At 36.2% G+C, this 72089-nt stretch overlaps 4 protein-coding genes and 2 long non-coding RNA genes across 14 annotated transcripts; 1 reads left to right on the top strand and 5 right to left on the bottom strand.

Moving 5' to 3' along the window:
* Positions 1 to 10509: 10509 nt before the first annotated feature.
* LOC110875081 lies at positions 10510 to 11099 on the bottom strand. Its single transcript, XR_004868144.1, has 3 exons — positions 10934 to 11099; positions 10792 to 10861; positions 10510 to 10711 (listed from the first exon to the last, which is right to left on the bottom strand). It is a non-coding gene; the product is annotated as an uncharacterized LOC110875081 (long non-coding RNA).
* Positions 11100 to 20192: 9093 nt separating this feature from the next.
* LOC110879974 (magnesium protoporphyrin IX methyltransferase, chloroplastic) lies at positions 20193 to 27627 on the bottom strand. Of its 3 annotated transcripts, none has more exons than XM_035977957.1 (3): positions 26971 to 27592; positions 24391 to 24794; positions 20193 to 20426 (listed from the first exon to the last, which is right to left on the bottom strand). In XM_035977957.1, exons 1-2 carry the CDS (start codon positions 27511 to 27513, stop codon positions 24402 to 24404), a joined length of 936 nt encoding a protein of 311 aa, XP_035833850.1. In that variant the 5' UTR covers positions 27514 to 27592; the 3' UTR covers positions 20193 to 20426; positions 24391 to 24401. The 3 variants fall into 3 exon arrangements, with proteins under 3 accessions (XP_035833850.1, XP_035833851.1, XP_021984221.1); XM_035977958.1 differs by lacking the exon at positions 20193 to 20426 and adding an exon at positions 20941 to 21002; XM_022128529.2 differs by lacking the exon at positions 20193 to 20426 and having other exon boundaries at positions 24185 to 24794; positions 26971 to 27627.
* An 8110-nt stretch (positions 27628 to 35737) lies between these two features.
* On the bottom strand, positions 35738 to 37228 carry LOC118481852 (replication protein A 70 kDa DNA-binding subunit C-like). Its single transcript, XM_035977157.1, has 7 exons — positions 37076 to 37228; positions 36704 to 36971; positions 36491 to 36590; positions 36266 to 36393; positions 36056 to 36140; positions 35896 to 35987; positions 35738 to 35787 (listed from the first exon to the last, which is right to left on the bottom strand). Exons 1-7 carry the CDS (start codon positions 37226 to 37228, stop codon positions 35738 to 35740), a joined length of 876 nt encoding a protein of 291 aa, XP_035833050.1.
* Positions 37229 to 39839: 2611 nt separating this feature from the next.
* On the top strand, positions 39840 to 47852 carry LOC110879976 (probable alpha-mannosidase At5g13980). The gene is made up of 28 exons (XM_022128530.2): positions 39840 to 40344; positions 40427 to 40510; positions 40766 to 40854; positions 40929 to 41103; positions 41219 to 41338; positions 41416 to 41502; positions 41577 to 41648; positions 41732 to 41845; positions 41934 to 42034; positions 42119 to 42212; positions 42302 to 42469; positions 42992 to 43075; positions 43170 to 43235; positions 43624 to 43680; positions 43762 to 43981; positions 44077 to 44216; positions 44959 to 45024; positions 45191 to 45250; positions 45327 to 45395; positions 45485 to 45532; positions 45596 to 45715; positions 45806 to 45871; positions 45949 to 46061; positions 46177 to 46261; positions 46350 to 46460; positions 46543 to 46686; positions 47277 to 47345; positions 47434 to 47852. The coding sequence occupies exons 1-28, from the start codon at positions 40138 to 40140 to the stop codon at positions 47689 to 47691; spliced, it is 3087 nt and encodes a 1028-aa protein (XP_021984222.1). The 5' UTR covers positions 39840 to 40137; the 3' UTR covers positions 47692 to 47852.
* A 468-nt stretch (positions 47853 to 48320) lies between these two features.
* Positions 48321 to 52545, bottom strand: LOC110879977 (putative E3 ubiquitin-protein ligase XBAT34). 7 transcript variants are annotated; one of them, XM_035977956.1, is made up of 4 exons: positions 52391 to 52535; positions 51864 to 51972; positions 50409 to 50503; positions 48321 to 48490 (listed from the first exon to the last, which is right to left on the bottom strand). In XM_035977956.1, exons 2-4 carry the CDS (start codon positions 51901 to 51903, stop codon positions 48389 to 48391), a joined length of 237 nt encoding a protein of 78 aa, XP_035833849.1. In that variant the 5' UTR covers positions 51904 to 51972; positions 52391 to 52535; the 3' UTR covers positions 48321 to 48388. The 7 variants fall into 7 exon arrangements, 2 of the variants coding, with proteins under 2 accessions (XP_035833849.1, XP_035833848.1); XM_035977955.1 differs by having other exon boundaries at positions 48323 to 48490; positions 51864 to 51980; positions 52391 to 52534; XR_002559112.2 differs by lacking the exon at positions 48321 to 48490 and adding an exon at positions 52182 to 52285 and having other exon boundaries at positions 50199 to 50503; positions 51864 to 51980; positions 52391 to 52545.
* Positions 52546 to 58332: 5787 nt separating this feature from the next.
* LOC110875082 lies at positions 58333 to 59784 on the bottom strand. Its single transcript, XR_002556501.1, has 3 exons — positions 59612 to 59784; positions 59007 to 59056; positions 58333 to 58557 (listed from the first exon to the last, which is right to left on the bottom strand). It is a non-coding gene; the product is annotated as an uncharacterized LOC110875082 (long non-coding RNA).
* Positions 59785 to 72089: the final 12305 nt, after the last annotated feature.

The following is a 72089-nucleotide window of genomic DNA, read 5'->3' as shown; positions in this document are numbered from 1 at the left end:
TATTAGATGGGAATTGGGTGTCTTGACATAAGATATTTAAAATGGACTTTAAACCCATCCCTTTAGCTGATTTCTTCACGAGATCTCTTCCTAACCCTTTGGTTAGATGATCAGCTAAATTAAGCTCAGATCTAACAAACTCAACGCATATCACCCCATTCATGATTAATTCTCTAATCATACTATGTCTAACACCTAAGTGTCTAGACTTCCCATTGTACACTTGACTATATGCCTTAGCCAATGTAGCTGCACTATCACACCTGATAGAGATTGGTGATATCGGTTTCGACCATAATGGAATCTCATAGATCAAATTTCTGAGCCACTCCGCTTCTTTACCAGCTGCAGCTAAAGCCACAAACTCAGATTCCATAGTTGAATCAGTGATGCAAGTTTGTTTCTTTGAAGCGCATGAGATAGCACCCCCACCAAGTAAGAACACCCATCCACTTGTGGAGGAATGATCTTCCTTATTATTTATCCAACTTGCATCAGAGTACCCTTCTATAACTGAAGGAAAACCTGAATAGCATAAACCAAAGTGCATGGTTCCTTTTAGGTACTTTAGCAGTCTGTTCACTGCTTGCCAGTGTTGAGCACTAGGATTACTAGTAAATCTGCTCAACTTACCCACAACATAAGCTATGTTAGGCCTTGTGCTAATCATAGCATACATCAAACATCCAATGACCTTAGAATACTCTAATTGTGAAACTGAATCACCAGAATTGGGCATTAACCGGATGCTCGGATCTAGAAGAGTCCTAACAGGAGAACAATTATAATGATTGAATTTCTTCAACACTTTCTCAATGTAATGAGACTGTGTCATGGTAATACCATTGTTACTCCTTTTAATCCTTATTCCAAGGATCACATCCGCCTCCCCCAAATCCTTCATTTCAAAACAAGAAGACAACAATTTCTTTGTCTTATCAACCTGATCTTGGTCAGTGCCAAAGATCAACATATCATCTACATATAGACAAATAATCACTCCTTTACCGGAGGATTCAAATCTGCTATAGACACACTTATCAGCCTGGTTTAGAAGAAAACCATGAGATAAGATCACCTCATCAAATTTTTTATGCCATTGCTTAGGTGCTTGTTTCAAACCATATAATGATTTGACGAGTTTACACACCTTGTGCTCTTGTCCAAGTAATACAAAACCCTCAGGTTGTTTCATGTATACCTCTTCATCCAATTCACCATTCAAGAACGCGGTCTTGACATCCATTTGGTGAATTACCAAGTTATGAATGGAGGCAAGAGCTAAAAGAAGCCTTACAGTGGAAATTCGTGCAACAGGAGCATAGGTATCAAAGAAATCTATTCCTTCCTTTTGTCTAAAGCCTTGGATAACCAACCTGGCTTTAAACTTATCTATGCTACCATCAACTTTCATCTTTCTTTTGAAAATCCATTTGCAACCCAAAGGTTTGCAACCAGGAGGCAAATCAGTCAATTTCCATGTATTATTATGCATGATAGAATCCATCTCATCTTGGATGGCTTCTTTCCAGAAAGCAACATCCCTAGATGCCATTGCCTGACTGTATGTCTTAGGGTCCTCAATATTGAAACAATATTGATACTGATGTTCAACCCCATTCCTGGTTCCTTCCACCAAATAAAGATGAAAGTCAGAGCCAAAAGACTTGGCTTTCCTGACCCTAGTACCCTTCCTAGGTTTGGCACTAGTAGATGGTACATCTTTGGTACCAACAGAGTTATTACCAAACTCAGTTACAACTGATGTTTTCAAACTATAAGGCATGTCCTTTAGTCTAGGCACAGAAGAAAATCTATCCTCATTGCCAAAATCAGCAGTTCTTGATTCAATCACAGTGTGGACAGAAACATAGTCATTTGGTTCTGTGACATAGAACCTATGAATAGGGGAATTCTCACCATACCCAATAAAGATGCAATCAATGCCTCTTTCACCTATGTTTCTCAATTTTGGTTCAGTAAGCTTTACAACAGCTCTACAACCCCAAACTCTAAGATGACTCAAGTTTGGTGCCTTTTTGTACCAGAGTTCATATGGGGTTACTTTAGACTTTTTATTAGGAACTCTATTCAACAAATAACAGGCCGTTAACATAGCCTCACCCCAGAAACCTTCACTTAACCCAGAATAGGATAACATGGAACTAACCATTTCTTTCAAAGTCCTATTCTTCCTCTCTGATACACCATTTTGTTGTGGTGTATAAGGAGCAGTGGTTTGATGTATTATACCAGTAGACTGAAAGTAAACTGGATCATAATACTCTCCACCTCTATCAGTACGAAGGTTCTTTATCAAACAACTTTGATGTCGCTCTACCTCTTGTTTATAAATTTTGAATTTCTCAAGAGCTTCATCTTTTGAATGCAACAGATAGACATAACAAAACCTAGAGGCATCATCAATAAAGGTGACTACATACTTTTTATTTCCAAGTGAGGGCGTACTATGAAAGTCACATAAATCAGAATGAATTAATTCTAATACCTTAGAATCCCTTTTAACATCTTTAAACGGTTTCCTAGTAATTTTAGTCAATTTACAAGTATGACATTTACTAGAGCTTTGCATGTCAAAGGCAGGTATTAGGCTCGTTTTAGACATATCTTTCATCCTATGATAATTAACATGACCTAATCTAGCATGCCATATACGTGAATCATTCTTAACATTACTAGAGAATGTAGATGCCATACAAACAGATTCAACAGCAAACGGGACATCAATATTAAGCATAAACATGCCATTACATAAATATCCAAATCCTACAAAGGTTCCATGTCGAGACAAGATAAACTTATCCGACTCAATGACTTGTTTATAACCACAATTGTTTAATACAATTCCGGATAAGAGATTCTTTCGAATCCCCGGTACATACAACACATTATCTAACAACAAGTGTTTTCCAGACGTGAATACAAGTCTAACTTTTCCAACTCCTTTGATGGGCTCGGTTGCAACATTTCCCATCCTTAGTACAGATCCATCCTCAAGTGGTTCAAATTCCTCAAACCATTTGAGATCCTTGCAAACATGAATCGTAGCACCCGAGTCAACCCACCATGCAAGCATGTCATCTTGTACATAAAAGGATTCAGAAATAAATGATACATAATTCTCAACCGAATTATGTTTATAAACCATTGGACTTTTTGAGTCCAATAACAAACCCGAAGACCGGGTTTCATTTATTTCACACCCAGAGGGATTTTTCCCGACTTGTACACTTCTAGTAATTTGGCCCAATTGCCCCATATGTGTACCACCACAGCCAACGGGCTGCACTTTTGTATTAAATTTGTTTGATTTAGAAACATTACATTTTATTTGTTTATGATCCAAATCACAAAATAAATTTTGCTTCTTTAAATCAAATCCAATTTTTGTGTTTTGTAAATAATTAACATGTACCGAATGACCAATTGAATCAACTACAAAACTCATAGGTTTTGTCAAACTTAGAGTGGAATTAGTAAGCGTACCTTGTGAAGCATTTGCATCTTTTGACCCACCTGGACCCGCTATGTTACTTTTGTTTCCATCCGCAGGCTTCACGCGGCAATCTTTCTTGAAATGACCTGGTTTGCCACATCTCCAACAACCCCTTTTTGGTTTCTTGTTGGAATCATTATTACCCCAATCAAACTTTCTTTTATCACCGTTACCCTTGTTAAACTTCCCACTTGCCTCATCACGTTCAACCATTTTAAAACAACTGATTTGAAACTTGATAGTGATCAAAATAAAATAAAGTACACTACCTTTCTAAATTATTTGACAAACCCACTTTAAAATAATTAAATGATTTCCAAGCCACCCTTTAGTTAATTCATCAAATCAATCCATCATCTAGCCGCAGCAGATGATAAGAAATTTCATATATAACTGAACTAAAGTAAAACTTTGCTATTAAAATTCAAATCATATAATCACCACTTAAACAAAGGAATTTTGCAATTTGTATCAATAGTCAAAAGCAGTATGCACGAAATTCAAAGTACATGTAAAATAAGATTAATTTTGAAATCTCATGCCATGAAAATATTATATGACACCGTACTTAAATTTGATTTTCAACCAATCAAAATAAACCCTAAAGATTCCAGAAAGTAATTCACTGCTAGAAATAAAAATTTATGAAACTAGATTTCTATAATAAAAACTTGTGAAATCAAGATAAACAAACCCAAATTAATCACTAGAACATGTGAATTAGGGTTAATTCACAAACTACAGAACTGAAAAATATTCACTGTACAATATTTTTCAAACTTGAAATCACAACCAATGACCAAATTGAACCCTAAAATAGGTTTATCTTTGTTGTATAATTGGTCTAGAACATTGAATTCAAAGAAATTAACAAACCTGGAACCGAATGGAAATTGCAAAGTTTGTAATAAAACCTGTATTAATCTCTGAATCGTATGAGAACTATCAGATAAACCTATTTGCGGGTTACACGCAATGATTTATCGGATTAGACAGAGATCACTCTTGAAGGAATTGGATTTGATGATTCTGTGATGAAAAGAACGCACTCAGTAACCAAGAAACTGACGTATGTTGAGCCTTTTTCTTTTTGTGCGTGTCCCTTGTTCTGTTCAATCGAAAAACACCAGAAGTCTCCCCTGACTTCATAATATGGCCCAAAAAAAACATCTCAATTTATTGGCCCAATATTAAATTTAGAACATTAGTTACCAACTAATTTGGATTATATTATTATGTTTAAAAATAATTAAGTTTAAAACCAATATTAAGTTAAAACTAATTAGGCCATGTAAATTAATTTTATATAACAAACTCAAATAATATTAGGATTAAATTGAGCCCGCACTCCTACGTCACCAAACTCGTTTAATCTCTAATATTATTTCCTCGATTGACAAGTTAATCCAATACCCTAAAACCGTTGATGACACTAAAATTACCAACATTCCTCCCCCATTTTAGTGGTATCCATAATTAACTTAACCGTCCTCACAGAAACACAAACGCATGCATAATGAAAATGTCATGAGGATTGAATTTTCACATAGTATATTACACGTTACAAATATTAGAATAACAGGGTGTCTCTATGGATTGAACCCATGTTATCCATTTAAATACATGTAGGTAATATACACAAATGTTTACAAATCCAAATTCCACTTGACACAATATTTTACTAGCCTGTGTCCTAATCCTTCAAAGAATATATCAAAGCTCAAGTCCAAAGCTTCTTGAAGCGGCTAAACTTCATATTCTTATAGGTAGTTCATTACTCTTGCACCTGCACTGCAATTTATCAATGAACTATTAAGAAGTTCAACTTCAACCTACTTTATCTTGCAGTCTGAACACATACCTTGGGATGATTTGCTAATGTGTTCCAATATCATTATGACAAGATTTCCGCATTGAATTCTGCATCTAACGTTGTATTAGATGGGAATTGGGTGTCTTGACATAAGATATTTAAAATGGACTTTAAACCCATCCCTTTAGCTGATTTCTTCACGAGATCTATTCCTAACCCTTTGGTTAGATGATCAGCTAAATTAAGCTCAGATCTAACAAACTCAACGGATATCACCCCATTCATGATTAATTCTCTAATCATACTATGTTTAACACCTAAGTGTCTAGACTTCCCATTGTACACTTGACTATATGCCTTAGCCAATGTAGCTGCACCATCACACCTGATAGAGATTGGTGAAATCGGTTTCGACCATAATGGAATCTCATATATCAAATTTCTGAGCCACTCCGCTTCTTTAGCAGCTACAGCGAAAGCCACAAACTCAGATTCCATAGTTGAATCGGTGATGCAAGTTTGTTTCTTTGAAGCCCAGGAGATAGCACCCCCACCAAGTAAGAACACCCATCCACTTGTGGAGGAATGATCTTCCTTATTATTTATCCAACTTGCATCAGAGTACCCTTCTATAACTGAAGGAAAACCTGAATAGCATAAACCAAAGTGCATGGTTCCTTTTAGGTACTTTAGCAGTCTGTTCACTGCTTGCCAGTGTTGAGCACTAGGATTACTAGTAAATCTGCTCAACTTACCCACAGCATAAGCTATGTCAGGCCTTGTGCTAATCATAGCATACATCAAACATCCAATGACCTTAGAATACTCTAATTGTGAAACTGAATCACCAGAATTGGGCATTAACCGGATGCTCGGATCTAGAGGAGTGCTAACAGGAGAACAATTATAATGATTGAATTTCTTCAACACTTTCTCAATGTAATGAGACTGTGTCATGGTAATACCATTGTTACTCCTTTTAATCCTTATTCTAAGGATCACATCCGCCTCCCCCATATCCTTCATTTCAAAACAAGAAGACAACAATGTCTTTGTCTTATTAACCTGATCTTGGTCAGTGCCAAAGATCAACATATCATCTACATATAGACAAATAATCACTCCTTTACCGGAGGATTCAAATCTACTATAGACACACTTATCAGCCTGGTTTAGAAGAAAACCATGAGATAAGATCACCTCATCAATTTTTTTATGCCATTGCCTAGGTGCTTGTTTCAAACCATATAACGATTTGACGAGTTTACACACCTTGTGCTCTTGTCCAAGTAATACAAAACCCTCAGGTTGTTTCATGTATACCTCTTCATCCAATTCACCATTCAAGAACGCGGTCTTGACATCCATTTGGTGAATTACCAAGTTATGAATTGAGGCAAGAGCTAAAAGAAGCCTTACGGTGGAAATTCGTGCAACAGGAGCATAGGTATCAAAGAAATCTATTCCTTCCTTTTGTCTAAAGCCTTGGATAACCAACCTGGCTTTAAACTTATCTATGCTACCATCAACTTTCATCTTTCTTTTGAAAATCCATTTGCAACCCAAAGGTTTGCAACCAGGAGGCAAATCAGTCAATTTCCATGTATTATTATGCATGATAGAATCCATCTCATCTTGGATGGCTTCTTTCCAAAAAGCAACATCCCTAGATGCCATTGCCTGACTGTATGTCTTAGGGTCCTCAATATTGAAACAATATTGATACTGATGTTCAACCCCATTCCTGGTTCCTTCCACCAAATAAAGATGAAAGTCAGAGCCAAAAGACTTGGCTTTCCTGACCCTAGTACCCTTCCTAGGTTTGGCACTAGTAGATGGTACATCTTTGGTACCAACAGAGTTATTACCAAACTCAGTTACAACTGATGTTTTCAAACTATAAGGCATGTCCTTTAGTCTAGGCACAGAAGAAAATCTATCCTCATTGCCAAAATCAGCAGTTCTTGATTCAATCACAGTGTGGACAGAAACATAGTCATTTGGTTCTGTGACATAGAACCTATGAACAGGGGAATGCTCACCATACCCAATAAAGATGCAATCAATGCCTCTTTCACCTATGTTTCTCAATTTTGGTTCAGTAAGCTTTACAACAGCTCTACAACCCCAAACTCTATCAGTACGAAGGTTCTTTATCAAACAACTTTGATGTCGCTCTACCTCTTGTTTATAAATTTTGAATTTCTCAAGAGCTTCATCTTTTGAATGCAACAGATAGACATAACAAAACCTAGAGGCATCATCAATAAAAGTGACTACATACTTTTTATTTCCAAGTGAGGGCGTACTATGAAAGTCACATAAATCAGAATGAATTAATTCTAATACCTTAGAATCCCTTTTAACATCTTTAAACGGTTTCCTAGTAATTTTAGTCAATTTACAAGTATGACATTTACTAGAGCTTTGCATGTCAAAGGCATGTATTAGGCTCATTTTAGACATATCTTTCATCCTATGATAATTAACATGACCTAATCTAGCATGCCATATACGTGAATCATTCTTAACATTACTAGAGAATGTAGATGCCATACAAACATATTCAACAGCAAACGGGACATCAATATTAAGCATAAACATGCCATTACATAAATATCCAAATCCTACAAAGGTTCCATGTCGAGACAAGATAAACTTATCCGACTCAATGACCTGTTTATAACCACAATTGTTTAATACAATTCCGGATAAGAGATTCTTTCGAATCCCCGGTACATACAACACATTATCTAACAACAAGTGTTTTCCAGACGTGAATACAAGTCTAACTTTTCCAACTCTTTTGATGGGCTCGGTTGCAACATTTCCCATCCTTAGTACAGATCCATCCTCAAGTGGTTCAAATTCCTCAAACCATTTGAGATCCTTGCAAACATGACTCGTAGCACCCGAGTCAATCCACCATGCAAGCATGTCATCTTGTACATAAAAGGATTCAGAAATAAATGATACATAATTCTCAACCGAATTATGTTTATAAACCATTGGACTTTTTGAGTCCAATAACAAACCCGAAGACCGGGTGTCATTTATTTCACACCCAGAGGGATTTTTCACGACTTGTACACTTCTAGTAATTTGGCCCAATTGCCCCATATGTGTACCACCACAGCCAACGGGCTGCACCTTTGTATTAAATTTGTTTGATTTAGAAACATTACATTTTATTTGTTTATTATCCAAATCACAAAATAAATTTTGCTTCTTTAAATCAAATCCAATTTTTGTGTTTTGTAAATAATTAACATGTACCGAATGACCAATTGAATCAACTACAAAACTCATAGGTTTTGTCAAACTTAGAGTGGAATTAGTAAGCGTACCTTGTGACGCATTTGCATCTTTTGACCCACTTGGACCCGCTATGTTACTTTTGTTTCCATCCGCAGGCTTCACGCGGCAATCTTTCTTGAAATGACCCGGTTTGCCACATCTCAAACAACCCCTTTTTGGTTTCTTGTTGGAATCATTATTACCCCAATCAAACTTTCTTTTATCACCATTACCCTTGTTAAACTTCCCACTTGCCTCATCACGTTCAACCATTTTAAAACAACTGATTTGAAACTTGATAGTGATCAAAATAAAATAAAGTACACTACCTTTCTAAATTATTTGACAAACCCACTTTAAATTAATTAAATGATTTCCAAGCCACCCTTTAGTTAATTCATCAAATCAATCCATCATCTAGTCGCAGCAGATGATAAGAAATTTCATATATAACTGAACTAAAGTAAAACTTTGCTATTAAAATTCAAATCATATAATCACCACTTAAACGAAGAATTTTGCAATTTGTATCAATAGTCAATTATGCACGAAATTCAAAGTACATGTAAAATAAGATTAATTTTGAAATCTCATGCCATGAAAATATTATATGACACCGTACTTAAATTTGATTTTCAACCAATCAAAATAAACCCTAAAGATTCCAGAAAATAATTCACTGCTAGAAATAAAAATTTATGAAACTAGATTTCTTTAATAAAAACTTATGAAATCAAGATAAACAAACCCAAATTAATCACTAGAACATGTGAATTAGGGTTAATTCACAAACTACAGAACTAAAAAATATTCACTGTACAATATTTTTCAAACTTGAAATCGCAACCAATGACCAAACTGAACCCTAAAATAGGTTTATATTTGTTGTATAATTGGTCTAGAACAGTGAATTCAAAGAAATTAACAAACCTGGAACCGAATGGAAATTGCAAAGTTTGTAATAAAACCTGGATTAATCTCTGAATCGTATGAGAACTATCAGATAAACCTATTTGCGGGTTACACGCAATGATTTATCGGATTAGACAGAGATCAATCTTGAAGGAATTGGATTTGATGATTCTGTGATGAAAAGAACGCACTCAGTAACCAAGAAACTGACGTATGTTGAGCCTTTTTCTTTTTGTGCGTGTCCCTTGTTCTGTTCAATCGAAAAACACCAGAAGTCTCCCCTGACTTCATAATATGGCCCAAAAAAAACATCTCAATTTATTGGCCCAATATTAAATTTAGAACATTAGTTACCAACTAATTTGGATTATATTATTATGTTTAAAAATAATTAAGTTTAAAACCAATATTAAGTTAAAACTAATTAGGCCATGTAAATTAATTTTATATAACAAACTCAAATAATATTAGGATTAAATTGAGCCCGCACTCCTACGTCACCAAACTCGTTTAATCTCTAATATTATTTCCTCGATTGACAAATTAATCCAATACCCTAAAACCGTTGATGACACTAAAATTACCAACAGTATCTAACTCTAATAAACTAATGTTGGTTAAAATAAGTAAATAAGTGATGAATGAGAGCTAAATCATTAAAAGTTATCCATGGCACTAATAATTGAAATTTGATAAAACGTTAAAAGTTATTCATGACTAGGGGTGTTCAACATCGGATTATCCGCTTTTCGGATATTCGAAAATCGGATATCCGAAAATTTCGGATAGCGGATATTGACATCCGAATCCGAATCTGAAAGTTCGGATATCCGATTTTCGGATATCCGAACTTTCGGATTCGGATTCGGACATCCAAACGGATAATCCGAAATTAAAAAAAAAAAACAAAAAAAAATCATTTTTCTGTGTAAATGACGAGTGAACCTGTTTCAAACCACCAATTCAACCATCTAAAACATCAAATAACATTCAAATTTAAACAGTTCAGTAACCAATTCAAAACAAATCAAAGTTTCAAAACAAACCACAAACATTTAAAACAAGACATAAAATCCAAAAGTAGTTCGACAATTAATCAATAAAAACGATAAACATCCATAAGCGCTTGTAAACATCCATCCCTTTTAAACCTGCAATTCCACCTTTCAAACCTGCAATTTCGCAATAACATAATATATATAATATACACACACAATGTATCAATAATATCAAATCTAGTAAAGCATGTTACCTTATGAAGCAGAAATTGAAAGTATCCAGATGAAGATTCGAAACTCAAAAACCAAAGATTAGCCAAGTATCTACCATCAATTTCTTACTTTTACTGTAGTTTTTTTTTCGAAAAAATAAAATAAATCAGAACCGTAACTTACCGTCGGACAGAAAGCCTTCGTTGACCAGAGATGGAAGGTGGAAGAAGGGTGAGATCGAAGATGGGAGATTGATAGGCGAGACTGCGACGGCGTATTATTTGTGAAAAAAAGAAACCCTAGATAGTGAAAGAAATAAGAATGGTGAAGGTTTGTGAATGCGTGTGGTGTATAGTTAGTTTAGGTTAATGTGTTAGGTAAAAAGGTAATGGATATTAAAAACCTATAAACTAGCAACATAACTATGCATAATGTTGTTGTACTTTTAGCTTTGGGAGTTTTTCAAAAAAAAATTGAAATTTTTATTTTTAACCCTAAAGTTTTAATCTTTGACAATTTAACTTTAAAGTTTTAATCTTTGGTAATTTAACCCCTTTGATTAGTTTTATTTTTCATTTCTAATTCAAAAGTTTCCATCTTATACAATTTAACCCCTTTGATTAATTTGATTTTTCAGTTCTAACTCAAGAGTTCCATCATTTGCGATTTAACCACTTTGATATTTTTTTACTTTTAACCCAAAGCTTTTCATCTTTTGCAACTTTGGTCTCTTACTTTTCATATATCGCGAAGTGTTGTAATCTTGGCTTTGGAGGTTTTTCAAAGAAAAAATGGTTATGCATATGGTTGTTGTAACCTTGGCTTTGGCGGTTTTTTAAAAAAAATTGATTTTTTTTTTACTTTTCACTCAAAAGTATTTCATAGATCACTTTTAACCAAAAACTATTTGTTTTACTTTTAACCCAAAACCTTTTATCTTTTGCGATATATTCTCACAACTTTTTTACTTTCAACTTTGTTCCTTTATTGTTTTCATTTTCCGCAAATTTTACGCTTTATGCTTCGTTCTAAATTTTGTGACTTAACACATCGCAACATGCGTCTCTGGTTTAACGTTTTTACGTTTCGTTCTAAATTTTCCGAGTTAACACGACGCAACGTGCGTGTGTGGGTGAACGTTTTTACATCGTCTATTTTTTCCCGTTTGACAGGTTCAACATAACGTGCGGGTCCTAAATCGACTTAGTTATAATTAAAGAATCCCCGCCGCATTGCGGCGGGTCGTAATACTAGTTATATATTAATTAATATATATCTTTTTTCTATTTTTTTAAGTTTCGGATTCGGATAATCCGAATATCCGAAAATTTTTAGAATTAACATCCGAATCCGAATCCGAACTTTCGGATTATCCGGTTTTCGGATATCCGAAAATTCGGATATCCGAAATTTCGGATATTTCGGATACAGGTTTTCAGATATTTCGGATTCGGTTTCGGATTCGGATTCTTTTGAACACCCCTATTCATGACACAATATATGAACCTTATAACTCTTGTGCATGACCCGCTACTTTTCTCACCAAAACAAATTTTTGTCAAAAGAGTGTTACTATAATGACTACTAACTTATTATGAATCGTTGCAATATTTTATGAAAATGTGCCTTATTCATTGGCGGACATAGATTGGGGGATGGGGTGCAGTCAGATGATTTTTTTAGAATACATGGGATTTAATCCCAAGTGACCCCCAAGAAATTTTGACACCAACCCGCTTGTTTACTATAATACAATTTAACTATTGATTTCGTACAACTTAACTTTTTTAGTTCCAAGGTAAAAATCCGTCCTTTTGACCTCCTCATACTCAACACTGTATCTTTTATCTCCCTCCACCAACAACTTCAATATCTGTGGTTTTGTCGCGCAATTACTGTCAGGAGATCAAGGACGCCAATGGCAAATTGGCATTGTGAAACAAACAAGTCCATTTTCAATTAAATCCATTAATCATTTAAACAAATAAGTCCATTTTCAATTCCCAATGGGGTGGTGGTCTATTGGTAAGGCTATGCGGTATAGTGATGGTGTCACACCCCCAAAATCCACACGCGGAGTATCACCGCTTGAGAATGTGACATGACCAGGATCAAGCCACCAATCATATTGAACATGTAATTAAGTAATAAAAATCAATACGAAAGGTGTTTATCAAAACCAACATAAGTAAGTGTAGCGGAAGCATTTATGTAAAACCCAACATAAGTATAATTGTTTGAAACGTAATAAGTGTTTATCAATCCGTTGCCCACAACGACCTGCTCCTCCTTGTGCAAGCTCCCATAAAGTACCTAAGGTCCTGCAAGGCATGCGGCAAATAATCAACAACTAGTTGAGCGAGTTCACAGAAAGTAAGTGCGTAATAGTAAGTTCACGAGTATCAAGTGGCTCTACTGGGCCAGTATAGGTTTCTATTGGTGGGGGCTTCCCATGTTATCAATCCACTAGACTATGCGTAACCATAAGTGTTCTTCACAACCGAGAACAGTAATACGTACAAGTTTACGCAGGATTTACGTAAGTATCCTTCTCAACCGAGGATAGGGTACGTGGGGGTTTACGTAGGTTTTACGTAAGTGCCTGACACAACCGAGGCAGTAGTGAATATCCGTTCACGCAGGTTTTACGTGAGTATCCTTCACAACCGAGGATAGCGAGTAGCATATGTGTACATAGGTTTTATGTACGTGTCCTGCACAACCGAGGACGATGGTATGGTAGTCTAGTAATGGTATCCGAATGAATCTATTCAACCTTAATAATCCCACCCAATTCCCAACCCGGGAATCCCATGCCTTGGCTGTGTGAACTCACCTTGGTTTGCTCGGCAGATACACAAAGAGTACAGATAAGCTAGTAAATGGTCAACCACGTCCTATCATGGTTATAATACAAGTCAGGTCTTGACTTAGATAATACATGTTTGTTTCACATAGTCTAGCACGTTACTAATCACGTATAAATCATGGCAACATTTGACAGTTAAGCAATACATACAACTTGTACGGTTTTTAAACAAGTAAGCCCAATACTAACCGGCCCAACCTGTTGTGCAATTCCCATAAAGCCCGGTCCAAATAATTATAGCAGTCCAACCGGATATACATATGGCCCAATACGTTAATCAGTCAATTGCATAAGTCCAATTATTTGGCCCAATCAATTGGGCCCGTGACAGTGCAGGGTCCAACAGTGTACGAACTAACGGGACTCGAGTCGCAACCAGCGATCTCGAGTCGCAATTGGAGATTACGAGTCGTAACGGGAGATTACGAGTCGCAATGGTGATCTCGGCTTGTCATGGTCCAGTTACGAGTCGCAACATGACTCGCAACCGTGGTTGCGGCTCGTGCTGCTGTGGTCTGGTTCCGAGTCGCAATCCGGAACTCGCAACCTCGGTCCCGCGTGTGCTGCTTGTGCGATCAGTAAACAAATTCCGTGATTCATGCTATCAGTTACAAACAATTAACAGTTTCCATATGATTATCAACTCAACAACCAAATCAGTTACACACATGCTAAATCTCGATCAAACAAGGCAATCATTCCTAAATCCATATGAACCCTAACAAGACATGAACAATAACCCGAATTATTTGATCATTATAATCTAAGGTTCAATTATCAAACAATGATTCAATCACAGGATATAATATCCGGGTTAACATCTAATCGGTTTTTATATCTACTTTATCATCCGTTTCATGAAAATCTATAGCCGATTGACATCAAATCAAAAACAATCTCAATATAGAACATGGTGGCCGATTACATCTAATAGGCTTATGATTATTTTCATACTATCCAATTCAACACATACAAAATCAACCAATCGTAGGCACATATAACATCAATATGAAACACTAACCGATTAGAATCCAACTAGAAGGAAGTGATCCGACAGGAGGGTGATCTCCGGTTGCCTTGTGCCGTCGGGTTCTAGAGAAACGAGAGAGAGGACAAGAGCTTCTAGGGTTTTGTGACTTGTGTGTGTGTTTTGCAACTAATGAGAAAACAAGTCCCTAAGGAGTGTTTTGTTTGTTTGCGCATAAGGGGAGTGGGCCGAGCCCACTCGGCTACTTCTAATGGTCCGCAAGCAAGTGTAAGGCCCAATAGGCTTGTGCGGTCCAAGGGTGTTGTGCGATTCAATACATACATGCACACATAATACACATAAAACAAAACATTCATTAAATCATATAATTCAATTCTCGCAAGCACGTAACGTTACATCAAAGCAAGTCTAAAGTCCGAGTTGTCACATTATCCCCAACTAATTGGAAATTTCGTCCCGAAATTTGGTATGCACTCACTGAGGAAACTAGGTAAGTAACATAGTTCACTGGTTTTCCTGGGGTGTCACATCCTCCCCCGTTGATCTGGAATTTCGTCCCGAAATTCCGAAGTAGTAGCTTCAGCCTCAGTAGTGGTTGTATTGGTTTCGAATAACTGGGGGTACTTTTCTGTCATCCTGTCTTCGCGTTCCCAGGTGTACTCTGGGCCACGTTTGGAGTTCCAACGTACTCGAACAAGAGGGATTCTCTTGTTTTTGAGGACCTTCACATCCCGGTCCGTGATTTCGACTGGTTCCTCGACGAACTGCAACCACTCGTCGATAGTGAGTTCTTTGAAAGGAATGATAAGGGTCTCATCTGATAGGCACTTCTTCAGATTCGACACGTGGAAGACATTGTGAACTGCTCCGAGTTCAGCTGGTAGGCTCAAGTTGTAGGCTACTTTGCCTATCTTCTCAATGATTTCGAATGGTCCGACGTACCGCGGATTTAGTTTGCCCCTTTTGCCAAAACGTACCACACCCTTCCAGGGTGAGACTTTCAATAATACCCGGTCCCCGACCTGAAATTCCAAAGGCTTTCTACGCTTGTCCGCGTAGGCTTTCTGACGGTCGCGTGCTGCCGCCATGCGTTGTCGTATCTGTGCTATCTTTTCTGTGGCGTCCACGACAATCTCTGGACCCGTAATCTGACTATCCCCCACCTCTGCCCAACAGAGAGGTGACCGGCATTTACGTCCGTACAATGCCTCGAATGGAGCGGCTTGTATGCTGGTGTGATAACTATTATTATACGAGAACTCCACCAAAGGGAGGTGTTTTTCCCAGCCGTTGCCGAAGTCTATAAGGCATGCCCTAAGCATGTCTTCAAGTGTTTGAATTGTTCGCTCAGACTGCCCATCCGTCTGAGGGTGATATGCTGTGCTCATGTCTAATCGTGAGCCGAAAGATTTGTGCATCGCTTGCCATAGCTCTGACGTGAATCGTGCATCCCGATCCGAAATGATGGAAGTGGGCACTCCGTGCCTCGAAACAACTTCTTTAAGATAAACGTCTGCGAGAGTGGAGAACTTATCCGTTTCCTTTATAGGTAGGAAGTGTGCAGACTTGGTGAGTCGATCCACGATCACCCATATGGTATCATTCCCACGTTGGGATCTAGGTAGGCCTGTAACGAAATCCATGGAAATTTCTTCCCATTTCCATTGCGGTATCTTAGGCTGCTGAAGTAGGCCAGCTGGTTTCTGGTATTCAACCTTGACTCTCGCACAGGTCAAGCACTTGCCGACGTAAGTAGCAATGTGGGCCTTCATGCTAGGCCACCAGTAAGTAGTTCTGATGTCGTGGTACATTTTATCCGACCCTGGATGTACCGAGTAACGAGACTTGTGAGCTTCATCCATCACGAGTTCGCGTAGACTGCCATAAAGTGGGACCCAAATACGCCCCGTTACATAGTAGGCGCCGTCTGCCTTCTGTTCCATTCGTTGTCGTGAGCCGCGTAAGGCTTCAGCTTTGACATTTTCGGGTTTCAATGCTTCTACCTGAGCATTTCGTATCTGTGCTGGAAGGCTAGATTGAATCGTAAGCTGTAGCGCTCGCACGCGCTTAGGTAGTGTGTCTTTTCGACTGAGGGCATCAGCCACAACATTGGCTTTGCCTGGATGGTACTTGATGGCGCATTCGTAATCGTTCAGTAGTTCAACCCATCGTCGTTGACGCATGTTCAAATCCTTCTGCTTAAGAATATGCTCGAGACTCCTGTGATCGGTGTAAATCGTGCACCTGGTACCGTACAGGTAGTGTCGCCATATCTTAAGCGCGAAAACCACAGCTCCCAGCTCTAAATCGTGCGTCGTGTAGTTCCGTTCATGAATCTTTAGTTGACGAGATGCGTAGGCAATAACTTTATCCCGCTGCATCAATACACAACCCAGACCCTGTATTGATGCGTCACAATATACCACGAAGTCATCCGTGCCCTCTGGCAATGAGAGAATAGGTGCGCTGCAAAGCCTATCCTTTAGATACTGAAAAGCAGTTTCCTGCGTGTTGCCCCAACGGTAGGTGACACCCTTCTGTGTCAGTAGTGTAAGTGGTTGCGCGATCTTGGAGAAGTCTTTGATAAACCATCTGTAGTAACCTGCCAAACCCAAGAATTGGCGTATTTCTGTCGGTGTACGCGGTGCAGGCCAGTTTCTGATCGAATCTACCTTGGATGGATCGACATGGATCCCCTCCCTGTTCACCACATGGCCTAAGAAGTGGACTTCACGAAGCCAGAAGTCGCATTTAGAAAGCTTGGCGTACAGTTGTTCCTTCCGAAGGAGTTCCAATATCAGGCGAAGATGCTGCTTGTGTTCCTCCTGACTCTTGGAGTAAATCAGGATGTCGTCGATGAATACTATGACAAACTTGTCAAGATAGGGTTTGCACACCCTGTTCATAAGGTCCATAAATACAGCAGGCGCGTTCGTTAACCCGAACGGCATGACAAGAAAGTCGTAGTGGCCGTAACGAGTTCTGAAGGCTGTCTTGGAGACGTCCTCATCCCGGACTCTCAGCTGATGATACCCTGACCTCAAGTCTATCTTGGAATAGTAGCACGACCCTTGCAACTGGTCGAATAAGTCGTCGATGCGGGGAAGAGGATAACGGTTCTTCACCGTTACCTTGTTGAGTTCACGGTAGTCGATACACATCCTGAACGTACCGTCTTTCTTTTTCACGAAAAGTACTGGAGCTCCCCATGGCGAAGAGCTTGGACGAATGAAGCCCTTTTCCAAGAGCTCCTGCAGCTGTTTTGACAATTCTTCCAATTCTGATGGAGCTAGACGGTATGGTGCGCGAGCTATGGGTGCTGCTCCTGGAGCGAGCTCGATTTGAAATTCGACCTGACGATGAGGCGGTAAGCCAGGTAAGTCTTCAGGAAACACCTGAGGGTAGTCACGTACAATTGGAATATCTTCCAATTTCTTTTCCTTTGCTGATGCGTCTGTAACGTGTGCCAGAATGGCAGTGTGCCCCTTGCGTAAACATTTCTGCGCCTTTAAGAAAGAGATGATGCCAACCACTGCACCACTCTTGCCGCCTTGTACTTCGAGAGGTTCTTGACCAGAGCGTGGAATGCGAATTATCTTCTCACTGCATAAGATTTCTGCCTGGTGTTGGGATAGCCAATCCATCCCAATCACGACGTCGAAGCTACCCAATACTATGGGAATGAGATCAATAGAGAAGGCTTGACCAGCTAGGATAAGATTACAACCCTGAACTACGTGCGTGGCTTCTAGACTTTTACCGTTAGCTAACTCTACTACATGTTTGGTGGGTAAAAGTGTTGGTGCACGTTTTAGCAGTTGACACATTTTCACAGACATATAGCTTGTATCCGCACCCGAATCAAACAAAACAATAACGTAAATATTGTCGAGGAGAAACTTACCCATAACTACGTTGGGATCGTTCACTGCGTCGCCTCGACCTAGTACGAATGCACGTCCCCTTGCCTCGTTGCCGTTGTTGTTTCCCCCGTTGTTGTTGCCATTGCCCTGATTGTTGTTATTGTTGTTGTTATTGCTCTGGTTCCTGTTTAACTGAGGGCAGTGCCTTTTGAAGTGACCTTCTGCCCCACACTGAAAGCATACTTTGTTGCCCTGTTGCTGGTTCTGCTGTGCTTGTGGCTGCTGCTGGTTCTGGTTCGCAGGACGAGGGCTTCTACAATCCTTAGCCTCATGACCCATCTTGACGCATCTTTGACAGCGACCCTTGTTACACTGGCCACCGTGATGTCTACCGCAGTTGTTGCACTTTGGGAGGTTCCCTCGATATCCGCCCTGCCTGTGATTACCCGAAGAATGCTGACTGGGACTCTGATAACTGTCAGTCTTCCGCTGCTGGGCCTGAGACTGAACTGTAGCTGATCCCTTGCTGAAATCCCCATCCCATTTTCTCTTACTGTCACTGGGAGTAGCAGGAGTAACTGAAGTAGTAACGGTAGCAGTAGCGCTGATACGTTTAGGCAGTTTGTTCTGATCCACTGCCTGGTCTGTGATGCGGTGAGCGAGGCGTTGAATCTCCTGGATGTTATCAAGATTAGCCGAAGTAACATGGCTCTGGATCTCTGGCGCCAACCCCTTGAGATACATCTCGATGCGCTTGTATGGAGGGTCTACCATAGTTGGGCACAGCACGGCTAGCTCATTAGACCGTTTAGTATACGCTTCAATCTCTGACCCAACCATTTTCAGGTTATACAGCTCGTCTTCCAGCTTGTGAATATCTTCACGAGTACAATATTCCCTCTTGATAAGTTCCTTAAAATCGTTCCAGGGTGTGGCGTTAGCAGCTGCCAACCCTAAAATCTGAACTTGGGCGTTCCACCAAGTTAGTGCTATCCCTTCCAAGGTGCCAGTTGCATACTTGACCTTGCGAGCCTCAGGGCACTCGCACATTTCGAATACTGACTCTAGCTTCTCAAACCAGTGGAGGAGTCCAACTGCTCCTTCAGTGCCACTAAAGGTACTTGGACGGCAGTCCATGAAGTTCTTAAAAGTGCAGACAGGTTGCTGCGCGTGTTGACCTATCGTGTACGAATAGGACGAGATTAAATACGAGAGTTAATGCAGGATTTAAGGATCCTAGTATGAATCTATACTGCAGGGTATACTACCTGCTTGAGCAGCTGCAAGTGCCGCAGCAACTTGAGCTTGAACGAGAGCCTCTAGCTGGGCTTGTGTCATGTTGATTCGTCCAGACATGATCTTCATAGTAAAAGTAACGTAAGTGAGAGTGGTTCGCGAGTAGGGCGATGACAGAAAAGCGTAAGCACATAGGTATTCTCATGTAATAGGATCATGTGTATCTAAGAGTAATGCGAGCAAAGTTCTAAGCAGTTCTAACATACAGGCAATAAACATAAACCTTATTACCTAGGATGTCGAGTCTTGCACGTGGAGCGAAGCGTCGTTGTGGATCGTTGAGAGCACTGTTCTGGTTATAGTCTGGTTTTAATAAAAACGTTTTCCCATATTAAAACCTAGTTCTCTATAACCAATGGCTCTGATACCAATCTGCTCTGATACCAATCTGTCACACCCCCAAAATCCACACGCGGAGTATCACCGCTTGAGAATGTGACATGACCAGGATCAAGCCACCAATCATATTGAACATGTAATTAAGTAATAAAAATCAATACGAAAGGTGTTTATCAAAACCAACATAAGTAAGTGTAGCGGAAGCATTTATGTAAAACCCAACATAAGTATAATTGTTTGAAACGTAATAAGTGTTTATCAATCCGTTGCCCACAACGACCTGCTCCTCCTTGTGCAAGCTCCCATAAAGTACCTAAGGTCCTGCAAGGCATGCGGCAAATAATCAACAACTAGTTGAGCGAGTTCACAGAAAGTAAGTGCGTAATAGTAAGTTCACGAGTATCAAGTGGCTCTACTGGGCCAGTATAGGTTTCTATTGGTGGGGGCTTCCCATGTTATCAATCCACTAGACTATGCGTAACCATAAGTGTTCTTCACAACCGAGAACAGTAATACGTACAAGTTTACGCAGGATTTACGTAAGTATCCTTCTCAACCGAGGATAGGGTACGTGGGGGTTTACGTAGGTTTTACGTAAGTGCCTGACACAACCGAGGCAGTAGTGAATATCCGTTCATGCAGGTTTTACGTGAGTATCCTTCACAACCGAGGATAGCGAGTAGCATATGTGTACATAGGTTTTATGTACGTGTCCTGCACAACCGAGGACGATGGTATGGTAGTCTAGTAATGGTATCCGAATGAATCTATTCAACCTTAATAATCTCACCCAATTCCCAACCCGGGAATCCCATGCCTTGGCTGTGTGAACTCACCTTGGTTTGCTCGGCAGATACACAAAGAGTACAGATAAGCTAGTAAATGGTCAACCACGTCCTATCATGGTTATAATACAAGTCAGGTCTTGACTTAGATAATACATGTTTGTTTCACATAGTCTAGCACGTTACTAATCACGTATAAATCATGGCAACATTTGACAGTTAAGCAATACATACAACTTGTACGGTTTTTAAACAAGTAAGCCCAATACTAACCGGCCCAACCTGTTGTGCAATTCCCATAAAGCCCGGTCCAAATAATTATAGCAGTCCAACCGGATATACATATGGCCCAATACGTTAATCAGTCAATTGCATAAGTCCAATTATTTGGCCCAATCAATTGGGCCCGTGACAGTGCAGGGTCCAACAGTGTACGAACTAACGGGACTCGAGTCGCAACCAGCGATCTCGAGTCGCAATTGGAGATTACGAGTCGTAACGGGAGATTACGAGTCGCAATGGTGATCTCGGCTTGTCATGGTCCAGTTACGAGTCGCAACATGACTCGCAACCGTGGTTGCGGCTCGTGCTGCTGTGGTCTGGTTCCGAGTCGCAATCCGGAACTCGCAACCTCGGTCCCGCGTGTGCTGCTTGTGCGATCAGTAAACAAATTCCGTGATTCATGCTATCAGTTACAAACAATTAACAGTTTCCATATGATTATCAACTCAACAACCAAATCAGTTACACACATGCTAAATCTCGATCAAACAAGGCAATCATTCCTAAATCCATATGAACCCTAACAAGACATGAACAATAACCCGAATTATTTGATCATTATAATCTAAGGTTCAATTATCAAACAATGATTCAATCACAGGATATAATATCCGGGTTAACATCTAATCGGTTTTTATATCTACTTTATCATCCGTTTCATGAAAATCTATAGCCGGTTGACATCAAATCAAAAACAATCTCAATATAGAACATGGTGGCCGATTACATCTAATAGGCTTATGATTATTTTCATACTATCCAATTCAACACATACAAAATCAACCAATCGTAGGCACATATAACATCAATATGAAACACTAACCGATTAGAATCCAACTAGAAGGAAGTGATCCGACAGGAGGGTGATCTCCGGTTGCCTTGTGCCGTCGGGTTCTAGAGAAACGAGAGAGAGGACAAGAGCTTCTAGGGTTTTGTGACTTGTTGTGTGTTTTGCAACTAATGAGAAAACAAGTCCCTAAGGAGTGTTTTGTTTGTTTGCGCATAAGGGTAGTGGGCCGAGCCCACTCGGCTACTTCTAATGGTCCGCAAGCAAGTGTAAGGCCCAATAGGCTTGTGCGGTCCAAGGGTGTTGTGCGATTCAATACATACATGCACACATAATACACATAAAACAAAACATTCATTAAATCATATAATTCAATTCTCGCAAACACGTAACGTTACATCAAAGCAAGTCTAAAGTCCGAGTTGTCACAGATGGTCCTCCCTTGGAGGATGATCCGCCACGTAGAAACCACGTAGATCGGGTGTGAGGATGGGGCAAAGAGGCTGGAGGTAAGGAAATATGGGATGATCCTAAAATATATGTATATGTTGTATGTATATATGTGTGTGAGGGGGTTTTGTCCTCTAGTGGGACGCCTTCATCGTCCTGTTGAAGCCGTTTGGGACGCCGATGTGGGGGAGCAAAATGGATGGAGGTGCGACGCCGGTGGGGGACGGTCCAAGGCTGATCCCCACACCGTGTAGCCTAAAGGCAAAGCCATTAAACACCTTAGGAGGGGGAGGTCTTGGATTCAAGTCCCACAGACAACAGGAATAAAAGAAATTTGTCGTTCAAAAAAAAAAGTCCATTTTCAATTAAACCCATTAATCAATAAACACAAATAACTACTTTATATTAAGCCCAATTAGTATATATGCTAATATCTTGAAATTGGGTCTTAATATACATTATAATATCTACAATCACAATTACAACTTATATGTCTACATTATTGTAGCGTTCGGTATGCAGGAATGGGATGCGAAATGGAATGGACTATTACCGATGAATGAAAAATAATTTGTTTGGTTGGTCAAGGTAATAGAATCACTCATTACATAGGGCATTCTATCTTCCCTAAAATCCTCAAATTCATTTCGTTCAACTTTGTTTTAATTCCAAGTTGGTAAAAGCTAACGCACGGTTTACTGTTAATATAGTATTTATGTGAAAAGAAGACTCGCTTTCTAAAGAAGTTGACGAGAACTACTGGCTTTCGTTCACTTTGTGAGTGTAATTGTTGCCCCTGAACACAATTATGAACCAAAAATACAACAAACACGCCCCTAGTTGAACCCTTAAAAACAGGCACAAAACACACACAAGTGGTGCTATGGGTTGAGGGAAGGGTTTTAGCAGTCAAGTGAGGCTGCATTGACAGTCACCCCAAGAAATCATTAACAGTCACAACACTTTGGTTTCTTTAATCTGAGTACACGGACCGAACGGGGTTGTCTCTACTCAACAAGCCATGTCTGAATAAACGCCATGCGATCACAAAGACTAGCATTTCATTGTTTCTTATGTATTTGGTTGATTGAACTTCGTCATACGTGTTATGACAGAATGTTGATTTATATTAAACTAAATGTTATTGAATTCTTCATTATTTTGCATTATATTATTGATTGATCAAATATAAGTCCATTAACATAACTAAAAATTAAAGATAATTGGTGTAGTAAGGCATAATTCGTGCCTAGATTTGACTTGATCTGCAATATGTGAGTATGTTTATGTAATGGAAATTATGTGTAACATTTAGACCATGTGTAGTGGAAGGGGAAAATAATGCCCCCACCATGGGGCATTATTCGACACGTGGCAGTCCAGTCAGCATGGGGTGTTATTGCAAAATTGGCGTAGTGGGAATAATGCCCAAATAATGCCCCTTTCAATCCTTAAACAAAAAAAAAAAAAAAAAAAAAAAAAAAAAAAAAAAAAAAAAAAAAACACAAACTGATTTCTCATTGGTGGGTCAACCCAAGTCAAACCTTCCACAAGTGCAACATGGCGTTTTAAATATAACGCTAATCAAATTTTTTTTCAAAAATAACCCCCCAAAACGCTTAGTGTAATGGGTGGGGGGCGTTATTTTTTAATTTTTTTCAAAAATAATGTCCCACTACGGGTGGTCTTAGTAAACAATCATTAACTCCTGATCAACCGCGAGTAATCGCTTGTTTCTTACCCTACAACCAATTAAGTTTATCTTGTGTTTCATGTATCTTAATTTGAATTGCAATTAATTTAACTATACTTCAGATCACAGACAAACCGGCACGTTTTGGATTTTATCTTGTAATCAAACAAGATTATCCTTGAATTTTCATCATCTACGCTAATTTACATCGCATTACAGAATACATAGAGATCAGATTTTAAAACATGGTGCTACCAAAAATAGTTTGTGAATGCGCATAAATCTGACCTGTCATCAATCTAAGCGCGAACGGCTTCAACGATCCGTGAAAAGTAAAACTGTGTGGTAGTGAGACCCCTCTTTCTGATTTTCCAGCCAACTTTCTGTAATGCCCGTTCTATATCAGCTTCCGAGTGAAGATATGCTCTCGTTGCCTTTGAAGGTCCTGGAAAAAGTTCTCCAATTCTCTTCAACAGATCATAATAGAACGTTTTGGGTGCGAAACTGAGTATCAAACGATTTTCAGCTAGCGATGCAAGATGCGCGATCATGCCATCAGCCTTGCTTTGTGGATAGTGTATCAGTACATCCAAACACACTACTGTATCATGCTTCCCATTTAAGCTTTCTAAATCACTCACTTCAAATTTTGGGATCTGTACACCATCTTTGCCCTCTAGTGCCTCTTTTGCCTGCAGGAATTTCAACAACATGATCATTTTGTTTGATCTAATTCTCTTGTGTTTTAGTCTATGTAGCACGGGGACTCCATTTATGTGGCCGTACCCGTATCGGGTACTTGTCGGGGACGGAAACACCATGGGTACTCGCCGGGGACGTTTCCTAAATGTTTCCAATGTCGGGGACGTTCCAGCCCGTTTCCATTTAATTTTAGGGTTCTAACCCTTTCAAATTCAACAACCGACCATTAAATAAATAGACCTAATCATATTTGGCTTCTCTAATCTCTAAACTCTCAAGTCTCATCATCTCTAATTCTCTATCGATTGCCGATCTCTCACTAGATGAACCGGAATTTGAAAGTGATTTGATTATTGATAATTTATTACCTTTGGAAGATGTAATATTTTTGGAATTTGTGTAATATATTTTTATTTTTTTATATTTTTTATTGCCGTACCCGTATCTTGAAATTTTGAGTTTTGCCGTTCCTCGTTCCCGTATCGTCCCCGTACCCCGATCCCGTACCCGTTCCAGTGCTACTTAGGTTTTAGTTTCATTTGAAGCAGTTAGATCAAGCAAGGAGGATTGAATCTATTTAGTATCATATATCAATGTTGAAATTGACAAAGAACAAGCACGATTTGAGTACCAAAAACAAATTTAAGGGTGTTCAAAGTCGATTCGGTTCAGTTATGAAGGCTTAACCATAACCATCGGTTAACTGTCGGTTATGGGTCGGTTTCAGTTAAAACCGGTTAATTGTCCAGTGTATTTTTTTTTTTGCTTTGCTTTGTTCTAGCTGAATATGGTTCAGTTATGATGTTTCAAACTCGGTTATGCATGTTCCAAACTAGGTTAATGCCGTTAGTAAAGCCCCTTTGGGGGCGTTATGCGACAAGTGGCGAAATGCGTAAGAGAGGGGCTTTATATCACAAGAGGGTGTAGTGGTAAGGGGGTTATATAACTCTTCAATTATACATACATATGTATGTATATATATATATGATTATATGTGTGTGAGTGGGGAAAACATGGTGTAGAGATTTAACGCCGCTATGTGTATCGCGGCTCCAAGAAAATTAACCCCCATAGCGCCCCCCGTAGTGGTGTGGGGCGTCGCTATGAGGCGCTATGGCCCTTCTCCCCGTGATATAAATCCCCATTACACAAGGACTTATGGTGTTCCAAGCTCGGTTATTGACAGTTGCAACATGAATTGTATGTTCAAAGCTGTAAATGAATGTATACAAGCTGGAAAATCATAAACAGACAAGGTTCTTGACACATATGGAAAGCGATAAAAGTGCTAGATACGTTCGAGCAAATGTTACGAAAAAACCCCAATGAGAGGAAGTTTATTATAATCTTGAAAGCTGTCCTAAAAATTAGAAAGGGACTTTTATTTATAGGCTAAAGCCTGCACATTAAATTCGGTCAAAGTAATCGATACGTTAAACAAAATATTAATTTAGGCCAACATAACGATAGACATAATTAAAATTAAAAACCATAAACAAAATATTAATTTAGGCCAACATAACCAACATCTAGACTTAATTATAATAAATAATAGAGCCAATAATTTAAAATAGGACATAAATTAAAAAAAAAAAGTATAGTGATTATTATCTTTCTAAGCTATATATCATATCGTTTTTTCACTCGTCTTCCGCATTCTCACCAGTTTATTAAAATTATCGACCCTTTATCTGTTAAGTTTGGTTTTGGTTAACGAAATGAAAGGAAGACACGTTAGCTGTAACCGTAACCATAACCAAATGGTTGGTTAATCACATCCACTGAACCATAGGGCCTTTATCACGCCACCTCACGTCCACGTCAGACAGAGGCTTTAAGGCCCCTTCCCTTAACTTGAGGTGTGGGATAAAGGCCCCCTTTAGACTATAGCCCCCCCCCCCCTCCCAAACCAATCCTTCATCGATCCACTCAAAAGTTGCACCCATGGCGCCCCCCTTTAATTTGGTCGGTATGGGTGGTGGCGCTGCCCCGGGGCGCTATCGGTGGTGAGGTGGCGGGGTGGCACCCTCCCATACCCACTGGCCTAACCGATAGGTTTCACAAAAAACCGAAACTAATTTAGTGTAAATTATCAACTACCAAAAATGAAATTAGAGATTAGCTCGATCTACAACTAACAATTAGGGCTAAATTATTCACTCAAACCTGTTTCTGAGCTTCAGAAACCATAGAAGCAGAAATATCACTAGCCGAAACAACAGCACCTTCTTTCGCCAACGGAATCGACAACAATCCAGTACCACATCCTGCATCACAAACACTAACACCTTTAAGCGAGCCTTCATCAGTCAACATCTTCATCACACTCTCCACAGTCTTCGCATGTCCAATTCGTATATCCAACTGCACCTTGTTGACGTCATCCGTAGTTCCGTAAATCTTCTTCCACCGTTGAAAACCGTCGTTAGTGAAATAGTCTCTCACAACCTCCTTATCACCGCCTCCAACCTCCTCCGCCTGTAACTGCCGGCGTTTCTCCGGATCTGAAAGTGAAATTGCGGCGGCAAGCGCGGCGACGGAGCTGCCGCCGATGACCGCGAGTGTTGTTCCGTCGAGTGTGTCGGTGCCGATTGCGGATACGGTTAGGGATCTTCGGTTGTTTAGGCTGTGGAGCTTAGGGTTAGGGTTTGAGAGTTGGTTGGTGGTGAAACGAACGTGATGAGAGAATAGAGTGGATGAGAATGACATTTTTGTAACTCCGGTTTACCGGCGGGAAAGTGAAGAGTGAAGAGTAATGGATGTGTGGGTGAGTTGATAACGTAATCGGCAATCCACAACGAAGGATAGGATTGGCGGTAACGTGGTCTACGTGGCACTTTACGAAATCCAGGTGGATATTATGTAAGGTTTTCTTTTTTATATCGTTTAATAATTATGTATCCGGACATTCTGATTTAGAGCGTCATATCACTCAGCAGTTGTTTGGCAACATCTGAATAATTAAGTATTGAACCAGTAAGAGGTCTGAACCATTAAGTGCTGAACCAGTAAGAGGTTTGAACCATTAAAAGCTTGTATAATGTCTAACCGTTCATTAGAACGACAGAACGAGATAGAAAGAAGTATCGATTTCTGATCGAAAGTGTGCGAATGAAACAGTCCCAGACCGGCCTTTATATAGCCCAGGTGGGTTTCTCCCGCACGTCGTGGGAGGAGACAGGGTCTCTCCCGCGTGACGCCTAGGAAGCCCGTCTGGCCTCGACCTGCCACATCACCTAGGTATGTCTGACATGTGGCGGATGGGCATGACACGTGTCCTTGGCCGCCTTTTTTGTCCAATTGCGCATTTTTCTCAATTTTCGTGCGGTTCTTATTGCGTATGCTCGGGTCTTGATCCCAAATGGTTTGGTTTTTAATTGTAAGTTTAGTAATGGTATTTTGTGCGGGTTGGTCCATCAACCGCCAAGTTTTCTGTTTCAGTATTATTAGTTTCGTTGCACGCACTTAGGGTTTTGATTACGGGTTTATTCGGGATATTTTGGAGGGATGTTACAGATTGGCAGAGGAAAATTCTTCGAAGGAGACATTAACAATGTTGTTATGAGATAAAACTTGATTTTAGTGTTCTTACTTCAAAACACTCCATTTTTCCTAGACTTTAATCCAAAAGGGTACAGAAATAGCCAAACTAATTGTTAGATGAATTGAATAGAAAAACCCAAGATAAAATATTCTAAACCAAATTTCTATCATATGAATCCAAACATAAAAGCACATTGAGAGAGAGGAGGAGAGCGAGGGAGAAATTGTGTGAAAATTAGCGTGACTTGATGGAACATGTGAGATCGATACAATCTCATATGTCGACAATGATGAGCATGATGAAGTCGCAACCTTAAAATCAAATGAAAATACCATATATCTAGAAGTCGTCGACGTGGTGGTGCTGACATAGTGAATGTAGCCACTTTGCCTAATTTTGATAACAAAGAAGATGAATGGACGCGGACGAAGAAGATGGAGATGGAGGTCGACAGAATTTAGGTTACTTATACTTTTTTTTTCTTTAAAAGTAAAGAGTTATATTGGTTATTTTGTATAAAAAATTAAAAAAAAATTAATGTCAACCTAGTGGTAAGAACTCAAATATATTCCGATGATTGAACAATAAAGAATTTTCTAAAAGTTTACAATCACAATATCTATATTATGAGCATGTTTGGCTAAGCTTTTCCAACCAACTTATTAGGGGTGTTCAAAAAACTCGTGGCTCGCAGCTCGCTCGAAAAAAGCTCGAAGAAAGCTCGGCTCGAAATTGGCTCGGTTGTTAACGAGCTAGCTCGACTCGGCTCGGTTTGTAAACGAGCCGAGCTCGAGCCTGGTCTGGCTCGGCTCGTGAGCTCGTGAGTTGGCTCGATAAGGTTTACATCCTTCATTTTTTTTGGTCCCACATCACTTAGAAAACAAAAACCAAGGGAGTATTTCCTCTATAAAAGAAGGTAAGACAATGTACAAAGTGAATTAACTATTTATACTTGTATATTTAGCCATATGATTAAACTAAATAGCAATTATGGGCCTTAGTCTATGAAGAAATTCATTTTTAAGTGTTTTTTAAGTAGTAAATTTTGCGGTTTTTGGTTAGTTCGAATTCTAATCGAGTCGAGCTCGAGCCTCAAATCTCAGCTCGATTTGAAATTCGAGCTCGAGCCGAGCCAGCTCGAATCGAGTTCGAGCCGAGCTCGAGCTAGGTCTAGCTCGGCTCGACTCGGCTCGTTTACATCCCGACAACTTATTGACTTATTGACTTAATCAAAAAGTCAATAAGAAGTTTTAGTGTCTGGCAAATGTAAAAGTCCTTTTAAAATGACTTTTTGAGAAGAAGAAAAAGTCATTTTTGAAAAGTTAGAATGTTGTGACTTTTTAAACTAACTTATTGACTTATTAGCTTTTAGTCATTTTACATCAATAAGCTAAACCAAACACTTTTTAAAAAACAATTTATTGACTTATTGGCTTTTCCCACTCCATAAGCTAATCCAAACACTTTTTTTAAAAACTCTTTTTCAAAAAGTCATAAGTTAATAAGTTCTTTTCCCAAAAGTCCTTTTTAACTTAAATAAGCTTAGCCAAACATGCTCTATATAATAAAAGAAACCAATGAGAGGACACATGTCATTCATTGAAGCCATCTATTTTTTTTAGATAATTAATATCAATTAAAAGATAATTATAAAATTAAACTAAATTAAATATAAATTTAAACAATTAGTGTAGGAGATAATGTAATATTTTAAAATATTATATTATGTAAATAGTTTATTTATTTTATTAAACTAAAGTAGTTAAGGTTAGAATCTATTTCAAAAATGCTTATAAGGGGTAAATAAAAATAATAATCAGTGTTTATTGGTTCTATACTTTTATTTTCGTGTTCAACTCTCAACTCAAATACGTTAATCACTATGTTTACGTGACATTTATAAGAACCATCACCGCAATCACCCCAACCATCGTATATCGAGTATATCCGTTAGTTTTTTGAAATGAGTGAATTGCAAGTTTTGTCCTTTATCTTTAGGCCATTTTGCAAGTTTTGTCCTTTATGTTTAAATTTGACGAGTTTTGTCCTTTATGTTTGAAAATCAAACACGTTTTACTCTTTGGGGCAAAACGTGCTTGATTTTTAAGGACAAAATGTGCTTGATTTTTTAAACATAAAGGACAAAACGTGCTTGATTTTTAAACATAAAGGACAAAACCTGCTTGATTTTTAAGGCCCAAAGGGTAAAACGTGCTTGATTTTTAAACATAAAGGACAAAACTCGTCAAATTTAAACATAAAGGACAAAACTTGCAAAATGGCCTAAAGATAAAGGACAAAACTTGCAATTCACTCAAAATTTTATTAGATTCATTTAACATGTGTAATAAACGAGGTTTTTTTATAGATATAACATTTTTATTTTTTACTATACAAAGTATATTTATGCAACTCGTGCAATACACTGCGTTTTTAAGAAATATAACTTTTTTATTATGTAGTATATAAAATTAGATTTATTCAATCCATATAATACATAGGGTTTATAAAGATATAATTTTTTATTGTTTAGTATATAAAATTACATGTGCTCAACTCGTTTAACACATGAGGTTCTTAAAAATGTAACTTTTTTCATTATTTAATATATAAAATTAAATTTACTTAACTCATACAATACACAGGGTTCTTAAGAATACAATTTTTTTATATTATTTAATATATAAAATTACATTTATTCAACCCATGTAATAAACAAGATTTTTAAATATATATTGTTTTATTATTTGGTATATAAAATTACATTTATTCAACCCGTCTAATAAACAAGAATTTTTAAGATATATTTTTTTATTCGGTATATAAAATTACATTTATTCAACCCGTGTAATACACGGGGTTCTAACCTAGTATTAGTATACCTGAAGAGTTTTTTTTTTCAAACTAATATTGATAGAAAAATTATTTATGAAATCGGTGTTTTTTAAAACTATTTACTAAAATTGTGTTCATTTATTTTATATTAAGGTTTTATGTTTTAACCAACACATTACACTTCTTATTTATTGTTTTATTCTCTATTAATCCATTATTTATTTTTTATTCTTTATAACATTTTTTTTGTGTTTGGAAGCAGTCTATTTATTTCTACGGGGTAGAGGTAAGATTGTCTACATCGTACCCTTCTCAGATCCTACCTTAGCTTTGCTATTGGTGGGATTTACTGAGTATGATGATCCTACCTTAGCTTTGCTATTGGTGGGATTTACTGAGTATGATGATGATGATGATGTTATTTAGTGAATTGTGTATGAACAATTTGGTAGAAAGTTTATTGGGCGTTCATTCATTTATTTAATAAAGAACAGATATGAACACAACTTTTCTTCATATGATTAAACAAAAGAAAATTTGTTCGTGAGCATAAAATATTTAATTATTTTGAGTTCATTTCAAAACTTATTCGTTCGTTGGGCATTAATTTTAAATAGTGAATATGGATTCATTCAAAAACTACATCCAAATCAAAAACTGTGTTCAAAGAGACATAATGTTCATATGATATCATTCTTGTAAAAGTTAATTAACTTCACTTTGATTTTATATATTCTTTGTTCGTTCGGGTCTCAAATTACGAAACATAAATTAAATGTGAATTAGTATTAGTAATAAACATTTTAATTAACCTAACATAAACTAATAAACAAAACATGAACGAAATAAATGAATGTATACTTATGTAAATGAGATCATCTTTGCTCATCTAGTTAAATTAACAAAAATATGTTCATGTTTATTCGTTTATCAAATAAACAAATTTAAACAAACTCGTTTATTAAATAAACAAATTTAAACGAACTTTATGCTGAACGGTTCATAATTTTCGGTTCATTTGTAGTGCTAAGGTTGATTGAAAAAGAAAAAGAACAGAAAAATATCATAATGAGTTGGTAAAAAAAACTATAATGGCTTTGTTAAAGAAGATCCGATCGGACGACCCGAATCCGATTAGAGATTTAGAGCGATTGGAGAGAGATGAAAATGGAGATCAAATCGCGTAACATCGAAAAGGGAGAGTGAAATAGGGTGCAGTTATAGATACAAAAAGGAAGTGTGTATTTTTCTCTTTTCATGGTCTTTTCTTCTAATGTTTTTACAGTTTTGATTGTATTTTACCTTTTTTTACAGATTTAATTTCAAATTAATGGAATGAAGATTGAAATTACAAAACTACCCCCAAATACTGTAGCAAACCTATGTTATCATTTGATATATATAATAATAATAAGAAATTATAAAAAAAAGAAATAGATAATTAATTAGTGAATGATTGAAGAAAACATGAAAAGTCAATACAAAATAAATGATAAACATTATTTTGACAAATAATTTTCAAAGAAAACCATTTAGATAAATATTTTCGTCATCCACACTAATTTGATAAAAAAAACTCATTACTTTTGAGTATTAAGCTGGTGCAGAGAATATAGAAATATGTTAGTTTTAATGTTCCTACATACATTTTTCCCTTATTTAATAAAATAATAATAATGTTACTATCACTAACTTATATCTAACTTTATACATAGAAAGTCACACTTATTCTTTGTTCGTTCGGGTCTCAAATTACGAAACATAAATTAATTGTGAATTAATATTAGTAATAAACATTTTAATTAACCTAACATAAACTAATAAACAAAACATGAACGAAATAAATGAATGTATACTTACGTAAATGAGATCATCTTTGCTCATCTAGTTAAATTAACAAAAATATGTTCATATTTATTCGTTTATTAAATAAACAAATTTAAATGAACTCGTTTATTAAATAAACAAATTTAAACGAACTTTATGCTGAACGGTTCATAATTTTCGGTTCATTTGTAGTGCTAAGGTTGATTGAAAAAGAAAAAGAACAGAAAAATATTATAATGAGTTGGTAAAAAAAACTATAATGGCTTTGTTAAAGAAATAATAATAAAGAAAAAAGATAGTAGATTGTTTAAATAAGAAATTATAAAAAAAGAAATAGATAATTAATTAGCGAATGATTGAAGAAAACATGAAAAGTCAATACAAAATAAATGATAAACATTATTTTGACAAATAATTTTCAAAGAAAACCATTTAGATAAATATCTTCGTCATCCACACTAATTTGATAAAAAAACTCATTACTTTTGAGTATTAAGGGTGGGAGGGGCGGCACTCCCCTCTTAGGGGAGTCCCCTCTTAGGGGAGTTCCCTCTCTTACGTACACCCAATCAGGTTATGCCACATCAACTCCTCTCTTAAGCTCCCCTCGCACCCCAATTTGATGACGGCACTCCCCTCTTAGGGGAATTATTTTTTTATTTAAAAAAAAATGTTGATTGGTTAAAAATGATGGTGGCCCACCATCTTCTCTCTCCTTCGTTGCGGTGAACCCTCCCCGATAAACACCCCCGATTTCCCTCCCCGCTTTGTTGGCGACACCCTTCCCGCTCGGCAACCCTCTCCCCGATTTCCCTTCCCCATGCACCCCGCTCCCCTAAGCTGGTGCAGAGAGAATATAGAAATACTAGGCTATCACCCGGGAACATCCCGGGATAGGAAAATTTATATTTGAATTAAAAAATAATACATAAGTAATATTTATAAACTAATGAGTGGATTCTTTCCCTTACTAACAAAAATTTTTTATTCGGTTTGAATAATATTCCAAATTGGCGTCCATGTGTGTTTAAAGGTTTCACGTAGAATTATTAACTTTTTACATGGAGTAACGACATGCGGAAAGTTTGTTCGATTTGTTATTATTTTGAAAGGCCTTTAGTGCAGGAAGTTTACAAAAATAAGTTAAAAATAATGGGTCAATTAAATTGTTTGGTGAATGTGGTTTTTTTTTTCTATTGGATCAATTGGGGCAATCATATCTTGGGCTCCAATTGATTATTTTGAAACGTTATACAGGCAAAATTAAAAAGTGTTTTCCTAATGGCCCAACTTCCCTTTGACCCACACAAAAAATGTTATGCATTTTATGTTACTTTGTGATAGTTATGTATTAGTGAAATAACTTAACAAAATAAATACAAACAATAAGAAATCGTTTAAAAAAATACTATACTCTTATGAATATGTGAAATGGTATTCAAGTAGTGATTCAACAAAATTATAAGTCACTGAGGTTACTTACTTTTAATAAACACCAACATATGTAAAATGGAAATTCATATCGAGACCATGGGCAGATTCCTTCATTTCTCTAACTTTGGAGTGATGAGGTCAAACTTGATAGCATCTTTTATTTCAACATCACCCGGAATGTTCGGACGTTTAGTAGAAGAGCTGTCAACAGCATCAACATCATAAACTTCTTGAAGGTTACGTTTGACGTTTTCCAACTTTGACTGACCATGATCGGTAACATCAACATGTTCTGGTGTAACATTGTCACCAATTACAGATTGTGATTCCTGCAGAATAAATAAAATACTAACTTTCAAAATTATTTTTCATGGTTATTGTTGTATTAAGAAAAGAGACACTGTGCAAAATTAAAATGTTACCTTAGATATGAATTTCACATTACTGACCGAATCAGACAGGGATTGAACATTTGACTCAGACTGATCAAGCTACACAAAAAACCAAATATATACACAAAGTTGTATATTAAGAATAATGGTGATGGGATCACCCGCGGGGAGGGTGATCGGTGGTTTGATAAGATGTTTACATTAGAAATATTTTTTGGGTACTACTAAATTACCTCATTAATTTTCCATTTTTTCTCTAGCGCTGAGAGTATGTCATCATCAGAAGATAACATAGAAATTCCATAGTTTTCCGACTGGTTAGCAATGTTATAACTGGAAACTTTGATTTGAAAAGCAAACTTTCTGTTGATCAGCGTATCAAACTCAGTTGGAAGTGTTTGAAAGCCTCCTTCTGTGGAACTGTCAACCTATTTAAAACAATGAATTTTGTATCAGATGTATGAATTGAATACATTTTAACCACAAACCTAATAAAATTAAGGATAATTAGGTAAAAGGTGTACCTTTGTATAAACATCCAGGAGTTGTTTGGCGGTTTTCTTAAAAAGCTTAATAGCTTCATAATCAAACAACGTACAAGACACAGTCCCTGTCGAATCCTGAACCCTTAGAGGTATCTTGTATCTAGTAGGCAGCAATAAACAACAAAATCCAAACATGCAATTAGATTATATGTTATGGATGAATACAATAACCATTAAATAAAAAATATATATTATACCGATGAATAGGGGTAATGTCAACAGCCTCGCAATCACCGTTTGTACACTCAATGATATTCTGATCTAAAACGTCAAAGCTGCCGTCCTCTTTTTCAACCAGCTGAGATCTCTCTTCAATTTGTTTCTTACAATGATTGCATGCTAAATAGTACCAAGGCTTATGATTTGATATTGCAATAACAGTACCAACGATGACAACCTTCTTTTCCTATTATAATAAAGTATTAGAATATAAGCCACAATTAACAAAAAAATACATTATGTAGGAAATGTACCACTTCAATGGAAGAAATGAAAGCATTGAACACAAAGTCACCAGCATTTAGAAAGTGTTCTTCAACATTGGATATCACTTGAGAACATGAGTGTTTACTGGAAAACGACTGAGAAAACTCCTTCTCCACATACCTAGAAGAGGAGTAATGTATTTAAAAAAAAAACAGTTTAACTTTAATTTCAAAATTAGACAGAAATACCTGTCTTTGAACTCTCTTATCTCATCAATATCAGAATTAATGAATAGACGACTTGCTTCAAACATATTGGTAAGGCCAATTTTTTCTGAATAATGTTATACAAATCGAAAAAAAACATACATATCATATTTATTAATCTACATATATATAAGAAAATAAAATAGCTGAATATTATTATGTTTCTTCATTAAATATATTTGAAATGGGTACCTTGATAGATGTTAACCGTGCCAAAATGCACAAGAAGAACCACATGATCTTCGCGGTCCTTACCATTCATGTAATCGGACATCTCGATTGCATAGTTTTCCCATAATGTAAGACTAATCTTGGTATCACTGTACAATAAATTGTTTACGTTTTAAGAATACAAAATTATACAATATGAAATCTATATATATGTATATATATATGTAATGTATTTAAAGTGACTACTGGAGATCTTTGAGAGTTAGGTTCATTCGTTTGGCTTTAGTGCCATCCTTTTTATCCACATCCTCAATAGGATAAGACACAACCACGTATCCAAGAAAATCTACCAAACAGAACAATGTGTTAGTTTAATATACGTTTCGCTATTTAAAAAGTATTAACATATTTTTGATAAAAATATAGAACAGTTAAATATAACTGGTGAATAATCCATACCTATAGGAGTATTAGCTGGAACTTTTTTGGTCAACACAGATTTAAAATCAGTGAAACGAAAATAGTAGCGAGGCCCAGACCAATTCTCTATTTTCAGAACAGAACTGAATGGATACAAAGATAGCTTCTGATCTTTTCCCGTAACCTTTATCTTTGTAGTATCTTTCGCAAGAGATGGTTTGTAAATCAATAAACAGTCATCAACAACCAAATGCTTGAGGAACCGTTTGAAAAGCTTGTTCAAACAGCTACATTGCATAAATGAACCCTGAAATCAATAATACATAATGTATTTAAGTTCATCAACATGCATAACCAATAATCTATAATAAATTATTAGGAAGTTTCATAAAATAAAATAAAACACGTAACCTCCTCATCCATCAACAACATATCAACTCGATATATTTGCTTTTCATCACCATTCATTTTTTTATGCCACAATGATATGATCTTGGCCTTGATGGTGTAGTTAGTTAAGTGAGCATCGAGTGACCGGAACATAGTAATCTTATTGTTCTCCATTGAAGTGGTATAAAATTATTAGCTCTAAATCCGTAAACTAATTTATAAACTACATAACGTTAATCTTTTGGAATGATTGTTAACTATTTTTGGAAGTTTCAAAAAGACCATCAATCAAGTTTATTTTAAGAAATGATTGTCGGTTACATTTCAAATTTAGAAGATTCAATTTCCTAGTTTTGTATGTTTTGAATTTTTTTAAAAATCATGCCATTAATATAAGATATACATTCTATTTATAAGGCCAATTTTTTCTGTATAATTACAAAATTCAAAAAAACATACACAGAAGATTTATTAAATCTCTATAATATGTGTATTAAAAAAATATATTTGATTAATATATTTTAATTGAGTACATGAATAGATGTTTACCGTGCAAAAAAATGCACAAGAAGAACCACATGAACTTCGAGGTTCTTACCATTCATGTAATCGGACTGCATAAATTGAAAATAACATTTCAATTTAAAAATTGGGAACACATAAACACTAACAACTTGTAGAATTGCACCTCTGATACTATCTACGGATTAACGAACAGATGTAAACACAAAGTAATACACAGATCTATACTAATCTATACTAATAAGTCACATAACAGGTTTTACTGATACGTATCTATACCTGGAGGATAAACAACACGATTCTTTGTGATTTATAAATAAATAAAACATAGACTTCAACAAAATCCTTCAAACATAAGCATGAATCAGCGGATGTAAAACCTAAATACATTAAAAAGAACAATTAGTGGTGAATATATGGTCTAGGATATGCTCAATAAGAATAGGAGAAATCATAAGTGAACTAAAATACGAAACATACAAAGCTTGAATTACATCCGATGATCAAGAATCAACGGATGTAAACCATAGATACATTACTCATCGGATGTAAACCCTAAAAATAGGAGAAATCATAAGTGAATCCAAATATAAAGAATACAAACCTTGAATCATATAGGATGATCATGAATCAACGAATAGAAGATTGAAGATTGTGTGAGCTGGAGTAGAACCACCGGAGGCGGCCGATCTAGATGGGAGAATTGATAGGTTTCATTGAGTTAGGGTTTTTTTTTCATTCTTTATATACTCGGGTCACCAAACTTCATACGGATACCCAACACGGGATCCGAATGCGGATATGTAATTGTTCCCTATTGTTTCTCGCCCAAATGATCTATTTAGTTGCACGATGTAGGGACACGTGTCCCACATCTAATTTATTTATTATATATATAGATGTTAGTTTTAATGTTCCTACATACATTTTGTCCTTATTTAATAAAATAATAATAATGTTACTATCACTAACTTATATCTTAACTTTATACATAGAAAGTTACACTTCTTCCCTTTACTCCTACTTTTTCCTTTTCCTTTCTTTAATCCTACCTTTTAATCTTTTTATTTACCTTTTCTTTAAGTTTAAACTTTTAAATTGATTATATCATTATCCAGCTTTTAAGCCTAATCCAATCAACAATAGAGTTCCACCGATTCAGTCTCCAAAATGGCAAAACATAACTTATAAGGGTCGAGGGTGTCGTCCCATTTTCCCGTATGATACATCAGCACCACATCAAGCTTTTCTGGTTTTTCTTATATTTTCTCACACCGTCCACCCTAAAGTTACAACCCCAACCCCATGTGTGATACACTTGCTTAAAATATTAACAAAGACAAGACATAAATACATATTAGAGTAAACTACCAAAATGGTCCCTAAGGTTTGGTCACTTTTGTCATTTTAGTTCAAAATTCAAACCTTTTAAATCTGGAGTACCTCTAGTTACAATTTTATTGCCATTTTCATCTAAAATCAAAATACAGTCAGATTTTTCAGTTAATATTCAGTCTTTTTTGTCTTTTTTCTCCATTTTAATGAAGGGCAAAATGGTTTTTTAACGTTTTATTACAGCAAATAAAAAAATCTGACCATTTTTCTCTTTATTAAAAGGGAGGAAAAAAACTGAATATTAACTGAAAAATCTGATCAGATTTTGTTTTTGAATGAAAATAACAATAAAATTGAAACCAAATAAACAGATATTCAAAAGATTTGAATTTTGAACTAAAATAGGAAAAAAATGAAAAATAAACCTCAGATATAATTTTGACTAGGGCTGGCAATTGGGTACCTGTTAAGACACGATTAGACCTGTTTGACTGAAAAATACACCCTTTGACTTTTTTAATTTTTAAAATAATTAAAATTACAATGTTAGGATCTATCATTTATTCATCTTTGTACATAAAACATAAAACTGTTTTATAAACATGAGGTAGAAAGTAGTTAAACGAGTCGTAATCATGTTTGAAACTTATGTTGTGCGCGCTGTCAGAAACCTGTTAAACCTATTAAGACACGATTTGCCAGCCTTAATTTTGACAGTTTACTCAAAATATTAAATGTTAAAGAAAAGATTGCATACTTCCAATTCAGAGAATCCTTAATACAAACAATAAATATCTATCGGATCAGATAATTCAGATATATACCTGAATAAGATATTATTAAAATAATAATGGTATAACAAACAAACAAACAAACCCCATTCTTAAAATATGGACGAAATCCTGTATCAAAAACACGATATGCCAATTATTAATTTATCACTAAACGTGTCGAAATTTACAGGCCATCGTCGTCTTCCATGGGGTCCATTATCGGATAAGCAAAGTACCCGCCGAGTCATCTTTTTTGCTACTTTCGTTTCTCACACTTTATCCGTTAAAAAAAACTCGATCGCATAAACCTGTTTTCCGAATCATTTACCCGTGGAAAACGACGTCGTTTTTGTCACACACTTCACCATTGTTTTATTTAATTACTTTGTCAAACAATACACTCCTTGTTCAAATCATTCAACTTCTTGTTTTGATCAGTGTTAACCGTCTGCAATGGCGGATTATCGAGTCTGTGTGGTGCTGTTCCTACTACTGTGTGCTGTCACTGTGTGTGTTGAATCGAAGTATATGATCTACGATACTGCTCAAGGTGTTGTGAAGGAGAAGCTTAATGTTCATCTGGTTGCGCATACGCATGATGACGTAGGTTGGTTGAAAACTGTTGATCAGTATTATGTTGGATCCAATAACTCCATTCAGGTATATCTGTTAATTCCATTTTATATCATACATAAGCATTAATTTCTAATTATTTTAATTAATTTGTGCATCAATTATACAGGGAGCCTGTGTTCAAAACGTGCTTGATTCGACGATTCAAGCGTTATTGGCCGATAAGAATCGGAAGTTTATTTATGTTGAACAGGTGTTGTTGATCTTCTTTGAATCCACTGTTGACCTTTGACTTTTGCACAGACACTCTAGAAACTGATATCTGATAGGTTTTGTAATTGAAATAGTTTTTTATGAAAGTTTAAGTTGATTAGGGCATATATGAATTAGGGCTGTTTGGTTCATATAGATTTTTTTTTCGGTTCATGTATTTTTTTTTATTGATTTTTTTTTTTTTTTGGGTGAGTTAGGCTCTTTGGTTAATGTTAGATGTTATGAATGTTTGTAGGCGTTTTTCCAACGTTGGTGGAGGGATCAGAGTGAGAAGACACAAGCGATAGTGAAGCGCCTTGTTAGCTCGGGTCAACTCGAGATGATGTAAGCAGATAGAGTTTGAGTTGATGATGTAATGCTGGTTCTGATGAGGTGGTTTTTGACTTTTTGTTTGGCAGAAATGGAGGTTGGTGTATGCATGATGAGGCTGCACCGCATTATATTGATATGATTGATCAAACAACGTACGGGCATAACTTTATAAAAGAGCAGTTTAATGTAACGCCACGGATTGGTTGGCAAATAGACCCGTTTGGTCATTCGGCTGTGCAGGCTTACCTATTGGGGGCAGAGGTTAGTTATTCTGTTCTATCGATAGTCTGTAAACCGCCATTATCAATGCATCTTGGATTATAATCTTGCTACATGTTTTTAACTCATCTAAACTTGTGTTCTTATGGTTGTTTAGCTTGGATTTGATTCTGTTTTCTTTGGGCGAATTGATTACCAAGATAGAGCTAAGCGAAAAGGGGATAAACGTCTTGAAGTTATCTGGCGGGGCTCCAAGAGTCTTGGTTCATCTTCACAGGTGTTTTCAATTCTAGTATCACTATTATCGATTTTTTAATTGGAATTACTATCTAACATGATCATCAATCTTGACAGATTTTCGCTGGTGCTTTCCCCGAGAACTACGAACCTCCACCTGGTGGTTTTTACTTTGAAGTTAATGATGATTCCCCGATTGTCCAGGTAACCTATTAAATAAAATTTAAGGTTTAAGAATGTTCGAGACATGTAACGTAATTTTGTCTTTTATACTGAAGGATGACATCGACCTGTTTGATTACAATGTTGAAGAACGAGTTAATGATTTTGTTGCTGCTGCCTTATCACAGGTTTGTTTTGTATACTTTTTCTTAAAAGAGCTCAAGATGAAAGATTAACCAAATAATTATTTAACGTTTTCTTATACTATCAGGCGAACATTACTCGCACAAATCATGTAATGTGGACGATGGGGACCGACTTCAAATATCAGTATGCAGAGTCATGGTTTCGGAATATGGATAAGTTTATTCATTATGTCAATAAAGTTAGTTATTCTATCAATCCTTTCTGAACTTGACATCTTGCCACATTTTCTTGTTTGGTTTTTGAATTTTGACTACATATGCATACAGGATGGCCGGGTCAATGCTCTCTATTCAACGCCATCTATATACACCGATGCTAAACATGCTGAGACTGACTCATGGCCTCTCAAAGAAGACGACTATTTTCCGTAAGTACAATAACAGAAATTTTACAATACACAATCACATATTAAGATATTGCTGATATTTTAAGCACTAAATTTATTTGTTAGATATGCAAGCGATATAGATGCCTACTGGACTGGATACTTTACTAGCAGGGCAGGTCTAAAGGGCTATGTCAGAATGTTGAGTGGCTATTATCTGGTGGGTGACACGTTTTTTAACTATTTCACGTTATCCGTTAACGTTAAAAAGTCTGATATTGATTTTCATTTGACTTCAATTAATATCAGGCAGCAAGACAATTGGAAGTAATGAAGGGAAGGAATAAAACAGGGCCCACTACAGACTATTTGGGTGATGCTTTGGGGATTGCTCAGCATCACGATGCTGTTAGTGGTACTTCTCAACAACATGTGGCTAATGATTATGCAAAACGGCTCTCAATAGGTCAAAAGGAGGTGTAAATTAATTCTATTTTTTATTGCAAATAATATTTTGAGTAAAATGCCATTTTCGTCTATGAGGTTTGGCCAATTTTGCGACTTTCGTCCAAAGGTTTGTTTTTCCACATCTGAATCCAAAAGGTTTGAAATCTTGCCGTTTCATCCGGCTCGTTAACTCCATCCATGGTTCTCCGTTAAGTCAGGGGTATTTCTGTCTTTTTTGTTAAGTTAAAAGTCAATTCGGTCCTTTTCAGGGGTATTCAGTCTTTTTACATAAAGTGAAAAGGACCTAATTGTTAAATTAGCAAAAAAGACGGAAATACCCCTGACAGAAAAATGGATGGAGTTAACGAGCCGGATGAAAATGGCAAGATTTCAAACCTTTTGAATCCAAATGCGGAAAACAAACCTTTGGACGAAAGTTGCAAACTAGCCAAACCCCAGGGACGAAAATGACATTTTACTCTAATATTTTTCTACTTTATTTGTGTTTTTCAACATGAAAACTGGTCAGAAATACAATTTAATTTCTTGCAGGCTGAAGTGGTAGTTGCAGAATCAATAGCTTGCATGATATCACCAAAACCTGGATGTTCAAGCTCAGCATCCAATATTCATCAGGTACCGATGCAATACATATGTACACATATATATAATAATATACTTAACATATATCTATCTATATTTAATAATGTGTTTCTTCATCGATTTCCAGTGTCCACTTCTAAACATAAGCTATTGCCCTTCAACCGAAGCCGATCTTTCATCTGGCAAAAAGTTGGTACGTGAGTATATGTAATTAACATATATCTATCTGCATATGCACGGTAAATTAAAGAGTAAATTACGTTTTTAGCCCCTGTGGTTATATCACTTTTACTATATTAGCCCAAAATAAGAATTTTTAACATATCTGCCCCCATGGTCTCTATAACTAACCATTTTGGCCCCTAAGTCTAACCATTTTGGCCCCCATGGTCTCTATAACTAACCATTTTGGCCCCCATGATCTTTAGACTTAGGGGCCAAAATGGTTAATTATAGAGACCATGGGGGCAGATATGTTAAAAATCCTTATTTTGGACTAATATAGTAAAAGTGATATAACCACAGGGGCCAAAAACGTAATTTACTCGTAAATTAAATGAATCTTATTACATTTACCGTAGGTGGCTGTTATCTACAATCCCTTGGGGTGGAAGAGATCTGATGTTATAAGACTTCCAGTAAGTTTTACATATGTTATGCATGTTGGTCATCTGGTTTCTAGTATAAATCTTGTATCATGCATACGTTATAATTAACAGGTTGTGAGTGAGAATGTCGCAGTCTACGATTCCAGTGGGAAACAAGTTGAATCTCAGCTTCTCCCTATAGTAAAAGAATCTATATCCGTTAGAAATTACTACGCGGCTGCATATACGGGTAAAACACCAAGTTCTACTCCCAAATACTGGCTTGCGTTTACAGCGTCTGTACCGCCTTTGGGTTTTAGCACGTACGTCATCTCTAGCACAAATAAACCAGGTAATATATTTTATAAGTTTATATAGGTTACATTGATTTGAAGTTTTGAACGTAGAACGGTATCTTTTTTAATATTGGTTAATGTTACTATGCAGCTTCGAATTTTGTAAAAGAAGCTTTTTACAAGCACACTGGCACAGGAAACGATGATATAGAAATAGGGTCTGGAAATTTGAAGTTGATATATTCCGGAAGTGACGGAAAGCTTTCTCAGTATGTTAATAGTAAAAGCTCCGTAAGTACATTATCATTATTTCGTTCAGTATTTTTCATAAGACATGCCATATGTATTTTGATTATCTGAATGTTCTTCTACGTAGGGGTGCAAACGAGCCGAGCCCCCAGCCCGAGCTCGAGCTCGATTAACTTATGAGAGCTCGAGCTTTGTTTTCAAAGCTCGAGCTTGGCTCATTGGTAGTTTCTCAAGCTCGAGTTTGACTCGGGATCAGCTCGATTATGATATATTGTTTAATATATTAAATAAAAAAATATAAATAATAGGGCTCGTTTAGGCTCGTTTAGGCTCGTGAGCTCAATAACTGAAGCTCGGGCTCAGACTCACTTACCAAACAAGCTTATTTTTAGGTTCGGGCTCGGTTTGTAAACAAGCTTAAATAAGCTCGGCTCGGCTCGTTTACTAGACAACTTTATATGAGGGGTAAATGTTATTATATATTAATAAAAACTAATTTTACATTATGGCTCGATAAGGCTCTCTGAGCCCGACGAGCTTCACATGCCAGGCTCGAGCCCGGGCTTGATAAATAAACGAGCTTAATTTTAGGCTCAAGCTCGATAAGGCTCGGCTCGTTTCGAGCTTTTTCTCGAGCCGATCTCGAGCAGCTCACTGACCGCTCAGCTCATTTGCACCCCTAGTTCTACTCCATATTTGAAATAGTTGGTTAAGCTATATATATTATTATGATCCTTTATATTGCTAATGTGTATCTAATCTGTCTGGTGTTGGGTTATGAAAGATTGAAGCCTCTGTGAAGCAATCATATAGCTATTATGCTGGATTTGATGGCACTACGGGGTTGCAGGTAGTGTTATTATTATTATTATTATTATTATTATTATTATTATTATTATTATTTTCATTTACCATTTTTTTATTATTGTTTACGTGGAGATATACGTCTATGTGGACACTGTTTATTCGTACATGTCAGCAAATGACCCTCATAAGTGTTTCTTTTTCTCGTCTAGGCATCTGGAGCATATGTTTTCCGTCCAAACGGTACATATCCTATCGGTTCTCAGAAGCAGGTATAAAGATATTCTGATACGCATGTCCTATGATTTATAACCACTTCCAAATTACTAATGTTCAATAAAATTTCAGAATATAACGGTTTTGAAGGGGACAATATACGACGAAGTACATCAGAAAATAAATCCATGGATTTACCAGGTAATAAATTATACGATCAACATCCTTTTTTAATTAGTTTTTAAATAAATCCATTTATTTATTATTTTTATTGAGTTTTTTTATGGTAGGTCACTAGAGTGTACAAAAATAAGGAACATGCTGAAGTCGAATTCACTGTAAGTTATTTCCTTCACTTGTGTTTTTCTAGTATATGTTTATCATAATCATCGAAACTTCAGGTGGGCCCCATACCTATTGAAGATGGAGTTGGGAAAGAGATTGTAACTCAGATCACAACCACCATCAAGAGCGATAAAACATTTTATTCCGATTCTAACGGTCGCGATTTCATTAAACGGGTATGCCGCAGCACTATGTCAACAATTTAATATATGATTTTTTGTTTAATTTTTTTTTTTATCATATCTGAAATTAAATTTCTGTTGCAGATTAGAGACTACAGAGCTGACTGGGATCTTGAAGTGAATCAACCAATCGCAGGAAATTATTATCCTGTATGTTCTTTCATTTGCATATACAACACAAAGTTCGACTTCATGTATATAACTCAAGTTGGATTATTTCATAATAGATAAATCTTGGAATTTACCTAAAAGACGAAAAAAGCGAACTCTCGGTTTTGGTAGATAGATCCGTTGGTGGATCCAGCATTGTTGATGGGCAATTGGAGTTAATGCTCCATAGGTAGGTTTTTCCTTGATGATGTCATTAGTTCTCACAGTTAACACTTAAAACAATTTTGAACCAGTCACACATTATACATATGTAAATATGTAATTATGCATAATCGTTTTTGTAGGAGGCTGCTGTATGATGATGGAAAAGGTGTTGCCGAAGCTTTAAATGAAACAGTTTGTGTCGGTAACGATTGTAGAGGATTAGCTGTAAGCATTTAACAATTAATCGCATTAGTGATGCAAGTTTGGTATTTTGCATTGCTAGTCTCTTACATTAAGGAATTTGTACGTACAGGTTCAAGGGAAATACTATGTTAGGATCGACCCGCTTGGAGAGGGCGCCAAGTGGCGGCGATCGTATGGTCAAGAGATCTACTCTCCGCTTCTTTTGGCCTTCACTGAGCAGGTGAAATAAAAGTACAATTTTTAGCGTTGCTTTGAAGATGCATAGAAAGTTATTCTGTTAAAAACTATATCGTGTTTTACAGGATGGAAACAAAGGGACGAATTTCCAGGTGTCCAAATTTTCGGGAATGGATTCCACCTACAGTCTCCCTGATAATGTTGTATTGCTAACACTTCAGGAGCTTGAAGATGGAAATGTTCTTCTCCGTTTGGCACACTTATATGAGGTATCCTGCTCTTTTACATGTATCGGTACCGAGTTTTATTGATTTCGGTATTCGGTACTTTCGGCATTGGTATGGGGAAAAATGGTACTGGTACCGAATTTTATATAGAATTTCAAGAGTTTTTTTTATATTATGATTTAGTTCGTATTATGGTTTTTATGGTACTTGTATTGGTTTTACCTATTTGGTATCCGTATCATATTGGTATTCATACCAATTTTATCTATCTGGTACCCGTTGGTATTGGTACTCGTAACGATTTTACCTATTTGGTACCCGTACGAGTGCTCAAAAAATAAAATAAAATAAAAACAAAGCGGTACCAAAACGGGTACCGTACCGAAATACCGGTACCAATACCCGTGCTCGTACCTCGTACCGTATCAAAACATTTGGTACTGCATTCCGTACCCAGTTTTGTTGAAATTCGGTACCGGTACGGGTACTGTACCGATCTCTGTTTTGGACGACTTTCAACTCGTTTTCTTCTTTAGATAGTTGTAGCCTTTTATATTTCTTTTAGTTGTTGTGTTCTAAAACACTGCAACAAACTAAGGTGGTAGTTGTTTTTTTTTTCTTTATGGTTTTAGATAGGAGAGGACAAGGATCTCTCGGTGATAACACGTGTCGAGTTGAAGAAATTATTTACAAAGAGGAAGGTAAAATCCGACATACGGTTCATCATAATCTACTTCTTGTTTAGACTGGTTCATAATATATATATTTTTTATTTTTGAATTATTTAAGATAACCAAAGTATCAGAAATGAGCTTATCTGCTAACCAAGGAAGAGAGGAAATGGAAAAGAAAAGGTTGGTGTGGAAAGTGGAGGGGTCAAAGAATGATGAACCTGCAGTCCCGAGGGGTGGACCTGTTGACCCGCAAAAGATGGTTGTTGAACTGGCCCCGATGGAAATACGAACCTTTATCGTCACTCTTGGTAAGGCAATCTCTAGGAGATTGGTCAGTTCGGATATTTCACTGCAAAGATCTGGTTCAAGTTGATCTAGTGGTTAGATTGTTTACATTTAAATAAAACCATGTGTTAGAGATGTTAGGGTTTTTTCGATCACATAATAAGTTGTCTTTTGATAGATCTGTAACGGACGTTTGATTGTTAAGAAGTAATAATAATTGACTTAATCTTGTTTTTCTTTTCTTTTAAACTTCGATCAAGCGTTTATTGAATTTTCGCCAATTTTTCCGTTGTTTTCGGTGTTTAGTGGTCTAGTGATATGTTGTTTGCCTCCCATAAAAGTTCAAATAGTTAATTTGCTTCCGTTATTAAAAGCTTGAGCCGGAAGGAAGCCTTCTTGAATAGGTTTATATTTTGGGGTCAAACGGGGCCTATCTATCGGCACTTTCGTAACCCACACTATGATACATTAGCAATTGAAATATTTAGTAACTAGGTTAGTTCCCCGTGTGTTACACGGGTTGAATAATTTAAACTATATAATAAATATTTCTTGTAAATGCAAAACAAAGACGAAGATTTTTATATGCTAGATTGACATAAATGAATTAATATAAATGTAATGTTATATGATTAATAATAAAAAATAATGTTTTAAAAAATATATGCATTGCATGGTTGAATAATAATTGAATAAAGTATAATGTAATTTGTTAACATATAGAATTGTCATGATATGTATTTAAGAAAATGAAAGGCCACAAGAGGTAAAGACCCAATAACTGATTATTCGAATATTTTGAAGTCATTATCTTCCTCCTCTTTCAAATGCATAACCAGAAGCGAGATAGAGTCGTTGCAGCTTACCAGAAAATTCTCGTATCGGTTCTTTACTCGGAGATACAAACAAAAGTAGTTAAACATGGAAAAGTAATAATAGTTGTCATTGGGGGTGAGTTAAACGTACCCCCTTGTCACTAGGGCTGTTCATTTTTATCCAAAACCCGAAACCCGACCCGAATTCAGAGCCACCCGAACCCGAATTAGCGAATACCCGAAAAACCCGAACCCGAGAAACCCGAACCCGACCGACCCGAACTTTAAATGGTTCGGTTATCGGGTCACTTTTTCCAGGCCAAAAACCCGAACAACCCGACCCGAAAAACCCGAACACGAAACCCGAAAAAAACCCGAACATTTATTGATTTTTTCTTATAAAAGTGTTTAGATTTTGAGTCTTTAATAGATGGAACACTAAGTTTTTGGTTTTTTAAATATTATAATAGCATATTGTCAATTAATCTTTGAACTTTGATAATATTTATAAAGTAACAATATGAATTTTTATGATATTTTGTTAAAAAAAAACATTTATTTTCATTTTACATCTAAACCCGAAAACCGAATAACCCGACCCGAACTAACCCGAACCCGAATAACCCAAACCCGACTAACCCGAACTTTAATGGGTTGGTTATCGGGTCAATTTTTCCTAGAGAAAAACCCGAACAACCCGACCCGAAAAACCCGAAACCCGAAGAAAAAACCCGATGAACACCCCTACTTGTCACTTGTCATACCCTGTTTTAAAAAAAAAATCATTTTAAAAGTTGTCAAATTCCCCCTAAAAGATCTTAATTTTTTAATAGGTTTTGTTAAAATAAAAATAAAAATCTTTGAAAACATGACACAACTTTGATTATAAAATTAGGATCTTTCTATATCTAAATATAGAAAATAAATTGCATAACTTTGTCTATAAAATAAAGATTATCATAAATATAGAATTATAAATTACACAATTTCCGAAATAAAAAAGAGTCCATATCAACTCATACATGTTAATTATTATAAGTCCGGTAATAGTTTAATATATAACTAATAAAATAAAAGTGGTTAAATATGGAAAAGTAATTTGAACTAATAAAAAATTATAAATTTCGAATCATATCAATATGTCATGTTTTATAACCAACTTAAAAGAAAAGAAAATTAAATATAGTTAAAGAGAAAAAAAATAAATCATCACAAATTTTCTCTCTATAACGACCCAGGTTCTGTAGTTTTGGGTTTGAACCAAATTAGATTAAATAAAACATATTATTAGTAGATAGTATTTTTATTAACTAATTCATATTTTATTCAATATGTTTCTTGATTTTTCTTATTAAAAATTGTTTCGTTATCAATTAAGAAAAGGTAAAGAAGGCAAATAAATTAAATATACTTGAGATAAAATAATAAATCATCAAATCATCATTTTTTTTCTCTATTTTAATCCTTATCCTAACTAACAAACTCACCAAATTAATAAATTGATTTAAGTGGGAAAACACAATTAGAGAGTGCATGAGAAAGTGACATGTGTCTCCAAAAAGGTTTCTTTTATTATATAGATAGACTAGGTTATTTACCCGTGTGATACACGGTTGAACAATTTAAGTTGTATAAGACATAAAAATACAATAAAAATTATGAAAAATAAATTGCATTACATAGCTTTTGCTCAACAATAATTGTACATAAAAGTTGTGACACCATAATAGCTAATTCCAAACAAAATGGGATTGTGGACTATAAATGTTGAAACATTCTATTATATTAGAACTTGTAAGCACTAAATTCATCAAATAAAAAAATACAAAGTTACAATCTTTTTTTTTTAATTCGTGTTTAGTATTGTTGGTAAAAGCTATATGGTTCTACAATAATTGCATTACAAACCAAACATAAGATGATGACATATCAAAAAATGAGAAAAAAATGTATCCATCAAAGTCATGTGTGAAATAAACTACATGTGTACCTCAATTGCATGGACAACATTACTATATCCATCGTCTCTTGCCACATAAAGTGCAGTTTGACAAACATCATTCATCACCATCGAATTAGAGGAAACTGAAATAAAAAAAAATAAAAAATTAGTGTAAGCAATTATGATCAAGCAACTTGACCCATTAAATAAGGATACTTTCCAATATCAACCAAGAGACATATTTCAAATATCTAAAATTAAGAAAACAGTGTAGCAAAAAAAGCATAACACACACAACACTAATACAAGAATAAGTGGGTTAACTTCTTTGATTATGGCTGCCTTTATGTGCAAACAACCAAAAAATATTCGGACAACAACAGAGTGGTTAAATGGTGCTTTATCATGGTATGGTAGATTTCTCTCGAGATCGGGCAGCTTTCGAGTACCCGACCTAACTCCACCACCGCTGCCATACGATCTACCACTGCCACCACCAAAAGAGCTGAAGATATTATCAAATCTACCCACATTATCGCCAAACATATTGCTCGAAAAGCCCGTTGTTCTGACACTTGGACCGTCTCCGCCGACCCGAAAACTCAGCGATCATGTCATCCATGTTGAATGTGATTCTGTGAATAGGCTAAAATTCGGATAAAATACAAAATAAAACTATAGAGCAATGTGTCTAATTACGATAGAATATAAGATGTAACTAAAACAGATTTTTATGTTATTTGAAATCAATATATGTAGTAGTACATACAATAAAATTAAAATTACATGATATAGTTATAAGCTGGGTTGTGATGGCATAGCAAGTGAAGATAGATTTATGTAAAGCTATAATTAACTAATAATATCCGTACCTTTAATTTGGACTTGAATTTGTTTAAACAAAGAACTCGCATTATAACGTGTCCTCAACCAAACCGATCACACAAAATAATATATGTACCTTTATTGCTTGCCAAAGCATGTTTCTTAAACGTGTCCTCAACCAAACCGAATGCACACACAACACTCACCGAACTGTATTCGGGTGTAACCAAATTAAAAATGCCTAAGATAAAAGCCCTACTCAAACATATTAAAAAAACAGAAGTTGCCTATATTGTTCCCATGTAGGAGTGTTGAAAGGCTAAATGAAGTCGGATATTAAGATGTGCAGGTTGTGACATAGGATATGTGGAGGCCATCCAACCACTCCATATCTTTTGAGCTAGTCTAGTTGATTGGAAAAGAAAGATATTGTGACTCAATTTTGCAAGAATACTCAAACTGATACTATGACTCAATTGTGAAATAGTGGTTAAACGACATTACATAACATTTAAACTTTATAAGGTGCATCGTGTGTAAACAATAATATTGTGTAAATTTTGTTAGACAAAGTCCATATAGCAGTTTAGCCTATAAAACAATAATATGTGTAGATCAATATCTATAGGCTAAAAAAAGATTAGCAAAACAATAATATTAACAACAGCAACAACATACCTTGTGAATTTAATTCACATAAATGCCAGATGTAAGCCATGGGAACATAAAAGGAATTAAATAGTCAATCTCATTCGAGCAACCTTGAATCGTTTGGAGCTATCAAAACCTGGAATGCTAGAATTATGAATCAGAAATTAGAAATTGAAAAAAAGAAAAACCCCGAAGAGATAAAAACAAAGTACTGATTTTAGTTCAAGTGAATCAAAGGAGTTTTAAACAAACCTAAGCAAAAAGTCGAAACATGATAAACCCTAAGGACTCAACAATTTAAACAAAAAAAAAAACACAAAATAATCATTGGGAGACCGAACGAACCTGCGATCAATTGTGGGATCAGATATTAGAAAGGTACTCCTTGGAAGATTGTGTTGCCTTCAATATTTTGGGGTATTCATGTGGACGACATTTAGGGTTTCAGTCTGATGAAACATAAAAGAGAGGAAGTAGCGAATCATGATAAACCCTAAGGATTTAACAATTAACCAAAAAGAAACACAAAATAATGATTGGGAGACCGAACAAACCTGCGATCAATTGTGGAATCGGATATTAGAAAGGTATTCGTTGAAAGATTGTGTTGTCTTCAATATTTTGGGGTATTCATGTGGACGGCATTTATTAGGGTTTCATGAAACATAACAGAGGGAGAAAGTAGCGAACATAAGAAGCAAAAGTCGTATTTGATATGGGTCGGGTCCCCAAAAATTGATCCAATCATTTGAGCGGGAAACCCACAAAAACAATGCTCTAAGAATTGGACACGTGTCCCACAATTAGTTTTATTTATTATATATAGAAGATTTACTTTTTTTTTTTTTTTTGAATGGCTCAGCGGAACACACCTAGACGAAGTACCTCCGCCCCCCGGGATCGACCCCCGGGCCCCCCCTAAGGTCCAGCCCACACCAGCTTTCGACCGGCTGGTAGTCGACCCCTTAGCTCACCCGTGCGGGAAAACCGCTCTAGCCCGGGATCGAACCCGTGACCAGAGGGTAAAACCCTCACACCTCCACCCAGCTGAGCTGGGCTTCATTGGCATATAGAAGATTTACTTACTAAAAAGGATTAACAGAGAATTAACCGTACTATTAAACATAAAGGGTTACTTCATCCGAATTAGTAATATTACCCGAGATAAAATTAACTTAAAACCTAATAAAATCACTAGAAGCTTGATCTTCAAATCTTTGTAACACTTTAGGATGTCTGCAATTGCTTGTAGCCGCTCGCTCAACGTCTTTCTTGTTCCTAACGAAGACAAAAGAAATGTGATATTTTATGAGAATCGAAAGCAACCATCATGGGTAAAAATTAATAGATACATATGGAAAGCGATTCTTCGTTTTCTTCCATAGCCATTGTAACATCCTCTTTGGTCATCACCTAGTATTTATTTGTTTTTATTTACAAAGATACATTTGTAATTAAGATATCATTTGGCTTGAATGGGTAAAATTACTTAGAGCCTCTTCTTTGTAACAAGGAACCTCGTCGTCGCCCTTGCCCTCAACCCCGCTTCCGAGCCCATCCCCTTCCTCTTCCTCTTCCTCTTCCTCGTCCTCATCACTGTCACTGTCATCTAAACAACCACCACAACCATTGGGGCATCCGAGGATCTCTCTAAAGAACTCATCGATAGTCAAGTCCGAATATTTGGTAAAACCCTTGGTGTGTGCTTTTAGGCTTTTATTTGCAAGATGAGCTTCTATACTACGGAGATTTATTTGAAACGACTTGAATCTAATCTGCTTCTCCGCTTCGGTTTTGTATATTTTGTTGTACTGTTTCATCCACTCCTCAAAATGCTCCTCGTCAGATTTCACAGATGCAGCAGCAGCCATTGCTCCAAATCACCCCTCCTGTATTTAAAAAAAAAAATTGCTGGAGAATCAACAAGGAAATATATTTATTTATTATTTATAACACACATGCAAGCTTCAAAACCACACATATCAAACCCTAAAAAAACAATATGCATCTTAGTTAGTTTCACGTATCATCCTAAAATAATGTAACAACCGCTTTCAAAAGAACGAACTGATTAACAGTTGTAATGCGAATATAAGGTAAAAGAAAATTGTAAGCTTCAACAGAGACATTACAGATTAACAACACTTATGACAAAGGATCGTGTGCTGTGTAGCAGTTTCATAACTACCACAGAAAACCATAGTACGTTGACTAAAACAAACAATAAAAAAGAAGAGAAAAAGACCTTTTACTGCAGCGAAAAACTAATCTCGACATACAATAAACGGTGGTACGGATGAAATAGATGGATATAAAGGCAAGGTGAAAAGTTAAAACCTAGGGGAAGGCTGTGGGGAATTTTGGATTAAAGCCGACTTGGCGTGCGAGGCTCAAGGAGTCGAGTTGATAATTATTTGTAACTAGGCACTACTAGAAAAGTGGTCATTTTGCTACGGAAATTTCCTACGCAAAAAAATGCGTCACAAATTCTGACACATTTACTACGCATTTCCTACGGAAAAAAGACCTTGATTTTTTTGGGCAATTTGTGACACAATAGTGACAAATATACTAATTCTAAGTATTATGTCGGAAATGCGTAGCAACTGCGTAGCAACTTGCTACTCATTTCCGACGGAACCATTATTTATTTGTTGGAATTAGATTTATATGTTAAATTCATTTAAATATTAATTGTTGCGTCAGAAATGCGTAGCAACTTGCTACGCATTTATGACGAATTATTTATTATTATACTTAGATTATATTTTATGTTTAATCAGCATTATTATTAATTATTGCGTAGGAAATGTGTAGCAACTTGTTACGCATTTGTGATGGAAAATTTATTGTGTATGAAATGTGTAGCAACTTGCTACGCATTTGTGATGGAAAATTTATTACCATATTGCGTAGGAAATGTGTAGCAACTTGCTACGCATTTGTGATGGAAAATTTATTGCGTAGGAAATGTGTAGCAACTTGCTACGCATTTGTAATGGAAAATTTATTGCGTAGGAAATGTGTAGCAACTTGCTACGCATTTGTGATAGAAAATTTATTACCATATTTAAATATTTAACTAGTTTTATTATTACCATATTTTATTATTACCATACATCTCATAATTCCCTTTCAATCATTACTATCCACCATATTAATAATAAGTTTAAAAGTTTTCAAATTTCATCCTTATAAAAATCCTTAATCTTTTTATGAATGGTTTTATTTTGAAAGAAAAGGATTCAAATTATTTTTTGTATGGTCGAGTCCGGAACATCATAAAGTACAAAATCTAATCAAAAATAAATATATATAAACATTAGTAAACACTCAAAAGTTAATGGCTTTCTTTTCAATAATAGTTTCATTAACCTTAAACTTCAAGTTTTAACAATACTAAATCCCTAAATTTATATTCAAGCACAAAATTCAAACTCCTCATCTAACTCACTGCTAAAAGGGAAAACCATAAATTTGTATAATTTGTATAAAATGCATAACCATGATTTGGTAATTGTAAGCTACCCGAGTACCTGTTGTGCATTGCATAAAATAAATGGCAAACACCACGATAAGGCTGGGTTTAACAAGAAATGAAAATAAGTTATCGAAATTGGAAATCATAAAAATGAATACATGTACCTCGAGTACAATATTGTTTGGCCGGTATCGGTTAGGTTTGGTACGGTATCGATTCATTGAAATCGAAACTGAAACCATATAATTTAATATTGTTACTGGTACCGATATTGTTCGGGTGGTATCGGTCAGTTCCTTAGGATAGCAATTCTTGTGTTGGAATTTCTACCAAAAAAAACATTTTCCTAAAAAAAATAAAACAACTTTTAGAAAAAAAAAAAAACCTTTTTATAGTAAAGTCGAATACAAAACATTTTAAAAAAACTAACAATAAAAGATTACAAAATGAAAAAAAAAAGAAAGAAAACAAAAAGGGTTTACACATAATTGAGCCAATCAAAAGCTTTACTTCAACTTCACATGGATCACCATCCTATGGTCCATTATTCACCTAATAATCAATCTAACGGTTAAAAATACTCTAGAATCAAAAGCTTTAGTTTAAACCCTAAATTCTTTTTACTTTGAAGAGCAGCACACCACAAACCCCCTTCCCCCTTCTCTCTCGATCAACCTAGCCTATCTCCGGCGACATGCCAGCCGGTGCCGGCCGCTCTCCGACAACCACGCCCCACACTGCGTCTCCTTCTGCCGACGACACTCACCCACACAAACAAACCATCACCTCTTGAGTCCTTCATCATCTTCAGGTTCAGTTCAGTCAAGATGAAGTTGAATAGATCTGGAAATTGATGTTCATACAAATCTGCATACGTTTGGTACGAATCTGGATGTGTTGTTGTTGATTCGTACGAATTGGGAACAATTTTCTTTGAAAATCTTCCCAAATATTATCATATGCTTAATTAAATAAGACAATATATGACTCTGCTTCCGTAGTCATGAAATAAATAGTAATTACTTGAATGACCGGTGCACCGATAACTGCATTTAAGAATTATATATTAAATTCGAGAAGATAACTATCAATTACGCATAGAGTTCTAAATCAAGATTCAAGTTTTGCTTCATCGACTCAACAAACTGAGCATCTAATGCTAAAAGTCAAGGTAGAGATGTGTGTGATTTCCAATTTTTCAGTTTTTTTTCATGTCTTCTATGACTAGTATAAGTACCGTGTGTAAGTTAATTAAATTATTTATTAGTGTTTACATATAACTTTGAAATTTATGATTAATGTTATTGAAATTTTATAGTTTTTAGTTTTATTTGCTTTTGTATCTGATCTCTCGGATGTTTTATAAACAGAATAAAACTAGAAAAAACATTAAATTTCGTGACAATTATGTAGCAAAAATAAAAAATTAACTTCCGTTAAATGGGTAGGAAAATGCGTAGAAAAATATGTAGCAATTTCTGACAGCCCTTTTCTGTTAGAAATGGGTAGGAAAATGCGTAAAGAAACCAGTTTCCTACGAGTGGTTTAACTACATATGCATTTCGTCACAAATTCGTAGAAAATTAAATTTCGTGACAATTGTGTAGCAAAAATTAAAAATTAACTTCCGTTAAATGGGTAGGAAAATGCGTAGAAAATGTGTAGCAATTTGTGACAGCCCTTTTCTGTCAGAAATGGGTAGAAAAATGCGTAGAAAATGCGTAAGAAACCAGTTTCCTACGAGTGGTTTTCCTACATACGCATTTCGTCACAAATTCGTAGAAAATCGCGAGTTGTGACGCATTTTCTACGGAAAATGGTGTCATAAATTTTAATTTTTCTAGTAGTGAGGGTTAAGACCCGCCCGCGTTGCGGCGCGGGTATATCGTAAACATTGAATGGATTAGTCCAAATGTTATATGATGCATTAACCATATGAAAACACACATTTCGACGTATCCAGTTGAACTCAGTATAACCTGTATAAGCATTATGATTGGATCAAACGTAAAGTAAATGGAATTCATATCGAACAATCATAACGTATTATATGTGACCCAACTTATACAAAGAAAACGTAACGGGTATGAAGGAAAATATGCACATGTAATCGAAAGGGATTAATTAGATCTTTCGAAAAAAGGGGAGAAAAAGAAACCATAATTTGATTCCACTCGGTTCGAAACAAACATTACGAAACATACATAAAATAAACACGAAAATATATTATATTTGACCTGAATCATTTCCCAAAAAAGTTTACGTCGAAACGTAGAACAACTTGAATTTATACGAAAACGTACATAGAAATATGCACGTAAAAATGGTTTCTTTAAACGAAAACGTATTATATTTGACCTGACTCGTCTATAAAAAAAAGTTTACGTAATGTAGAAGAAATCATATTTACACATACCCATACATAAAATATGCACGTAAAAAATAGTTTTTAAGTAAAGGAAGTATAGGGGTAAACTAAAACAAAAAATTAGTAAAAAATTTAATAGGTTAAAAACGTTCGTAAAACCGTGCCAAGTAGCACCAATGCCACAACCACATCGACTCTCAACATCGTAAAAATAAGATAAAATGATAAAAATTACACTGAACGAAAAGCAGACGAAAATAGCAGACTAAAGTCTTTGAACCACGCACACCCGTTACAGTGTCTTAATGCGAAGAAATTAACCAGAAACGTAAAACGTAGAAAATAATAACTTAGTCGATTTACGACTCGCCCGTTGCGGCGAACTTTTCAAAAGGGGAAAAATGGACGCGTTGCGACGGGTCTGTCAAATATGAAAAATATAGCAAAAACGTTGAACCTCACATGCACGCTACGACATGTTAACTCGCAAAATTTAGAATGTGTGACGCCCAACTTTTCACATTCGACTAATAACAAAAAAAATTCTTACAATTTTACAAAAAATTGACATGACCCGTTTGCATTAAGAACTTTTCCCCTGCTTTTAACATCGTCAATTTACTTAAGTTCTACGACATTTTTCAAAATAGCAAAGTGGTGACCATATAAGGTTCACCATAAACATTTTGTACAACCTATACAAAAGGTTTAGAAATCCAAACTACATACTAACATACTAAACACAAGTTTAACACCATATCACAAAATAAAAACTTTGACCCATACATAATAGACAACTTGAACCGGAAGCGTGTAAAAAGTCGACATTGTGTGTTCGGTCCGAGTGCGCCGCAATCAAGCAAGAAATTTACCTATTATTCATAACAACAAAACATTGTTAGTTCGTAATATCTAACTATTGAAATCCTTTTAATTCCGTATCATCAGTCGACCCATTAACATATCACATAGCTTTACTAACATTATCACCTCCATTCGGAAACATTCATCATACCACTTTCCGATTCATTTATAACGAACCGCTATGTATCAAGTCCTTCATTATACTTACGTTATTTGACCCGTTATGAACAAGTCAAATTCTCAAACATTCCAACAATCATTCTACTTATCATTCCAACCCATTAAACGGGTTATTTTCCAATTTGCTTCAAACCTTATCTTTTGGACATTTCTCCATATAAACTCATTATATCTATTCAATCATGAATCGTAAAGGAAACTTACACTAAATTCATAGTACTAAATATTATCATTCATAAATCTACAAGTAGAGTACATAAAGTTCAAATGAACTTACCGTGGTCTTGAGTTCCTTGCGCTTCGGAGTGACTTGCTCCTTCTTTGTTCCTATACATCATAACTCATACACTTAGCTTTCATTACTTTCACAATTCACTATCCTTCTTTATGAGGTCTACTAATCACATACATCATTACCATAAACACGTTACATTAACTCATCAAGTATTCATGTAAAACCATAACCTAACCGACTTAGGCATTTCATCGAACACCTTATGTGCATACTAATTAATAAGCATAAAGTACAAGTACTTAAAGCATGTTTTCCTTTGTAATTCATCCATTAATTAACATAGTTAGTATATGTATCTCTTAGCATCACAATTTGTCATCATAAACATATACACTTTGTTCTAACTCACCTATTTATCATAATATCACCAACATTCATCTAATTAACATATAAAATTTCACAACTTCAAATCATTCATGAGCATATAAGTGGGTTTTCCCTAAATTCATCATCATATTCAGAATTTATCATATCTTGATGTCTACACTACCATAGCAACCATTATTCATACTAGATTTAACATTGCATTCACGGATTACACTAAACCCACTACATCAAATATCACCAAATCATGAAATTAAACTTACTTGACACTTATAACACTTAGGGAATCATGATTCCTAGCTCATGCATTGAAATCTCAGCCTTTTACTCCTTCAATTTTGTGGGGAATTGAAGGACTAGGGTTATGAAGGAGAAGTTCCTCCTGGCTTCTCTCTCTCGATCGAACATACACCCACACACACATACTGGGCATTTTTTTTAGTTAGGTGTTTTAATCTCACATTTTCACTTAACCTCCTTCATCTTTTTAGAACATAACACTTTCTTTTTATTTTTATAATTCTCTAGTAACATCCATGCATACATAAGACCTCTTTTTTTTTTATTAATATTTATAAAACCTTAATGATGGTAAAAATTATGTTTACCATTTCTTTTCATAAAAAAAATTATGCGGATAAAACGTTAGAACGTGTCATACGAATTTGGGGTGTTACAGAATGTAAAACGAAAAACTTGCTAAAGATAAAAAGTATGGGGTACGAAAGTTGTAAATAATAAAGTGTTGTGTTAAATTATAAAAGATGAAAAACTTTGAAGTAAAATTAAAAAAAATGAAAAGGGGTTAAAATGTAAAATATGAGATGTTCGTGTCAAATGTGAAAAACCTAGTTTTTTTTAAACACTCTCCAAGCATAAGGTACAAGTCATGATGCACATATAAGTTGCTTATTTATATATGGAATAATTAAATGTGTTTAAGATTTAGACCACCTATAGTGGTGCGTTATTTGGACGCGTTTAAGGTTTAGACCACCCGTAGTGGTGTGTTATTTGGGTTTTTTTGGCCCATAACGCCGGAAAACGTTGTGGCCACCGCCCCTAGGGCGTTTTCGGGTCTTTTTTTAGTTGGGCGTTTTCGAAAAAATGTACTGTTGGGCAATGGTTATAAAAAAATTATTTTTCAATTTTTATTATTTACTTTCTCACCTATTTAAACCCCAATTCAACCCACTTTTTTACAAACTCTTCTCTTATTCTTTATAAAAAAACATAGAGTAAACTGCAATTTTACACCCTGAGGTTAGGGGTCATTGGCATGTCTACCCCCCTAAGGAAATAATTGCAATTTTACCCCCCACTGTTTGCTCTTATGTCGCATGTTTACCCCCCAGTGTCAAAGTGGCTTAACAGTCAACATTATAAGCTGATGGTCAAAGGGTAAAATTGTCATTTTGCTACTAATGTCAAGCTTCTTCTGTACAACACCCTCTATAAGTAACATAACAAAGCATAATTACCCCCCACCTTCCCACCATTGTCCTTCAAGCTTCTTCTCCGGCGACGGTGATCAGTGTCTCTCCGGCGACAACAACTCGTCCGATCATTCTTCTCCTCGATCATTTTTCTCCTCCGGTCACAACAACCACTGCCGCTATCTTCATATCAGTCTAAATGCCAGTCTTTTGTTGGCTAATCCGCTATCTCATCCGCCACACCAAAGGTATAATCGGCCAATGTTAGTTAATCAGGGTCAGATTTAGTCATTATCATATTATAAACAGGGTTTAGGGTCTGATTTGGTTCACTATTGGTTTTTTTTACAGTTGACCTGACGATGAGCTTATCAAGCTCATCATTGGTGGTCCACCTGGTGGTCTCTGTGTTTGGGAGGCCTGTCCTCAACTTCCATCTACCACCGGAGAGTTGAGCAGATGTTTTTAGCTTTTGTGTAATATGTAGGTTAACTTAACTTAATCGAAGCTTTTGTGTAATATGTAGGTTAACCTAACTTAACTTATTTAGCTTTTGTCTAAAATGATGATGATGATTTTGGGTATGTTGTTTTATGCATTTTGTGTAAAATGTTGATGTTGGTTACCTAGTACTTAGCTAATCTAGGTTAATGTTGGTATCTTGATCAGCAGATTGATCAACATGGGCAGCACACTCATTGTTTCTTGACATTATGTTTGATCAGCAGATTGATCAAAATGGGCAGCACACTCATGTAGATGACAGTTTCATGTGCATTTGCAGGTTGTAAATAACACACACTGGTTTATCACAGTTTGGGCATACGTGTGCTTAATCAGATTCTAAAATGACAGTTTGCATGTGCATAAGTTCTAATCAGGTTCTAGAACACATTGTCTGAATGTGTTACAATGTCTGAATGTGAGTTACAATGTCTGAATGTGGTTGTTAGTGCAGCAGTGGTTTCATACATGGTCAGAGCAGCAGTGGTTTCATACATGATCAGATACATTGAATGAAATTGTTAGTGCAGCATGTATGCTTTATTTTTTGAGTATAGAACACATTGCAGCAGGTATGCTTGATTTTTGAACAGGTATGCTTGTTAGGTTTCACATTTTTGGTTGATTTTTGAACACCTTATAGAAATAACTGATTTGATATAAATGTGAACTATGATAACTGTGTTTCTAACTGTTTCTAACTCTCAGAATTGTCATTTATCCGGTGAGAATTTTTCTTACTCATTGTCACGGCCCTAGCCCCGGTTTGACCCGGTCAAGAGCCGCGGACCAGGAACCCCGTGGTATTTAATTTAGGCGACAACGGAAGTCTTTAATACAGGATCTTTTAATAAAAACTTCCCGTTTATTTTATTACATAATTTAAGGATAAAACCCTGTAATTTACAATAAAGTGATTTCACTGGGAAATCTTTATTTTACAAAACATGTTCATTTATTTATTTATATTGAGCCACTTCCTTAAGCTTGTAGTGCTTCACGGCACTTTTCCTGGATCACAACAGATCACCTGAAACATGTTTGAAAAAGGTTTTGTCAGCGGGGAAATACTGAGTGAATCATTCTTTTTATCTAAAATGATACTTTTTGTTATACTTTTTGGAAAATAACTAAAGATGGAGAAGCTGTTATATATGCTGATGACTTTAAACATTGCAAAGAGAGGTATACCCTATACCAACTACAAATATATTGAATTACACTTCCCGATGTATAATGTTCTTAATTGCTGATTTTTTCTTCAAGCATTTAAATGGAACAGTTTTGGAGTCTTTTGTTCGTCCTGCAGTTCGTATAACAGATGCATATAATGCTTTGCTTGTTAGGTTTCAGATTTTTGAGCAGGTATGCTTGTTAGGTTTCAGATTACGTGTTCAAAAATCAGAATTAGGTTTCAGATCATAGAACAGGTTCAGATTTTTTATTTATAGAATCATAGAACAGGTATTTGATTTTGGCGGGAAGGGTTTTGGAAGTTGCAGGGGGTAATGTTTTGTCTTAACACAAAGTACAGGGGGTAATAACAAAGGACAAATTAGTAATTTACCAGTGGGGGGGTAATTGTGCGACTTAACAGGAATGTTGGGGGGTAAAATGTAAGGGTAATATAGTCATTTCAACTTAGAGTTAACAGATCTATTAGCCACTTTGACGCCGGGGGGTAAACATGCGACATAAGAGCAAACAGTGGGGGGTAAAATTGCAATTATTTCCTTAGGGGGGGGGGGGTAGACATGCCAATGACCCCTAACCTTAGGGTGTAAAATTGAAGTTTACTCAAAAACATATTATGCATCCATTCCCCCTCCCCTTTTGGTGTTCCGTCTTAGCCAAGCAACCCAAATTCATATCGTCCGAACACCACCCAACCACTACCAACCAATAATTACCAAGATTGTTATCCGAACACGATAGAGTACACGCAACTATTAGTACTTTTGCATGTCTTGATGTCAACGTATTTTTTATAGTTAATGAAATATTATTTGCTTTATTTTTTTTTTTCAAAAGAAAATTATTAAAAATAAATAATTGGGTAATGATTGAATGATACATTATACCACTACACTGATTTTGAACTTCACATCCTATAATGTCCCATGCTGACTGGGATGCCACATGTCGGATTACGCCCAACAGAGAGGCATTATCATAATGTCTCACTACACGTGGTCTTACTAATTTGTGATAATTACCATGTTTTAAAATATTGATAAATATTAGTATTTAAATGTGTTTTAAGTCTAAATATTTGCACTTTTCATAAAAAAAAAGTTAACATATGAAACTTGCTTAAAAACTACAATTGCATATATTAACAAATGGACTTATAATATGCACTTGACAAGAGTAAATAAATATTAGCCATCTATGGCTAACTACTGACAATACAAATTCACAAGATGAACTGAATTGAACGAAACACTTAAAAGCTAAAGAACCTCTAAAGTAGTATGTTTTAATTAAGGACTGATTAATTAATTAATTAATTAACAAAAATGACTAATTAGTTACAGACTAATTGATTACAGGACTAATTACTAAAGGACTAATTACTGTTACGTTAAGGCTTAGTGGAACAGTGATTACTGTTACGTTAAGGCTTAGCAGAACAGTGATTAATGTTATGTTAAGGCTTAGTGGAACAGTATAACGCTTAGTGTAACAGTGATTACTGTTACGTTAAGGCTTAGTGGAACAGTATAACGCTTAGTGTAACTGTGATTACTGTTACATTAAGGCTTAGTGGAACAATATAACGCTTAGTGTCACAGTGATTACTGTTACGTTAAGGTTTGGTTATTTGTGATAATTATCATGTCTTGAAATATTAATTAATTAGTAATTCTAGTATAAGTCTAATGTGATAAGTTAGTTTATATAAAATGCTTATGGTATTATGAATTGTAAGTTCAAGTTTTGTGATTAGTTTCTTGAATAATAAAATCAACTGGGTGTTAAGTCAATTTAGGTTTCGTTTTGCTCCTGATTACCAATTCTAAACCAGAAAGGCACGTGGCAAGAAAAGAAACATGTAAGTTTCACTAAACACACCCCATTCAACAACTTTTTTTCTTACGAAATTTAAAAACCGTAGAAAACAAAGGGTCAATCACAAATATCAAAAGTTAAAAACATAGGGTCAAAACAAGGAGATGAGAGCAAACCTTGGACAACAACAAACTTAATTCAATTAAAAAAAAACTTGTTTTGTCGCTTCTACTTGTCTAGTTGGCTGGCATCGATTTTGTTTGCTTATGCTGGTAAGTGGTAAATCACAAATTTACATATGGGCCTGATGCAATGCTTGTATTTTTATCTACGGCCCGATATAACTTTTATTCAAATAAATGATTTCTATCTTCTATCTGCAGTGGTTTCTCCACAAATTTCAGCTTTTCCTTTACCTCTATATCTTGAAGAGGTACTACCAGGGATTCGTCAGATAGGCATTTCTTGAGGTTGGATACATGAAATACGTCATGTACTCCAGCTAATTCTTCTGGTAGTTGTAAACGATAGGCAACTGGTCCTATTCGTTGGATTACTGGGAATGGTCCTACGTATCTTGGACTCAGCTTTCCTTTCTTACCGAACCGTACTACTCCTTTCCAAGGAGAAACTTTCAAAAGTACTTTGTCTCCGACTTGAAACTCTAGCGGCTTGCGGCGATTGTCTGCATAGCTTTTCTGATGATCTCGAGCCGTTTTCAGTCTTTCTTTGATTTGAGTTATCTTGTTAGTGGTTTCTTGTACAATTTCAGGACCTGATAGCTGACTTTCTCCTATTTTTGCCCAACAAACTGGAGTTCTACACTTACGTCCATACAGTGCTTCAAATGGGGCAGCTTCAATGCTTGAATGATAATTATTGTTATAGGAGAATTCAATTAAGGGTAAGTGGTTATCCTAGTTACCACCAAAATCAATTACACATGCTCGGAGCATGTCTTCCAGAGTTTGTATTGTCCTTTCACTTTGTCCGTCTATTTGTGGATGATAGGCAGTACTTAAATTTAGTCGAGTTCCCATTGCTTCCTGAAAACTAGTCCAGAAATGGGAAGTGAAACGACTATCCCTATCCGATACAATGGAGAGTGGGACTCCATGTAAGGATACTACTTCGTCTACATACAACTTGGCTAACCTTTCCATGCTAAAGGTTTCTTTCATGGGTAGAAAATGAGCTGATTTGGTTAATCGATCTACAATTACCCAAATTGCATCATTACCTTTTCTGGTTTTGGGTAACTTAGTAACAAAGTCCATTGTTATGAGTTCCCATTTTCATACAGGCATTTCTAATTGTTGTAGTAGTCCCGAAGGTTTCTGGTGTTCTGCTTTTACTTGCGAACAAGTAAGACATTTAGATACATATTTAGCTATGTCCTTTTTCATACCTATCCACCAGAAATTATTTCTTAAATCTTGGTACATCTTATTGTTACCGGGATGCATGGTATACCTAGATTTATGAGCTTCTTCTAGAATCTTATCTCTTAATTCTCCCTGCTTAGGTACCCAGATTCTTTTCTGGTGGAATCTCCAAATTCCATCATTTCCTTGCTCTAACTCTTTTATTCGTCCTTTCATTCCTTCAGCATCGTCTTCGATTGCTGTTTCTTGAACTTTCTTCAGTTGTTCCATTAAATCTAATTGCAGATTTAATCTAAGAGCACGAACTTGCTTTTGCTTTTCATGATACTTACGACTTAGAGCATCAGCGACTATGTTTGCTTTTCCTTCGTGATATTGAATATCACAGTCGTAATCACTTAGGATTTCCATCCATCTTCTTTGCCTCATGTTCAATTTTTTTTGCCCAAATATATACCTTAGACTTTTGTGATCCGTATAGACAGTAAACTTACTTCCATACAGATAATGCCTCCAAATCTTAAGGGCAAAAATTATTGATCCTAATTCTAAATCATGAGTCGTATAATTCTCTTCGTGCTTCTTCAATTGTCTTGAGGCATATGCAATTACCTTTTTGCGTTGCATTAATACACATCCTAATCCTAGCTTAGAAGCATCGCAGTAGACTTCAAAATCTTCCGTTCCTTCTGATGGGCTAGAATTGGAGCGTTTGTTAGCTTTTGCTTCATAATCTTAAAAGCCTCTTCTTGCTGGGGTCCCCATTCAAACTTAACTGCTTTACAGGTTAGCTTAGTCAAAGGTACAACTATCTTAGAAAAATCCTTAATAAATCGTCTATAGTATCCAGCTAAGCCTAAAAAGCTTCTAATTTCCATAGCTGTTTGCGGAACCTTCCATTTGGTGATTGCTTCTATTTTAGAAGGATCTACATGAATACCTTCGTGATTCACCATATGCCCTAAAAATTGCACTTCTTGTAGCCAGAATTCACACTTCGAGAATTTGGCGTAAAGTTTTTCCTTTCTTAACAAAGTTAAGAGTACATGCAGGTGCTCACAATGTTCTTCCTGACTTTTGGAATAAATAAGTATATCGTCGATAAAGACAATTACGAATTTATCCAAGTATGGTTTACAAATCAGATTCATCATGTCCATGAATGCTGCAGGAGCATTTGTTAGTCCGAAGGGCATGACTGTAAACTCATAATGATGATACCTAGTTCTGAAAGCAGTTTTAGGTATGTCTTCTTCTTGTACTTTCAACTGATGATATCCGGAGCGTAAGTCTATCTTAGAAAAATACCTAGCTCCCTGGAGTTGATAAAAAAGATCGTCAATTCTAGGTAATGGGTATCGATTCTTAATTGTAACCTTATTTAATTCTCTATAATCAATACACATTCTCATCGGTCCATCTTTCTTTTTCACAAACAACACTGGTGCTCCCCAAGGGGATGAACCAGGTTGTATAAATCCTTTGCTTAGTAATTCATCTAATTGCTTTTTCAATTCTAGCATTTCAGTGGGTGCTAGCCGGTAAGGTGCTTTAGCTATTGGGGTAGTTCCAGGAATTAGATGAATCCTAAACTCTACTTCCCTATCGAGTGGTAATCCAGGTAATTCTTTTGGGAATACGTCGGAGTATTCTGAGACTACTGGTATTTCCTTAAGTTCCTTACTTTTTGTGTTAATGATCACTGAAATCATATACACTACTTCTTGTTTTCTTGAATAACTAGCCAACTTCATTACTGAAATGAATTTCAGTGGCTTTCGAGGTTTATTTCCTGTGATTGAAATTACTTCTCCTGTAGGTGTATGGATTTCTACTGAATTTTTATCACAGAGAATTCTAGCATGGTTGGCTACTAACCAGTCCATTCCTAATACCACATCGAATCCGGCTAACTTCATAGGTAACAGGTTTGCGGAAAACTTATGGCCTAAGAGTTCTATCTTTCCTTCTCGCAAAACCTTATCTATGCTAACAGAATTTCCATCTGCCGTTTCGACTGTAAAAATCTGCCTAAGATTGGTCAATGGTAAATTAAGAGCTTGGCAGAATGAAGTATTAATAAAACTTTGGTTTGCACCAGAGTCAAATAATACTTTTGCAAACACGTCGTGAACTAAGAACGTACCAGTTATCACATCGGGAATGAGTTCTGCTTCTTGAGTGGTCAGCTGGAATGCTCTGGCATTCTTAGTAGTTCCGTCAGTCGTCTTAGCTTTGTTGTCTGCTGGTTTGACCAGTTTGCGACATTCGGTTCTGAAATGCCCGGTTTTCCCACAGTTATAGCAGATCCTGGTCTTTTTTCCTACAATCTTCCTCACGATGTCCTATATCTTTACAAAAGTTACAGGTTTCATTGCATTTTCCAAAATGTTTCTTTCTGCAATTCCTGCAGAAAGGCGGAGTGGAAGACTGTCCAATTCCCCTCTTCTTGAACCTGTTATTATTACCCATACGAAATCCTTGGGTAATTTTCTGAGCCAATTCCTTCTTCCGGTTTTCTTCTCTTGTACGTACCAGTTCGTCAGTTAGGGTGTTAGCTAGTTCCACCGCATCGTCTATAGTGCGAGGTCTCGCAGCTTTAACAATATTACGGATTTCGCCAATCAATCCCCAAACATAACGGGAAATGAGCACCGGTTTTGGCGAAGCCAGGGTTGGTACCACTCTCGCATACTCGAAGAATGTTGAAGTATATCCTCGACAGTCTACACCCACCATACGATGGCTCAGGAACTTATTTGCCATTTGTTCCTTTTCATACTCGGGACAGAATTTTCTTTCCATTAGCTGCTTAAATTCTTCCCAATTCATGGCATAGGCCATATTTCTTCCTTTGGCTTGAAGTACCGTATTCCACCATTCTAGCGCCCTTTCTTTAAAAAGATGTGAAACATACATAACCTTGTCTTCTTCAGCACATTTACTTATCATAATTACTGCTTCAGTTTTCTCTAACCAACGCAGTGTCGCAGTCGCCCCTTCATTGCCTGCAAATTCAACTGGTTTACAAGCAAGAAATTCTTTGTAAGTCCAACCAGGCGTTGCAGCTTTTATTTTCTTAGGAAGTGGGGCTTGTCGTGGATCGTTATCGTGATTAGTATGGTTGCCGCCTCCATTTATGCTATTACTGCAGTTATCTTCTTGAGTATGTTTACTAGGAATAATTTGTTGAGGTTCAACAGGTTTCTGAGCAGCAGCCAGGATTGCTGGAATAGCATTGGCTATCCCTTGAGCAACGATATTCTCGATATCTTGCCTGGTCATGAATTGATTTTCCTGATTTTGCTCAGATTGATTTACTTCATTAACTGGTTCATTACCAGCATTTTCCATCTGGTAATTATTATAGGTGTAAATTATTAGTGTCAAACTAAAAATATAACAAACAATTGCACATAAGCACACAAATTTTTACAACACACGTATAGCCAAAATTGCCGATTTCTCGACTTCCATTTTTATAGATTATATTAGGCATCCGTACACACTGTTATTTTAGAGAAGTTTTATTTTTAAACTATTTTACAGAGGTTATATTTCTTTATTACTATTGTTATTATACAAACACAGCCTCCCAACCCCACTATTCCTTTGTCAGCTGGCATTCTTAGTAGTGGCGTTCCCTCTCGTCGTATTTCCAGGAGATTTGCTCTCCCACCTCCCGGATCCTATTCCCTGCACCTATCAGCTCCTCGCCAAAATGGCGGTGTTCGGCTAAGTTTTCATTACTCATCGGTGGGTTTGGTATAGGTTCTGGGTCGAACTGAGGAAAGAAAGTATATGGGTTATTAAGAAGGTTTTGAAACTGCCAGTCATTAGTCCACCACTCGTCCATTTCTCCTAAAGGCTGGGTGTGGATTAGAGGGTCTGGAATAGCTGGTTCCAAATTCATTGGAAGTTGGGTTTCAGCAGGATAAGGGTAGAGATTGTTGGTGATAGGTCTAATGATATCACAACTTGTCAGTAGATGATCTAATTCCTCCTGAAATGGAAATTCTTCAGTTTGCTTAGAACTTTCCCCGATTTCTATTCCCGGTTGCCTAGAATTTTCCCTGATTTCTATTTCTGTTGGCCTAGAACTTTCTCCGATCTCGATCCCTTTTCCTTTATCCATAGGATTTTCTACTTTGGGAATTTTCCTAGTTGCTGGTTTCCTCCTGCGTACTTTCCTCCATCCTACATATCTTCTTCTTTTCTTAGGCTTTGATTTCTCCAGAGGTGGAGCTTGAAATTCCATAGGTTCCTCCACATCAGCAATGTAACCAGTAAAGTCGTTGGAAACTTCTATTGGTACAAGATAGAGATTGAGATTCTGAAGGGTTTCAGATAATTCATTCATGCTGTTTAGCATATATGCAAAAGGCACGCAAAATGCTAAGTTAAAATTTTATAACAAAATTTTACAAATAAACATTTAAGTTTTATTGCATACCGTGTGATTAATTTAATACAAAGGACAACTGAAAATCAAAACATACTAGGGTTTATTGTAACTTATTTATTTACTGGGTAACTTTTCTTTGGAGCTTCTGGCTTGCAAGTAATATAGGTACTAATACTGGTTCAGGGTACTGATAGTTTTTAAAGGTTAGTATTTACTGCTACCGTGGCTAACATATAAAGATCTGCCCATTTTTCATCTAATTTGTCTTCCCATGGTGGATTTTTGCCTATTTTCTGGGTTTCCTGATTAAATCTCACTTCCTTTGGTTGTGTTTTCTTTCCTTTCTCCTAACTTTTCCTGATAATCAAACTTCTTTTACTGGGAGAAAGTGGCTTCTCAAACTGTGCTTTACGGACAAATATTCCTTCTCCAGTATCTATGGAGTGTTTGGAGGATGATGATCCCTTATCTTTTGGTGTACTATCTAATTGACGATAAATGTCCGAAAGTCTTTGTTTACCCATACTGTATACAAATATTCAAATAATAATAAAACATATAATCACAAAATGTCAATCAGTAACATTAAGTATTTTGCTGAATACTTAATTGACTTAAATCAGTAGCTCTGATACCACCTTTTCCTGTTGATGCGTGTTAGTGTATATATGTTTTTAATATATAATTAAGTCCCTTTTTACACTTTTAGCCAAGTTTTAAATTTATAAAACACGATATTTACTAACACTAAACACACATATGGGCAAGTGCACCCATCGTGGACGTAGTATAGTGTTGGTAAGATACCGAGGTCGTCCAAGGACACAAGAGCTTTTAATACCGGTTTATCCTCAACGTCTAATCAAATCAAAAAGTTAGAAAAATGATTTTAAACTAAGAAAAATAAAAACTAACTAAATGCTGAAAAATAAAAATAAAATAAAAACAGATAGACAAGATGAATCACTTGGATCCGACACGTGTATTAGTATAACCTTTGATTATTTTCGCACTTTTGCACTTGTTTAAGAGATTATCTTAGTTATTGTAGTAGGCCCCTCTTTTGAAGGCGACGTTACCCTCAACCCAGTAGTTTGAGTCAGCAAGGATACAATCCTAAAGGGTCGGATTATTGAAAGATAATGAATTAAGTTATTAATGCAAATTGTGGTAGGCCCCGCTTCTGGCGGTGACGTTACCCTCGGCTAAGTAGTCTGAGTCAGCAGGGATACAGTCCTAAATAGCCGGGTTATAGTATTAATAGTAGTTAACTTATGAGCGGGTCAAAGAGTTTGGATCCCCGCCATCCAATACCTATGGGCATTGAAGGAGATCCTACTAAATTTGACCCAGGTCCCAAGCAGGACCTCTAAACGCTGAACAAGGGCAAGACCTTTACCAAACCGTTCCCTTAACCCCCGACCAGGTAGCCAACATACCTCCATATAGACCGTGGAGATATGAATGGTGAAAATCTTTTATTTTATATAGACAGTAAAATAATGCCAAGACACCACGGACAAACGATAAGGAAAGATCACCTTCAACATAAGTAACTAGTTATTAAAGTCATTAATACAAACCAAATAAAAAGTGCAAAAGATTAAAAATAAAAAGTATTATACTAAACACTTGTCTTCACCAAGTGATGTAAGAGACTTAGGAAAACATGGCCTTGATTGTCAAGAACTCTTACGATCAATCTTGGATCCCGAGACGACTCACACACTCTACGATGGACAATGGATGATGGTGGTGGATGATGGTGTTATGGTGGTGGTGGTGGGTGGTGGATGAGGTGTGAGAGAGGTGGTGTGCCAAGGGATGAGAGAGAATGAAGCCAAGCTCCTCTATTTATAGGCTGAACAGAAGGCTGGACACGGCCCCGTGTCCGCTGGACACGGCCCCGTGCCCGCCTGACACTCTCTCTCCTCATTAATTGTAATTGCGAATTACAATTAATGCGCCTGCTGTACTTTCACCACGCCCCCGTGCTCAC

Source organism: Helianthus annuus, chromosome 9 (assembly GCF_002127325.2).
Source record: "Helianthus annuus cultivar XRQ/B chromosome 9, HanXRQr2.0-SUNRISE, whole genome shotgun sequence".
NCBI lineage: Eukaryota > Viridiplantae > Streptophyta > Magnoliopsida > Asterales > Asteraceae > Helianthus > Helianthus annuus.
Note: the sequence above shows the minus strand (reverse complement) of the source record. Positions and strands in the feature narration are given on the sequence as shown.

Excerpts from the sequence above, each read along its gene's own strand:
- LOC110879974 (XM_022128529.2), bottom strand. The coding sequence starts at position 27,513 with ATGTCATTCTCATCCACTCTATTCTCTCATCACGTTCGTTTCACCACC. Across the intron at positions 24,795-26,970 it reads TTTCTGAAGCTCAGAAACAG|GCAAAAGAGGCACTAGAGGG; the intron begins GTTTGAGTGAAT and ends AAATTCCTGCAG.
- LOC118481852 (XM_035977157.1), bottom strand. The coding sequence starts at position 37,228 with ATGGAGAACAATAAGATTACTATGTTCCGGTCACTCGATGCTCACTTA. Across the intron at positions 36,972-37,075 it reads TGTTGTTGATGGATGAGGAG|GGTTCATTTATGCAATGTAG; the intron begins GTTACGTGTTTT and ends TATTGATTTCAG. Across the intron at positions 36,141-36,265 it reads CACGGTTAACATCTATCAAG|AAAAAATTGGCCTTACCAAT; the intron begins GTACCCATTTCA and ends AACATTATTCAG.
- LOC110879976 (XM_022128530.2), top strand. The coding sequence starts at position 40,138 with ATGGCGGATTATCGAGTCTGTGTGGTGCTGTTCCTACTACTGTGTGCT. Across the intron at positions 43,076-43,169 it reads CAGCATCCAATATTCATCAG|TGTCCACTTCTAAACATAAG; the intron begins GTACCGATGCAA and ends ATCGATTTCCAG. Across the intron at positions 43,236-43,623 it reads TTTCATCTGGCAAAAAGTTG|GTGGCTGTTATCTACAATCC; the intron begins GTACGTGAGTAT and ends CATTTACCGTAG.
- LOC110879977 (XM_035977956.1), bottom strand. The coding sequence starts at position 51,903 with ATGGCTTACATCTGGCATTTATGTGAATTAAATTCACAAG. Across the intron at positions 50,504-51,863 it reads ATGTGAATTAAATTCACAAG|TTTCCTCTAATTCGATGGTG; the intron begins GTATGTTGTTGC and ends TTTTTATTTCAG. Across the intron at positions 48,491-50,408 it reads ATGTTGTCCATGCAATTGAG|AACCGATACGAGAATTTTCT; the intron begins GTACACATGTAG and ends CTCCGAGTAAAG.